The following is a 69469-nucleotide window of genomic DNA, read 5'->3' as shown; positions in this document are numbered from 1 at the left end:
TGGAATTTATGTTTCAATGAACAATCACCTTTTGACCACCAAAAAATAAAATAAAATAAAAGCCCACCCGCCCTCAAAACACATCACATAGGACACCCCTCCCCCACGCTTCTTCTCTCTCTCTTAGAATGTATAAAAAAATTTATGGTGGTCATTGAGCATGTATGAAATTTTCAAATACCTGAAACTACATAAGCTTCCCACCAAAAATTCAACCCACTTCTTGTCTTCATAGTTTCATTAACTTACGCAATTGTGTTTTTGTTTTAGGATCTAAAATTTACTTGGTCACCATTTGTTACGTAGGCTACCGAATTGTTGGGAAAATTCCAAAAAGAAAAAATAAGAAGAAAAAGGTGGGTTGAGGGGATTTGTGTGTGGAGGGTAGGTGTTCCATGGTAGAGAGAAGGGGGAATGGATGAAGGGGCTGTGAAGAGGGAAGGAGGAATGGATTTCAAGGTGGGCGGGGTTGATTGGATCTGTCAGTGACGCACATGGGATGGGGGAATGTGATTTTTTTTTTCAATTTTAATTGTTTAAAAGATATACAATTATTTTTATAATATTTTTTCCATTTTTTAAAATACCCTTGAAAATGGAAAGACTAAAATACCCTTAAAAATAAATGGTGTTAAAGTCAGATGACAAATTATAGATTTTGAAAAATTAAAATGACATTTCTCTTAAATTTTTCTTTAAGGTGACAAATTGAAACTAATTTATAAGTTCAGGTAACATCTTTACAAAAATCTCTTTTTTTAATTAAGTGGCATTAATACATATAGGAGTGCTTGATTTCTAGTCGGTTAATAAGTTAATTCGAGGCTAAACACTTGTTGGACTCACTCCACAATGTTATATCATGATCCATACCTTTCATTTTTTTAGTTCATCATTCAAATACCAGCCTTGCAAAAATTTAGCCAAATCAAAAATCATTTGACCATTTGATTATTATCTTGAATACTTTCATTGTTTATAGAAAGTTCATCTATTTTTTGGATCAAGGTTACATGAATAAATGTTGTCTAATTTAGCATACTTTTACAATGGTAATCTTTGGATGATGTTGAAGCACTAATTGGATAGTAAGTTAATACGACTCTAATCACTTATTTAGGTCCACTCCACAGTGAAAGGTTTGGATCATGATATGACATTACGGATCGCAACTCAATGAGTGAATAATGTCATATTAACTCACTAGTACTATGAGTGTTATCCTAGCTATTTCGGGTTCACATAACGATAATTCAGGGTTAGGGTGCTTAGTGGATAATGCAGATTGCTCTTATCTCAATTGAAGGGTGCTACGCTTGGTCATGTTTTTAGATAAGCCAATTTAGTAGCTCTCATAGACAATCTCATTTTGCTTCAATGTCAACTAAAGTGTCTTTGTGACATGGGAATCCTCCTCATACAATTTAAGATGCTCTAAGTGAAAGACCTTGTTTGTTTTTGCGAATAAAATTTCCCATTAACAAGAAATGAAACATGTCATATCGATACCGAAACATGAAAAAGCAAAAGAAACAGGTCATATCTACAAGCACCAAGTATGAACGGATGAGAGATTCCGCATTCCCAAAGCCAAATTAGGTGAGAGAAACAATTTGATTTTGGCATTTTGGCATTTCAGAAAAAGTGAAGAGAAGAAAAATAAAGAATAGAAAGAGAGAGGCTAAAAAGTTTATGGACGCTAATCCCAAGAGGCACACAAGCACAAAGCAAAATCGCAGGCGTGCTCTCCCAGAAACAGCCCTCCCAATTTCCACCACCACCCTTTTCTTTTTTTTTTTTCCCCACTTTTCCCAAATCCCATATGAGAGATTTGATGTTGATTGTGGGCCCCGCGTATTGGAGGTCTTGGGGGCCTGTGGGCCAGAGGGAAAATCAATTGTCTAATCGGATGGCTCTTATCTGCTTTCTAAAGTTACCCACTTTGCTTTTACAGGACACGTGTCTTTCTCTGTATGGCGGTGACACTCGCGTGCCATTGCGTCGGGCACTGTGACTTTGTGAGTCCGTTAAACCGGCCGGGTTTTCAGCTTGCTTGCATGCACGCTCGCGCCTCCCTACAAAGGATATTCCCAAAGTTTTCTTCTTCTTCTTCTTCCTTTTTTCATTGAAAGAGCGGTGAATTTAAAAAAGAAAAAAAGAAAAAAAAGAAGAAGATGGAAATGGAGAAAAAAGAGAGATCGGCGTACTAGACTAGTTACGAATAAATATCAAATTCATCATAAATATATACAAGAAGATTAAGAATTTTTGTCGATTATTTTTTTAATTTCTAAATGTAGCATATAAAGCATTAACTTAGCATATTATTTGTAGTACAATGCATTATATATGATGAGGAATTGTCACAAAATTGTACCCTTGTAGGTACATGCCCTAGTAATAGAAGTTGAGTTTTCTTATGTATTTGCGGCAAATGTACTTTGTAATTTGATATTCAAGTTGGAATGTAAGTTACCTTCTATTTTCAGAGATTAAATAAATTCATCTATTCACATGAATCACAACACTCGTATAGGTTAAAAATTGAAAAAAGTAGAGGGCAGATACACTGCATTGCTACTAACCTAGTAATACTATAATGTATGAGGTTGACGATTTGCAATTCAAAGTTTAGTATTAATGATTTTATATGTGCTATAATATAAGTTAATTAGTCATCTTACATTAGCAAATGATCATGCCAATACTTCATGCTTATAGATATGACATGGATGGATAACTTGTAAGTTAATTTATATATCTGACAAGTTATCCGCGAAGTCGACGGATCATGGATGGATGATATTACCACGCACTGGGTTTCCTCTTATGAAGAAGACTTCTTTGCAAGCACGCAGGTTCCTTTTTTCTTTTTTGTCCTACCCCAAAACGATGTCGTTTTGGCTTGGACTTTAAAAATATATATATATATGCCCACACAGTTGCGTGCAACGCGCAATAGATGCTCAGCCAGCAAACAAAAACTCAGCCTTTTTAAGGCATTTTGTTGAACAGTTTATGGGCACCAGCAAAAAGGGCATATTCCAGCATGACCATGGCGTTTTCCGACAAAAAAAAAGTGCAGCTGCACCTCCTTATACCTCTATAGGGTGATCACACAGTATTATTGTCACATGAGAAACTTAAGAGAGATGACAATGCCTCTAAAGTAATCAATCTCTACATTTTGCAGATTTAGTTCAGCTTCTTGTTTTTTAAAAGCCTTCTTGGTAATTTGACTGTCAACAAGTTTATAATTAGTTTCTCCTACTTCAACAATCTATGCGCATGCCCTATTTTTGCGGATAAGATTACAACCACCTCATCCTCAATCATTCATCAAATGGCTTCGATTTAATGTCAATTCAGAAGAACAATCATATATTGAAATGATTCGAATGAAATTGAAATTATGATGAAGTGACTAGTTGTTGTAGTAACAATAGTTTGATTAAAAAATATATCATGCTGAAACTGTTTGCTATTTATACATTTGGGAAAGCATTAAAAAATTTGGAAAGCTGTTTTTTGTTTAAGTTTTTTTTTTTTTTTCTTTTTGTAAGAATTACTCCATATTTTACATGATCCTTATAAGCTGAATTTATTTATTTATTGGAATATTTAAAGTTTCTTTTTCTATGTTCGTAAAAAATATGTATATATATATATATTTTCAACGAGGAATCCTTAGATTTTATCATCCATGGATCCACCTTATGATTCAACAAATTTTGGGTATCATGAGAATAGAATCATGAAAATAGACTAACATCTTTGTGTTGTTTGTCATTCGAAATACCTTATTATTCAAATTCTGTGGCCATGATTGATAATGACAACACATCCACCTTAGGATGATCATGGTACCACCATCCAATTTTATACTGAATTATATAGTATTTTTTCAACATCTTACAAGTTTTTTTTAATGAACCAGAAAATTTCGTAGCACTCATTTGCTTTAAGATAAACTATGAATACATGCAACAAGAATTTGAAATCGAGTCTTTAAATACTTTGAAAAGTTAAGATAAAGTCCTAGTACCGGTAGTGAGAGCAGCCAATCTCTCCCCGAACTTCAAATTCATGTAACAAACTAGGATTGAGTAGCAAATTCACTTGTTAATAACTAAATTCAATTTGAACCAACCTAGATTATCTCAAATATTATGATACTGAATTTGGCCTTAGTTTAAATCAAAGTGAAGATTTTATTAATTTTCCTCACAATAATGACTTGTAGGAAAATTATTATTGGCCGTCGATTGTGCCAAGCCAGCTTACCAGCTTACAGTTGATGATAGCCAAACCAGCAGGCCCTACCACCCACCTCTTCCAGAAAACACGGTACGTAGATCCACACCGTGACACCAAAGGCATTTGCTTATGGGATTAAATAACTATGATGTACCAAAAATAAATCATTAAACAAATACCTATTCATTTAAGTTATTAATATTAGCCTCTTTGCACACGTTTCTAGATCTGTAAAAGGTTTTTTTTATAAAAAATTTAAATTTATTTTAAAATTAAAAAAGATAATAGGTAGTTGTGATCCATAAAAATAGGATCCATTATATGATTTTTCTTTTAATTTTAATATAAAAAGGTGTGAATTTACCATATTATCCTCATTTAATTAATAATTTCAATTCTTAATGTTTGCATTAATCAATGACATTTTCTGGCATTTTTAATGTTTTACTATTCTCTGCCTTTTAGATAAACTTTTTTTTTGGACGAAAGTTTTGCAATTCAAGTGATTAAGAGAATTTATTCGTACTTTTGATTCCCCATTATCTAATATCGCTTGTATAAAAAAACATTTTCTTAGAGGTATTTTATTAATAGAAACTTGAGTATGGTGTGAAAGTGATCAAATGGGATTATAAATTTAAAGCATACAAAAAAAAAAAAAAAAAAAAAAGGTCATTTTACAAATAACTTGTCCGGAAATATCCTATCGACTCTAAAATAAGTTTCAAAATGAATTAAACCAATAAAGCATAATTGGCCTTCTACGCCACACCAGGAGTCATCTCTCACAACCTTCCGGCAAGACGAGGAGTAAATGACCTTTAAAAAATAGCTATATGTAAAGCCTACAAGTGCAAAAGCGAATAAAATTGTGATGCAATTATATAGGATAGTAGGGGACAAGAAAAAATGGCCAAGTGATTTTGGAAGAGAATGAGTTCATATCTCAACACTTATCAGTTTCAACAGTAAAAGTCCTGTAGATATAAAAATAAAAAAAAATTCCCTCCCTTTTCCTGTTTGACAAAATAAATCGTATAGATTCTAAGATTGAGGGTTAAAAAAGAGCTGGGAAACAAAAGATCATAACGAATTTTGAACAAGCTATGAATTGGGAAGACGATGACCTCAATTTCCCATCGATGCTTGAAAGTGGGATTACAGCCTATGTATTCCCTTTCTAATATAAAGCCATTGAAATGCTCCATTTTTTTCCTTTACAAAATAGGAAGCAAATCACAACAATAAGCTCAACACAATATCTTTGTTACTCATTATTCCTCCTACTTTATAAGGGAAATGATATTGACTTGCAGATCAGTAGTCTCAGGTAAAAATTCTCATGGCACTTGGATAGTGTATGTGTGTGTGTGTGTAAGAAATCTCTACTCCTTATAGTTTAGACTATCACTTATAATGGATGAGCTTTTATCTGTTTGCCTATATCATATATGTCATTTAATGTGTTACATATATTATTTTTTACAAGAAAATCAGAAAGTTGAAAAGTATTCACTTTCATTTTTCTCATTCAATCGTTCATATGTTAAATTATAATTTACGTGTAAGAAAATTATGTAATACTCGTAAAGTCACTATCAAATATGGCGTGACCCTAGCTATGCTACATGATTTACTCTTTCTTTTTTCAACTAAAAAGAAACGGGGTTTTAAGCCTTACCTAATCTTATTGAATTTTATGAGATTTAAAGTTATATACAACTTTCATATTTATTTATGGGAGTTGATTTTCATACTAATCTTCTGTCTATTTACACTAGTATTGAAAATTATATGTTATAGTAAAAAGTATGTTATATGGATATATACAAAGAGAAAAGAGTAAGCATGAAAAAGAAAGATCACTGGTTAAACTATGAAAGTCTTGGGTCTATGAAAAAGACCAATGAAGCTTAAAAGGTAGGAAACAATTTTTAGCGTCCCCTATAAATTTCAATTATTTTTTAATTCACCGGTAACCAGTAACCAGTTGGTAAAAAATGCAAATTTTGAAAAAGGTTAAAACAGAAAATTCAAGAAAGTCATACATAAAAAGAGATTCTTGAGTTTGGACCAACTCGTCTATACGACCACATCTGCAAACACATGAGACACTCTGCATGTGAGATGGAACCAACGTGAAATGTTTAAGATTAAAATGTAGAAGTCTCACATGTTTGTAGATGTAATCGCATAGATAAATTGGTCCGGCAATTAGACTCGAGAATTTCTCCTACAAAAAAACCCTAGTGCAGCAGCAGCTGACATTATTTGCTACGTCATGGAGTGGTTATTAAGGACAAGTAAAAAGGTTTGTAAACAAGTAGTAAAGTAACAATTAACAAGCAAGCAAAGCAAAAGTAAAGTTTCTTAATTTCCACTTATTCAGACTCTAATCATGATTTGTTAGCTTATAATTAAATGAGGCGACCATTCTGTGTGCAATTTTGCATGTGCAAGATTATGAGGTCGGTCATCATCACGCAAGCCTTGAATCTCAGAGCCAATAATAGAAGAGAGCCATTCGAGAGTCTACAAGGGTCTTATTATTACCCCTATAGGCTATAGTGGTGGTTGCCAATGACCCATTTGCCCCTCTTGCTCTATATATTAATTTTTCTTTTTGGTAATTATTGTTGCCCTTTGAATACAATGAACCCACTTTTTTTTTTGGGTCTTTTTTACTAAATAGGGACTTACTCATCATGTCAATTGTCAACCCACAACGCCTAATACAATTCCATCACAAGAAGATTTTTCATTTTTGGTCAATAAAACGTTGGGTTGGTAAAACAAAAGAACATAATCACAGGAAGGAAGTGTTCATATTTACGTTTTAGGGATTGAAATGCAACAATTAGAATTATTCCAATTCTTCAACTAATTTAATGATTTTTTTTCTCAAAATTAAAAAAATATCCTTTAATACTCTCTCCTTGAATAAAAAGAAAGGAAAACGAAAATATGGTCTAGCTTAATGAAAAAAGGTGTTGACTTGCAGACCATCAGTCTCAAGTTCGAACTCCTATACACCTTGATAGTGTGTGTGTGAAAAATCCACATTTCCTTATAGTTTTGACTCTCACTTGTATTAAAAAATAACAATGTAGCATGTTAGATACTAACATTTTATGTGTTATAAACAAATGAAGTTCATAAATGGTGTGGATATAAACAAATAAAAGAACTCACATATTTTATAGTCAAAATTAAAGAACTAATTTTGGCGTGAAGGAATTATTGAGAAATGGAGAAAGGTATCAACTTACATACGCCATTAGGGAACGATGTAGCCTATATAAACTCGCAAAGTGCACTTTATTTTGTACACATAGTATTAAGTGATTTGAGGTATCTCTGATATTATTTAGAATATTATCTTAAACTATGAATGTACACATAGTTTACATCCTCGTATTTTTAATCGATTAACAAACTTTTTCTCGTAAACTTTTACTCATTTGATTTGCAAGATTTGCTTATTAATTATTAACCGGAAGGTTTAAAGATGGAAAATAGATGGTGATGCCATTAATTAGTGCAAGCATGCCTTAATTAGTGACGTGAGTCTTGTGATTCACTATTATGGCATTAAAGCAAAGCTTCAATGATTTCTGAACCAACCACTTGCCCTATTTTCGTACGTAATTGAGTTTTTAGCCTCAAGAGGCAACTACCTTTGTATCGTTAGGTTTAGTTACTTAACTTGACATTAAATTTTACATATGCAATTCATTTTCTAGGTTTTTAAAACAATAAATAAAAAAAACTATTATTAGATGAGAAATTTAACACACAAAAAACCCCACTAAAAACATCATGTTGGAGATGAAAAGAACGAGGAAACACAAAGAACCAATATACAAATAACTTTCATCATGTGCTGCACAATGGATGGCGATGGTGACGGTCAACAAATGGTCAATAACACATAATCATATTTGGAAATTCCAATAACAAATAATCATGGGTAACTTTTTTTTTTTTTTTTTCCCTCTCAACTCTTTTGATAGCATGTAAAATCCAGCTAGTGTAAGCATAAGAAAAAGAATATTAAGTTGATCTAGCATAATTTTGAAATAAATCTGAATACTGTGTGTCTATGTGCAACTGTCGCTAGCACTATACTTTGAATCTTATTTGTCATCACTGTTGTTCTAAGATTAAGCTACATTAACCATGGTTAACAAGATAAAAACAGAACTAACCACAAACCCAACTCCATAGGGTCAACTAAGAGCCAAAGCCCCATTAGTCAGTGCCATTTTCAAGGACAGGTAGAGAGAGAAGAAAACACACAAAGAGAAAAAGAAAATTGTTTATTTTGATGTAGAGAGAGTGAGAGAAAAGGGAGCATTGAGCATTGGGAAGAAGAGAGAGAAGAGAGAGAGAGGAGAGAAGGAAAGGAAATGTCTGGGTGGTGTAGGGGAAGATAGGGGGCAAAGCTTCAGCATTTGGTCTCTCTTAATCTCAGCAAACCCTCCTTTTTCTCTGCCCCTCTGTTCCCTCCTTTTACGTCGCCGTTTTGCCCCCTTCACCTCGCCGGAAAGCCCATAACCTTTCCCGGGAAAATCTGCAACCTTTTCCGGGAAAGTTTTTTCTTTTCCATTTTTTAAAATCTTTTTTGGGGGCTGTAGACTTTGCTGAGCTGATCTGAGCTCAGCTGATGGAGAACTTGAAAATCTAGTTCGTTGATCTGAGTGCGTGGTCTGGGAGCTGAGAAGAGCTAGGAAAGGAGCTCCATTTTATCGCCGATATATCTCCGGCGAGATGAGCAAGTGAGATTTTCCGGCAGTATATCCAGTCTTTCGAAGAACCCAAGTCGCCGGAGCAAACAATGAAGCCGCCCGCGAACGGCGCCGGGGCTGCTGCGGCCAACGGTCCATCCAATTCATGCGAAGGTCGGCACTTTCTCTCTCTATATTTATCTATGAGCTGCGCTCTGTCTCTGTCTCTCTCTAAAAAACACGAAAATCGGTGGATGGATCGATCGATACGGTTGTTGTGAAATTTTGTTTTGTCTTTATTTGACTTCGTTTTGTTCGTTACAAGTATTTTTGTACGTACTCGGGACTCTCTAACTAACTGCCTCTGCTCCTAGGCAGTTATGTTATCCCAGAATCCAGATTCTTCTCTGTTTCAGTTGGTCCTTTATTTTCTTTCTCGTTTCCGTTTTCTCGGGAAACAAACGGAAAAAACGGGGTTTTTTTGATTGTTTGTGGGAGTTTCTGACGAATGAACGGGTTACACGTGTGCAGGGGGGGAGAATGTGAAGATCATAAACCCGGAGCTATGGCAAGCGTGCGCCGGGCCGCTGGTGAACTTGCCGCCGGCTGGGACCCACGTGGTCTACTTCCCTCAAGGTCACAGCGAACAAGTGGGTGTTTAAATGTTGTTGCTATCGTGCGCCGCCTGAGCGCTTCTGCCTATCCTTAACATTCTATACTCTCTACTTTCCTGAACTCATCAATGCTTATCATGATTTTTGAGTTCATTTATTGTGCAGGCCGCTTCTGTTAATAGCAATCTGTTGTTGACCCTCCTTTTCAATGTTTTGTTAATTTTAGAAAACACATGGTTTTGTATGTAATTTTTCTTTAATTTTTTATTTATTTAGTGGGATATAAATTTTCACCTAATAAAGCAGATGGGGTTGATGGGTTTGAACAATTTAGGATTAACGGAAAAAGAAAACAATCCTATTTATTTTTGTTGTTGTGGGTCTCCCCATTATATTTACTCTTCTTGTTTTGGTTCAACATTGTTGTGGTAGCTAAGTACTTGGTTAGATTTAAGTAATTACATTTAGTTATTGATTTTTGTGTTTTTGTTTTTGTGGAGAATTTCCTCGGTCTTTTCGTTCTATCTCTCCAAGTAGGTGGTAAATTTAAAGTTTTAGTTTTTATGTATTGAGCAGTCATCATACAGGATAAGTTTGATATTTGAAGTTGTAATATGTATGAAGTTGTATTAGGTCCTGATTTGAGAGTGAAATTTCTGATTTCAGGTTGCCGCATCTATGAAAAAGGATGTGGATGGTCAAATACCAAACTACCCGAATCTTCCCTCCAAGCTACTATGTCTCCTTCACAATGTCACCTTGCATGTATGGCTGATTTTATCTGTTTTTAAGTATTACCTTGCCAATACATTTTCTTGATAATTTCTAATTGATTTTCTCACACTTATGTATGATGTTCTAGGCGGACCCCGAAACTGACGAAGTTTATGCTCAGATGACACTTCAGCCTGTTCCCTCGGTAAGGGCTGTTCAAAATGACTAGTAAATCATTATGTTCTGATAATACTTTGGACATACCCTTCTGTTACTTTAAATAAAATGCCTTTGTTCTTTAGATGGTAAAAATTTCTATGAAAAAAAAATATGGTAAAAATTTCTGGAAACTGATTTCCTCAACTTCTTGGTCTGCAGTTTGACAAGGATGCATTGTTGAGATCAGATCTTGCCCTCAAGTCAAATAAGCCCCAACCAGAGTTTTTCTGTAAAACATTGACAGCAAGTGATACAAGCACTCATGGAGGTTTCTCGGTGCCCCGTCGTGCAGCAGAAAAGATTTTCCCTCCTCTCGTAAGCAGTTTTACCACATTTCCAAGGTTTGCCACACTAATTACAAAGTTTAATAGTGCTCCTGTTTCTACATAGGATTTCTCCATGCAACCACCTGCTCAAGAACTTGTTGCCAGGGATTTGCATGATACTGTTTGGACTTTCCGCCATATCTATCGTGGTATGTTCTTTGTTTGGCCATTGGAATGTTGCATTCATGGATCAATAAGGTGCCATCATGATCATATTTCTAAACATCTGTTTTTTGTTGTTTTGCTTAATGCAGGGCAACCAAAACGCCACTTGCTTACAACAGGATGGAGCCTATTTGTTAGTGGGAAGAGGCTTTTCGCTGGCGATTCTGTTTTGTTCATTAGGTATTCACAATGAATTGAAAATCTTAGGGGTTTCTGTTTTTGAGCATTAATTTCTGCTTGTAAGTATGATTCATTGGTAACAAGGCCTCGTTCAAGTTATATATATAGGTTTTTATTTTTCTTCTCTCTTTTGCACTTGAAAATATATGAAGTGCAAAAACAAATTCTTATGGTGATACACACTTTCCGTGATCAGGGATGAAAAGCAGCAGCTTCTTTTGGGAATTAGACGCGCTAACAGGCAACCCACCAACCTATCATCTTCAGTATTATCAAGTGATAGTATGCACATTGGGATTCTAGCGGCTGCAGCTCATGCTGCCGCTAATAATAGCCCCTTCACAGTGTTCTACAATCCTAGGTTAACATCTTTCATTCTTTACTCTAAAATATCTTCTTTATTCTACATGTATAGAATCCTAGATTGTGGGAGGGAATCACTTGTTGTCACTATTTAAAAGAAATCAGTATATTTATTCTAAATTTGTATTGAAATGTTCTTTTCTATATGCAGAGCCAGTCCATCAGAATTTGTTATCCCATTAGCCAAGTACTACAAGGCAGCCTGTGGCAACCAACTATCTCTGGGTATGCGATTTCGTATGATGTTCGAAACTGAAGAGTCAGGAACAAGAAGGTAGTTGTATACTTGTCTTTCAGTCTATTGTTCAGGATTTTGGCAATCCTGGCAATAGTGATCTGGCAGATAATTCACAATTAGACTTTACAAACTAGAGATGCTGATGATTTGACAGGATTTTTAAGTTATTCGTCCAGTTCCTTCAGTTTTGACAAATAAAAATCTTATGGTGATTTTGGAATTGAACATGAGAAGCTTTTGTTGTACAGGTACATGGGTACAATTACAGGAATTAGTGATCTTGATTCTGTTAGATGGAAGAACTCACAATGGCGCAATTTGCAGGTAAATGTGATGGAAACTTCTTGTTATCCTCTCTCCCCTTGTTGCTTCCATTCATCTTGTTGGTCATGTAAAATAACCCAAAATCCCCGACATATCTTTGAATAGGTTGGTTGGGATGAGTCAACTGCTGGGGAAAGGCGTAATCGGGTGTCAATGTGGGAAATTGAGCCTGTTACTGCTCCATTTTTCATTTGTCCCCCACCATTCTTCAGATCAAAGCGTCCTCGGCAACCAGGAATGCCAGGTAAAAGACATAATATAGCAACCATAAATTCTACTAGTTCTTTATTGTCTCAGCTTAATTTGTGTAGTCTTTAAGCAACTCTTAACAAGTAAAAAGGATGAAATTTCCCTACTTAAATTGGACCCAGACTGGGTGTCAGTTTAGACAATCTTAGTGCACATTGCTTTCTGCTTGGTAAGAACTGTCTGGGATAATAGTGGATGGTATCCGCTGAATTTGATAACAAACGAAAATAATAAAAACAGTGAATGATATGGGATGGATTGATTGGACTGATTTTTGTCATTCATCTTGTTATGATCAGTGTTTGATCTTTTGACTTAAATAGTATCTTTTCGGTGATCCATTGTATGTGACATGGCACAAAACATACTAAATGATGTTTAAGTCCTTTGGAAGCTTCTCCATTCTTTTCCTGGCGTTGTTTTATACCTCAGTGTGAGCCATCCAGAAACAGGCCCTTAAAAACGTAAAGACATTATGAATTTGGAATTTTAGTGGAAGGACATCTAACAACCTTTGATTTTTCCTTTTGCAGATGAGGAATCCTCTGATTTAGATAATCTTTTTAAGAGGACAATGCCTTGGCTTGGTGATGATATGTGCATGAAGGATCCCCAGGTTCTACCTGGTCTGAGCTTAGTCCAGTGGATGAACATGCAGCAAAATTCTTCCGCGGGTAACTCCATACAGCCAAATTACATGCATTCCTTTCCTGGTTCTGCTCTGCAAAACCTTGCTGGAGCGGATCTTTCTCGGCAGTTGGGCATGTCAGGGTCTCAAATACCTCAGTTGAGCAATTTACAATTCAATGCCCAGAGACTACCTCAGCAAGCACAACAGCTTGATCAACTCCAAAAGCTGCCATCCACAATGAACCCATTAGCATCCATGATCCAACGACAGCAACAGTTGGGTGATATTACTCAACAACCCAGGCAAAATTCGTTTAATCAATCTCTACCCTCCAGCCAAGTTCAATCCCAGCTTCTGCAACCTCAGACCCTTGTCCAAACTAATAGTGTCCTTCAGCAGCAATCATCTAGTCAAAACCATCTTCAAAGAAACCTCCCTCAGAACCTGCAGCAGCATCAGCAGCAACAGCAGCAGCAGCTGCATCAACAGCAACAGCATCAACAGCAACAGCAGCAGCATCAACAGCAGCAGCAGCATCAACAACAAATTGCGGGTCAAAATCAACAGCAATTTCAGTCTCAACTTCCTGATCAAATAAACCAACAGTTGCAACATCTTTCTGATAATCAGCTTCAACTTCAGCTGTTACAGAAGCTTCAACAGCAACAGCAGTCGCTTTTGACACAGCAGGCACTGCAACAGCCTGCTCAACTTATCCAACTCCAGGACCAGCAGAGGCAACTGTTAGATGTGTCCCAGAGCTTCTCCAGGCCTGTGACTCCCACCCAAATGCAAGAAATGCCTCAAATGGCACCAACCTTGCATCCTCAGTCAAGAACAATGCCACAGCAGCTGACAAAGAATAATAACAGCCAAACTAATGTTCGGTTTTCTCAACCACCTCAGCAGCCAAAGCTTCAACAGCAGCAACCTGTTATGGTGCCTGAAATGTCCGGGCATATGGGACTTCCCCCAACCCCAACAACCAATCAACTCTCTACAGCTGTAAGCAATGTAATGACAGGAGGTGCAGGAGCAGGGCAGTCTGGGATTACAGATGAGGTTCCATCGTGTTCAAATTCACCATCCACAAACAACTGTCCAAGTTTAATTCAACCATTGATGAACAACAGAGCCCATCGAAACTCATTCGTCGGGGAGGACATGGCTCAGTCTGCCACCACAATCTTGAGTCCTAGTGCCATAGAAACAATGCCATCAAATGGTAACTTATTGAAAGATTTCCAGCTTAAGTCTGATGTTAAGCCTTCAGTGAACATTGCTAGCAATCAAAGTCAAGGAATTCTTACAGCACAAACATACCTGAACAGTGCAGCTGTCCATACAGATTACTTGGACACATCCTCTTCAACAACTTCAGTAGGCCTCTCTCAAAATGATGTCAATTTACAGCAGAATAATGCCCCATTGTCTTTCAATCCACAATCAATGTTATTCAGAGAAGCCAGTCAAGAAGGGGAAGTTCAGGCAGATCATAGAAACAATGTTTCATATGGTTCTAACATTGATGGCCAATTGGGGATACCCTTGAATCCTGATCCTATGTTGGCCAAGGGCACGGTGGCATTAGGAAAGGATTTTTCAAATAATCTCTCTTCAGGAGGCATGATTGGCAACTATGAAAATGCAAAAGATGCTCAGCAGGAACTTTCATCTTCAATGGTTTCCCAGTCCTTTGGAGTTCCAGATATGGCATTCAATTCAATTGACTCAACCATAAATGATAGCGGCTTTCTGGACACTGGCCCATGGGCTCCAGCACCCCAATTTCAGCGAATGAGGACATACACCAAGGTTTGATATTTTAAATTAAAATTCAAAATACATTATGAAGCTATCCATTTTAAGTATTTAAGATTATTTTTTTCTTTTGCTCTAACTTGGCTATTGTTTCTGTAAAGGTGTACAAACGTGGAGCTGTAGGGAGATCTATAGATATTGCACGCTATTCAGGTTATGGTGAGCTTAAACAAGATCTGGCTCGTAGGTTTGGTATAGAGGGACAGTTAGAGGACCGAGGGAGAGTAGGCTGGAAACTTGTGTATGTAGATCATGAGAGTGATGTTCTGCTAGTTGGAGATGACCCTTGGGAGTAAGTCTTTTAGTCCCATTTCTGCTTAAAATTTTGAATATATCATGGGCGTGCACGCATATACGCATAATTTTCCTGTTTGAATAACTTGTCTGGAGATTTTCTTGTTCCTGAAGTTGAATGTTCGATTGTGCCAAATTAGCATGACATATTTTTGTCCCTGGGCAGTGTTTTGCATCAAGACTTGTTTATTACGTAACATTAAGGGCCAAAAGAATTAAGAGTCTTGTACATGATTTTTCATTGTACTTGTTTCTTAATTGGTGGTCTTGCCTATTCCAGGGAGTTTGTAAACTGTGTTCGCTGCATCAAGATCCTGTCCCCACAAGAAGTCCAGCAAATGAGTTTGGATGGAGACTTTGGTGGCAACGCTGTGCTTCTAAATCAAGCTTGCAGCAGCTCAGATGGTGGGAATGCCTAATGTAGTGTACCAAAATGCTGACAATTTTTCTTCCTAGTAGGAGCCTTTTGCTGTTTTTAAGAAAATCTTTCATGGTAATCAGCACGGTATGACCAAAGTTTGGTCTTTCCGGTCACTTACCACTTGCTGGAGCAAGCAATTTGAGAAGTGATCTTTTAAAAGTTGAGGGTGGCTTCCAAGTTTGTGGCCCAGCTTACACAAGCAGTGGAAAGAAGCTGAAGTTCTGAACAAAGTATATCCTTGTCTGAGATTTCTTGAGTTTCTAGTTGGTCTGAGTTCTGTTCAAGGGAGGGCCAAATTCTGGGCAAGTGAACAACGTAGCATGGCATATTTATATTTGCCGATACGAAGATGATGTGCTGAAGTCAATTTAAGATTCATTTGCCTTGGTACTTTTCTTTTTCTTCCACATTGGAATTCCCCCACGCAAGTACATTGTAAAGAGCATTGTAGCATGGAATTCTTATCGTTCAGTTTCGAGTGTATATTAGATTTCGAAAGTGAAATCGGTTATATAAATTTCGAAAGTGATTGATGTAAACACGTTGTGTCAAACAGACTGACCAAGGCTACAATTGGGTACCAACGGAACATGTTGTGTGAAAAATGTCAAGACGGAAAATTATTGCCAACCAAATTAAGCTGAACAAAGCAACATGCATTCGTGTTTGATGCGCAGGATTGGATTGAAATGTCATTGAGGATTAACTAGATTTATACCGAACGGGATGGACTAAACGAGATCCTTGGCGCATAAGACTCGGCGTATCAATTCAATCTCTTACTTGAACTCAGGTCGTGTCAATGGCTTAATTTATCTTGGGATAAAATATCCACACTAGTTCGGAGAGCTTATTCCACATGGAATAGGAGGTTCTACCCAAAATTTAGTTTGCCAAACGTGAAGTGAAAGTGAACCAAAAGGGTCCAATCCCACTCATTCCACATGAAACGGGGGCTTTCGCTTCTTACAACTTTCAAGTCTTTCCTCTAGCAATTCTAGGTATCAACATATTTCCCGAGGACCAGTCAATTTGATTGTTTCAAATGAAGATCAATTATCAAACTGTTAAGAATCCAAGCACCCATGCATCATCTTCTAGTTTGAAAGGTGCACAAATAATTTCAACAGTTCGAGAATCCATCTTATTCTTTTTATAAGCTACTTATCGAACCCGGTAGAAAAAGATCAGTTCAATCAAATCATTTCATTGTACGAGATGGTAATGAAACTGCAAAGTAAAACTTTCCAAATACATACTGAAATGGCCCCCGGCGAAAACTAGGATACGAGAAAGTGTGCCATTCATGGTGTCACTGGGGATTACCTAGTCCTATAGGAGATGAAAATCCTCAAGTTACCATCATGTCAGGACCAGATGATGACAATATATCCAGCAGTGAATTTTGGGGTTCTAGCTCCTCATGCCAGAGTGGAAGGGTGTCACCTGGATAGTAGTTTCTTGTCACCCCCTCTGAATTAATCTGCAGAACAGAGTATACAATCGCCAGAAAATTAGTGGAAGGAAGATAGACGGCCATACAAGAATGAAAACCATATAAAGTCCATAGGTACTTGGCTATTTTTTAGGGGGAAAACGGTAATTAAAAAAAAAAAGAAAATACCATTAAGAAAATTTAAAAAATATACTACTAAGAAAATTTAAAAAAAAAATCTGTTAGGAAGCAAGTTGTTCTCCTGAAAGGTTTGAGTTCAATCCTCACAACCTCCGATTAACAAAACAACAAATCCATCGCATTAGGAAGGCAACAGATTGTGTTGCCACTGGCACTACTATATGCTATATAAGTAAATAGCTTGATGTAAGCATCATATACTGCTTAATTTCAAGCTCACAAGAGAAGCATGTCACTGCAATAACAAGCATTGCACTTATGCCCTTTCATTGTTTTTTTTTTTTTTGAGAATCGGAATCTTGAACAAGTTAGAAGCGAGGCTATGGCTGCAGGTACATTGGCAGAGAACTAAATCTTTCTACTCCCCAAACCATAAAGTAATTGCATAGCGTACAATAAAAGAAAAACTCACAATGACAGTCCGAACAACACCACCACTAGCACCATCCCGAGCAATAGCAAGAGAAACTGCCTTCAGCACCAATCTCTACAGTAAATTAACAGCCATTGCTTTAGTGATCAATTCTAGAAAGTACTAATGCATCAAGGAAAAAGTTAGTTTCTACGGACAAGGTGGATGCGTTCAAGGAACTACATATTGGTGTCAATGAAAACTGAAGCTTGGAGATACACAAATATCAACAATGATGACAAACCAAATCTTAGCACATTACTAGTATCAAGGAAGCCACCAATGAAGCAATAGAAAAGTCTGTAAGAAACATTAAGACTACATACCTCAGCTTCCTCTTTGGTCATTCCTTCCTTCCACTCTTGATCAAAGAAGCCATACAGATAAGTGGAGCCAGATCCTGGATGACAAAATATTGTTGAGAGCCATAAACTTTAATAGCATTCAAGTGGCAACAAAAATTTAAACAGAGTGCATGTCCATTTACTCAAACCATTTCAACCATGACAAGGGAAACAATAGAAACAGTTGATGAAATCATACCTCCAATAGCAAAAGGTTGCTCCAAAATTGTCCCTCCAAGTGGCACTCCATATATTTTACCTCCTTTGTACTTGTCCCAACCACCAATAATCAAGCCAGTTTGTAGCATATTCTACCAATTTTAAAATAACACATAAGAAATGAGAAATACAATAGGAAATAAGGAAATACCTGAAGAACCATAGCAATCTTATTAAATGTTGCACTTCAATAATAAGTAAACTCCAGTCTCAGTCTAACAAATTTTCAAATAGTTTCCAGGAAGTTGCTAGAAATAACTTGACCTCTATCCAGCTCACTTTTAAACTCTTTGTACTTTCTGATAAACTATTAACATTAAAAAGTAACAAATCCAATTCCCACACTTTTGTTCTGGAGTACTTGTAAACCTATGACATTTAATCTTGTTTATTTACCAAACATTCAAATGTACATCAGTGGAAATTGTGAAAACAAATAGGAAAACTAAAAGAATCTGAACAAGGATAAACTTTTTGTAGAAGTTAGAACGATCAACGTTTTCAAAATTTTTGAATGACGAAAACGGAAACTAAAGGTAAAATTAAAGAATAATAGATGCAAACCTTGTTATTGTATGCAAACAACCTGATAAGGTTTGCAGCAACCTTGACTGTTGCAGGCTGTCCCTGCTGTATCCTACATAAACGGGAGAATTTTGAATGACAATTGAAACAGTAGCACACATTAATGAATGGAAAAACACAATGTAGTGCAAAGCTTAAATCTGGCATCTTAATTTCCAAAATTTTAAAATTGCTTACTACCACAAGTTTCAAATGTTTACAAGTGCAATCTTTTATGCATAACTTTGAATACTATTTATCAGTTCCACGATGGTTAACGTTTCATTAAATTTTCAGCAAGAAAACATAATGCTCAAAGAAAGTAAAAGCATTCTGCAAGCCCAAACACATATGGTGGTGCAACAAAATGAAATCCAAGAGATGCACCAAAGGCATTAGTAAGTTGATTTTTTTTATAAAAAAAATCATCGTAGGGTGGATCCAGAAGTTTTTAACTACAAAAGGGAAGAAAAAACAGTTAAAGTAAATCCAGAAGTTGCTCATTCACTTACGTGTGCTGATGGAGAAAATGACGGACATAATCTGATAGAACTTGAGAATCTGCAGCCTGAGAATAGAAAATTAAATAGATTAACAACAGAAGTAGAGCAACTACAAAATCTTCAACCAACACACCCAAAAGACAAAATCCTTAAAGTTACTTATCTGTCAAACAATGCTCCTGAGGAATTATGATCCAAAAGGAAAATAACAAAGCAAGAGAAAAGGGAGATAAAGAATGAAATAAGCAAAAGTGGTTAGGAAGGATAAATCTGCCAAAATTCATGGGAGGACATTAGCTCTAGATATATTAAGCAGCAAAAGAAAATTTATGCAGTCAATCGGAATTAGATTCTGATAAGGATCCATGTGGCCAACCCAAAATAGGGATTAAGGGTGAGTCAAATTGAGTTGTTCTTGTTTCTATGGCATGCTAAAGCCTAAAATACGAACCAGACACCAAGCCTGACCTTTTCTATGCCCAAAATCTGAGGACATTGAGATGACTTTATCTTGCTGATCTTTCTTACTCAAAGAATTTTTGTTGTGAGAATTTTTTCAACTATCCAGCTAAATGAAAAGTTAACATCTTTCTGTATATGATTAATTGAAGTAGTTCAGCTATTTTGTTAGTATATTTAAACGGAAGTATACAATACAATACTTTAGCAAGAAAGAAAACAAAAACAACTTTACATATGTATGCAAACAACCGAAATCATAAACAAGAACAACAGCATTAAATAAAAAAATAAATTTAAAAAAGAAAAGAAAAAAAAGGACTAGACGGAAAGAGATACCGATCCGGAACGGCACAAGTAGACATTATCAGTGAGCTGAGTGATCTTATCGGATGCCCGATTCGCAACATAAACACCTAATAATCAACAACAACAACAACAACAAAAAGCCAAATTCCGTGAAAAATCAAATAAAAGATCCAAATATTTTTCTCCAGTAAATTTGAACTTGACGTGAGAGTTTGCAGAAATCTCAAGGTCCTTAGGTGTATCGAAAATAAAAGAGAGGGATTACCAGTGCTGGTTCGAGAATCGGCACCGAGGACGACGCCGCCATTGTAGGTGACGCCGATGATGGTGGTGCCCATGGAGTGAGGGGCATTCAGGTCATTCTGTATAGACTGATCCATTTTCAGAAAAGCTGCGACGCCAGAAGTCGAGATTGGAAGAGAAATAAGGCAGCAGAGAGTCGGAGACCAGTAGGAGGAAAAAGCACTCCTTTCTTTCTTGTGTGGGAGGAAAAGAAAAAACCAAGTTTTAAAAGTGAAAACAAAAAACAAAAAATATATAAAAAAGAAATGGGGCATTCCGAGAATTGAACTCGGGACCTCTCGCACCCTAAGCGAGAATCATACCACTAGACCAAATGCCCTGTGTTGACAACTTACGAAAGAATAAATTATGTAACGTATATTTTACATGTCAGCTTTGAACCAAGCATGGTCATTGCCGTAACAAAATGTTATATATGAACTATACATTCGGAAGCATAAATTTAAACTTGAGTGACTAGTTTACTAAGTTATCTTGGGCACCTAAATGTTTTTGTTCATTGAATTTAAGCTAACGACCTCGTTCCATATTGAGAAAAGAAGAATTAATAGAAGAATTTTTTTATATATAAATGATAGTCTAAATTAGACTAAATAATTTATTTTAAAATACGGAAACGAAAATTCAAACTTAGGCGCGAGTGATGAACGCAGTTTTTTTGCGTCGAATTGTAAAGTGAAGTGAATTATGTTTGTTAACATATGCAGAGCAGAGGCCCATGTTCTCATCTAATTTAGTAGTAGCAGGCTCATGAAACTATTTGTTAGTCTGAACTCCCGTTTCAATGAAGAACATTGGACACAATACACTTGAAACATGCAGGCATAAAAATGACTTTTGCCTTGTGATATTCATTGTAAACGCGTTGATTCAACATTAGATACGCTGACCAAATCTCAATGGCTTTAACTCTGCACACATGACAGTTGAATATCTGGCCAGAATTTTAACGCAATTTATGTAGACACAGTCATGAGCAGTACGACCATCACTTGTTGAAACCTTGAAATGCACAATTCATTTGCCTTTCTTGGCTGCAGACTTGGTGACCTTGGCTCTAGTAAGATCCTTCTTATCCACATTCTTGATGACTCCCACGGTCACAGTCTGGCGCATGTCCCTCACAGCAAATCGACCAAGTGGAGGATACTCGGAGAAAGTCTCAACAACTATGGGCTTGGTGGGAATCATCTTAACAAGCCCTGCATCATCGTTCTTCAAGAACTTGGGCTTTTTCTCAAGCTCTTTACCAGATCGCATGTCAATCTTGGTCAGGAGCTTAGCGAACTTGACAGCCATAGTGCATCTCCACAGATTTAACTTAAGTGGTCAGTCCAGTAGGGCCAAAAGTCACAACCATACCAGGTTTCAGGACACCAGTCTCAACACTGGGACAGTTAGGTGAATCCACGACAGATCGGTGTTCCTTCCTCGGTCACAGTCATTTGATGAAGTCCAAGATCCACGTCATCAACATAACTCGTACTCTCAATCGCAAAGGTTACCGTGCTAGCATGCTTCACATCCACACATCCTAAACCCTAATGACAAAAAACAAACATGTTTCTTGCCTCATAATAAGACCTACATGATCACTCGAATTGTCGTTTTACCTTTCTAAACTATGTCATGATTGTCAATTTGCCCCTTAAATGATTTTTTGGTAGATTAAGGACTTGATGGTGCGAGTTTATTGATGGTGGTTGTTTGTCGATGTGAGTTTGTTGATTTGGTTTCATGTGCATTTACTCAACCATATAATTTAAGAATAGTTATAATAAATTTTACACCTTACGATGATACCGTGCCAAAAAGAATTTGCTATGAAGCCTAAAATTTAAATCTTTTAGTATGCTCATTGTAAAAGGATCCTATCATATTAAAGTAACAAAAAGCTTTCACCAACTCATAAGCATGTGCTAAAAAATTACATGTGACTAGGCCTCATCATTTGGCCCGCGGGCTCATGGGCCAATGGGGACAGCCTGGCCCATGGAAAAAAAGCCCGGCCTGGTATGTTATGGGCTTTGAGATGGCCCGACCCGTCTTGGGCTGGGCTAGGCTTGGGCTTGGGTGTCCGAAGCCCGGCCCGGCCCGATTAAGCCGAAGAAAGCCCAGCCCGGCCGCCCACAAAAGCCCAGCCCGTTAGGCCCGCATACATATATAATTATGTATAAATAAGAGTTTAGGTTTAGGATTATATCACTTAAATCACATATATAATTGTTTCATTTCATTTACTTTTCTTTACTCATTCATAATTTATAATTGAATGATTAACACATTAATTTGTGTCAATTATTAATTCAACAATTATACATATAAAAAAAAAATAAGATGAACAACATATCACATCACCAAAAATAATTATATCACGAAACATAATTGTACCACCAAATATAATCATGCTTTTCTTGAACACATCACCAAATATTTGCATATTTATTCATACCATCCTTTAAAAAAATATTTTTTTGATACTTACTATTTTTTAAAATTATTTCTTAAAATGTATTACGATCTAATTATGTAATAACCTCAAAAATAATACTTGGTATTATTATTTTTGTGGAAAATCTTATAAGTTGTTGACTTTATTGAGTGTTTTATGAATTTGGTTTGATGTAAAAATATTGGAATTAAGTGAGTTTAATCTCAAATTTGGACTAAGATGCCCTTATGATTAAGTTTATGATTTTTTTAATGAAGTAGGGCCCGTTTAGACCCGGCCCTGCCAGATGGGCTTTCTCAAGCTTGGCTCATGGGTCAGGCTTGGGCTTTGAATTTTCTAAAAAAAACTCAGCCCGATATTTTCTCTCTCATCTTTAAAGCCCGGCCCAGCCCATTGATGAGCCCTACATGTGACTACGAAGGTGAAATTTAATTACAAGGCAAACCATTCTAACCAGGAGAAGGGAAACAACATCGAAAACATAAAGACAACAAATTGAAAAACAAAATAGAACTGTTGATGAAAACACACATCCAATAGAAAAAGGTTGCTCTAAAATTGTCCTTCCAAGTGGCACTCCATATATTTTAGGGAGCTTTGGTTTAAAATCAATAGGGAGTTCCATATTGTGATAGACAAGAAATTAATTTTACATAATTAACTTGAGGTCAATGACTAATAAATCAACCTCAAATTACAAAACTACAACTAACAAATCCTATAAATTACAATAATTGCCATTACAACTTTTTTTTATATAAATAATTTCGTAATTCATTTGAGGTCAATCTGCAGCTGTCCACTGATCTGTGAGCCCAGTCCAACTCCTACAGCCTAAACACAAGTGACATCAGTTTCCACCTTCAAACGACATCAACTTCTACAGCCCACGCCCAAAACGACAACAAAAACTGGTACGACATCAAAACTGGAACTCACGCTACGACTTCAAACGCGTTCAACCCATATTTCCACTCCTCATTTCTTCTTTGTCACTTCACTCTGAAAACATCGCAAAAACACTCACCATTTTGCTCTCAAATTTCTCTTTGAAATCGAAAAGAAATCAAAAACTCTGAAAAGTAGACATCTACGAAAAGACATTGCAACACATTTGGAAACTATGTAAGAAACTCTCTCTCTCTCACTCCCTCACTAAATCAGAAACTACATCGTAGTGCCTTATGGGTTTAACACATTTGCCTTCCTTTCTAAAATCTTCTCGCCTATTTAGCAAACTAGATAGCAATTTTAGGAATTTTAGGTATTATTGATTCTGCATTTGAAAAAGTGCATGACTCGTTTTAATAACTACTTTTGGTTTGGGCATTTTAACAAACACATGGAAGGCACATTATAACACAATAGTTTTTGGGTTTATGCTTGCATAAAATGTATTTTATGTTTTGGGCTTATGCTTGCATGCAATGTAGTTTATGTTTTGGGTTTATGCAATGTAGTTTATGTTTTGTGTTTTGGATTTTGGCATCACTATTCCCAATGTTGTTCATTTTTCACACTCCATTATGTGTGGTTTAATTCATGCTACTTTTAGGATAGTGCATTGAAGTTTATGCCTTCATTTTTTGATTTGATTGATTGTTTAATTAATTCAGATTGTGTGTCAATATCAAACACTGTATAGTAGTTCAATTTTGGTTTCATATGCATTGTTTGTTTGCATTGTTTTGTATGTTTTATTGGTTTCCAATTGCTCATTTGATTGTGTTCCTTTATAATTTTGGTTTTGAATACATTTTGTTACTTGTTTTGTAATTTGGGTGTATGCTTGCATGCAATGTCCTTTATGTTTTGAGTTTTGGTTTTGGGTTTATGCAATGTAGTTTATGTTTTGGGTTTTGGATTTTGGGTTTATGCTTGCATGCAATGTAGTTTGTGTTTTGTGTTTTGGGTTTATGCTTGCATGCAATGTTTTGGGTTTTGAATTGCTTTTATTACTTGTTCTAGCATGATGGTTACTAGGTGCTACATTGTAGTTGTTGTTATACACAGACTTCAATGCAGAGAACACCAAACTGTATTGCAGTTTATACTTGTAGTTTATGTTTATTTGTCATAATAGTGTTTTCATTCTTGTTTCATATCACAAATGGCACTAGAACAGTCACCACAAAAAAAGGAAGCTCAAAACCAACCAAAGCCAAGAATTAAATCAATAGCTCAAAAGACAAAATCAACGCCAAATTATGATAGAAAAGCAAATACCTGGACTATGTCCAGTTTCGGTGCAACGTCAATGCATTCAACAACATCATTACAGACGTCGAAGATAGGCTAAATGACAGGCAAAAGGAACTCCTCCAGAAAACACATTTCTAGAAATTGTTTGAGCCGTTTTACAACAGAGAGTTGACATGAAGCACATGATTAAGTTGGACCTCGACTTAGTAAAATTGCTCAAGAAGTTTGATCCTGCTACAAATTCTTTCAAATTCGGCACCAAGTCATTCAAAATCACAGCCGATGCAATGACTGAAATTCTAGGACTGCTAAATGAAGGAAAATCTGCCAAACTCGACAATGAAAGATACACATCAATCTTCAGAATAAGGCATTTTGGAAAGGCAAAACCATCAAAAGTACTCGTTGAAGAAGAAATACACACCGCAATTGCCTTGACAAAGAAATCGCTAAAACAAAAGCCCAAGACAAAAACAAAGAAGACCACCAAGAAAAGCAAAGGTCACCATGCTACCACACTCCACATCCACACATCCCAAGAAGGACGCCCGTTGCTATCATTTCCTCGGCAGGGAAATATCACATTATTATTTATCATTAATAAACAGACTCAGGTTATTTGAGGTTAACATTATCCATAATCACGAAAATGAAATTATAAAATTAGTTGGACATGATGGCCATGCCTCCAAAACAAACATGTCACATTCTTCACAACTAAGGTAAACATGTCATGTAACATGACCAAAGAAAAACATGTTTATTGACCCAAAAAAAACAACAACATGTTTCTTGCCTCATAACAAGTACATGATCACCCAAACTGTCGTTATGCCCTCTTAAACTATGTGATAATTGTCAATTTGCCCCTTAAACTAGGTTTTTGGTAGATTAAGGACTTGACAGTGCGAGTTTGTTGATGGTGGCGGTTTGACGATGTGAGTATGTTAATTTGGTGGCTAGACTAGTGTAGAAAGATCAAATGATTTGGAAGATTATAGAGCAAAGATTGAACAATGTTGATGCGCTAGTGGTGGTGCGCGATCTTGTATAGAGGATTTGTTCAGGTCGTGAAGGCTAGTTTGGTTGGGTGAGGGTTATGTAGAAGTGGTTCTTCATATGTGGGTCGCAATGAGATTGGTAGTTGTTGCGGTTTTGTAGGAGTGGTTTTGGTTGTTTTGTATTTTTTGTGTTTGGGTTTATGCTGTAGTAGTGGTGAAGAGAGAGAAAAATAGATGGAAGGAGATAAAGAGAGGAGCTGGCGCTAGGAGGAAGAGACAAAAAAGATGGAGATTAAGAGAGGATGTGAGGAGAAAGAAAAAGAAGTGGAGGAAGAGAGAGAGGAGGTGAAACGTCACATGAGCTAGCGTTGATGTCGTCGATGTGGACAAAGTGGGCTTATTAGAGGCTAATGGAGGTGGTGTTTTTTGTTTTCTCTTGTTTCTATTTTTTAAATACATTTTTACAATTATTTAGTATTAGAAAGGTATAATTTTATTTTCTTTAAAATTACGAATTTGCCATTAATGTTTATAGAAATTTGGATGGACATCCAAAAAAATTCATGTTGAGTCCCATATTGGCCATTTTGCATATAGTTTAAGTTCTCAATTTCCCCAAAAAATGGTCTAAGGAGTAAGTTGACAATTATGAGGCAAAAATGGTATTTAACCCCTCATTATATCATGTTCAAGATGTAATGTTTCCTATCTTATATTCGAACTTAACTCATGTTCCAATATTATGAAAAGAAATATTACTAGAGTAAGAGTTAATGGATAATCAAACTACAATAGATTGTAGCAAGCTCAATAACGAGGTTGGCAAGAGCACTATTAAGGGAGAGTAATGTCCGGATTGGATCAATTTTACCATAAAATTGTAAACGAACCAGTTATAATATAATAGTTTGGTTTGATTTGACTTTAGCCAAAATAATTGGGGAAATCAAACTAAATTAAACTAAGGACAAATTACATAAAACCCCCCAAACTATAGAGTCATTTTCAAGTTCATACCCAATTTTCGAGACATTTACGAGTACATGCTCGAACTACCAGAAGCCCTACAATTTACCTCATATGTTAGCCAAACCGTTAGTTAATATGTTAAATGTTGATGTGGCATTTGTGGGACCTATGTTTTAATTAACGTGGGGTTCCACATGGACAAAAACTAATAAACTATTATACAAATAATTAATTTTCATTTAAAATCAAAAGAAAAAGAAAAATCATTGTCCCTCTCCTCCTCCCAACCCCTCAGCCCAACTTACTACCGTACCAGACCCAACACCGCCACCAAAATACCCAGCCTCTCAATGCTTCCCCGCCAGAACCGTCGTCTGTGTGTGTGTGTGTGAAAGAATGCAAGAACTTTGTTTTTTTATTTATAGAAAACAAATAAAAGGAAGGAACTTCCACATGCTTAACTTGCGACTCGGCCTGCGCTGCTCAACTTGCTAGGCTCTGACGTAGGGAACCCATCATCCACAACGTCATCTGGTAACTGTAGAGTCTCTGTCGCTCGTAGGTTATCTCGCTTTTGTTGATGTCCCTCTCAGATCGATTGTCCTCGGCTTACAGCGCGACACCGTCCTCTCCATTGGACTTAGAAATCTTTGATCTACAAAATCCAGGTGGTTGGGTCTTCACGACACGCCATGAGGGACATTCTCAAGACCTTGCCAGAGCTCGTCGTCGTTCTTCAGATCTCGCTGAAGCTTATGATGCCTTTTTCAATTGTGCAAGATTGGATTTTTGGTTTGATCCCATTGGGGGATGAGAGATGGCTTTTTTGAATTTTCATTTTCAATTTAAGTTTTTAAACAGTGACATTCCCATCTTTGCAACTTGTATTTTATATTTTTATATATTTAAATGAATTTAATCAACAAAAGAATTTTTATTAATTTTTTCGTCCATGTGGAAGTCCACGTCATGAAAAATTGGGAGTCGCATTTGCCACATCAGCATTTAACAGATTCATTAACGATTTGTGTAACGGAGGGGACAAATTGTAGGGTTTCCGGGAGTTTGATTATGTACTCATAAATGTCTCTAAAATTGGGTATGAACTTAAAAATGACCCTATATTTTGAGAGGTTTTACTAATGTTTGATGGTTTGGTTTAGTTTGACTTGGCCGGTTTAGGCCTAAGCCCAATATGTTTTTTTTTTACAATTTTCAACTTTCTTAGCCCAATTACAACAATAATATTCCATAACCTCCTACATATTTGTCATTTTTTAATATATCAAATCAAACCATCCTAGAGGTCAACATGCTATCAAATTTTAAAGTTCAGTAACTAATATAGTTACAACCTAAAGATAAACTGAAAACTTAACATTCTTATCTAATTATTAGTTACAATTCTCTCTAAGTATGCAATAAAGAGAACTACACATGTACAATAAAATAAAAATACATAAATATATAGATCGGTCCGATTCAGTTTAGGTCGATTTTCAAAAACTCAAAATCAAAGTTGAACCAAATTATTATGATCCGATGCAGTTTGAGACCGTTTGACTTTTTTAATATTTAAAATTAAACCCAAAAGATCATTAAGGTTTGAATTTAGTCGGATTAATGTTCACTCTATGTAGGCAGTGAAACTGATTTTGTAGTTTTGTTTTTTATTATTTATTTGTTTGGTTGTCAATTTGTATTCATGTTTTCACTACTATAATTTTGGTTAGGGTTAACTGGTGATTTGCCGCTTGAACTTGTACATAGCTTTCGATTCACCCATATCCTTTTTTTTATTTATAGAAAATTAAGGATATGAACTTCTTTTTTTTTTCCGCCAATTTCCCCCTTACCGTCTAAATTCTCAACATTTCATCCAATTTTCAGTTAAATCATTTAAAAAAAATTATTTTTTTGAAAAAAATTAAAGAAAAAGAGTAAACCTAATGCCAACCCCTTCCATCTCCTTCCTTCCTCCTCCCGTTCCCCCATGACCACCATCCTGTACTCCCAGACCAATCCCCCACCTCCCCCTTTGGTATTTTCATCCCCCGAACCCAACCCCCCTCGCCTCTCGATTTTTCTTCTCCTCCCATTCCCCATGACCACCACCCTATACTCCAATCCCCCACCTTACAGACCCCTGCCCTCACCTCATCCCTTCTATTTTTTTACCCTTGAGCCCAGGTCGCCACCCCATACTCCTTGGGTTTTCTTCTCCACCCATACCCCATGTGACCATAACCCTCCCCCCTCAGACCAATCCTCCCGCCACCCACCCATAGAACCCAGCCTACACACACACACACATAGAGAGAGAGAGAGAGAGAGAGAGAGAGAGAGAGAGAGAATTATTTGAATTATTTGGTTTTTATTTAATTTTAATATACAAAATGAACATTTTGCCCTCATATTTAACGGCAAATTGGATGAAATGTTGCAGATTTAGATGGCAATGGGGAAATTAGTAGAAAAAGAAGTTCATATCCTTTATTATTATTTTTTTAAAAAAATACGAGTAAATCAAAAGTTAGGTATACCAATTAACCCTTTTGATTAATCTAAAAAGTCACGAAATGTTTTTTTTTTTTTTTTGCCAGGTCGGCAAAGGTTTAAACTTGAGCAATTTTTCCAATTTTCTTTTAAAGAAGTTATTCCCGCTTTTTCATTTTTGGGTTAAAAACTCGTGTAAATTTTGAATAGCTTCGGTGAAAAAAAAAAAAACTCCATAAGGCCCTCTAATTGGGCGGTTCTCCGAATAGCCGCTGTAAAACCCTAATTAGCTCTTCGAATAAAACCCTAATCTGTTCTCCTTTATGTCAAGCTAGGGCTTTGGGTCGCTGAGAAAGCTCGGTTTCAGGTAAGCCAATTTCAAAACGTTGATTCATTTTGAAGGACGTTTTTCTGTTTTCTGTTTCTTTGTTCTTCTTTTATTCTCTCGTTTAAATAATCTGAATCTTCTATAGTTGACGCTGGTCACAGGTTTATGGTTCCTTAGGAATTGGCTGTTGATACCTGAAATCCAAAGTAGTTTTCCTAAATGAATTTATACTGTATTTGTATTTCTGGAATATTTTTGACGATTTTATAATGCAAGTATTGTGTAGCTTGATGATTTGACACAGTATATATATATATATATATATTCAATTATTAAAAAATTACTCTTTTGTGAACAAACACCACTTTCCTTTATGTTTTCTTTTTCAAATTTTTGTAGAAGAAAAACTCAATATTAATAGGAGACTTTTGTTTAGTTTGGCTTAAAGTGGATTCAATTTTAGGAATGGAAGAATCTCCAATGGTTGCGAAACGAAAAGAGCCTGAAGCGTCAGAGATCACAGAAAACCCCATCCATGAATCTCCCCAGAAGCGACGCCATTTGACCCGAACATGTGTGCATGAGGTTGCAGTTCCCAGTGAGTACACTTCGACCAAGGATGAGTCGGTTCATGGAACCCTCTCGAATCCTGTGTATAATGGCAAGGCAGCCAAGATATATGAATTCACCCTTGACCCATTTCAGCAGATATCTGTGGCATGCTTAGAACGGAATGAGTCGGTTTTGGTTTCTGCCCATACTTCAGCAGGTAAGACTGCAGTCGCAGAGTATGCAATTGCCATGGCTTTTAGAGATAAGCAGAGGGTTATATATACTTCACCACTGAAGGCTTTGAGCAATCAGAAGTATAGAGAGCTCAGCCAGGAGTTTAAAGATGTTGGATTGATGACTGGAGATGTTACAATTTCACCTAATGCTAGTTGTTTGGTCATGACAACTGAGATCCTTAGGGGAATGCTTTACAGGGGTTCGGAGGTTTTAAAGGAAGTTGCCTGGGTTATCTTTGATGAAATTCATTACATGAAGGATCGCGAAAGAGGGGTTGTTTGGGAAGAGAGTATTATATTTATGCCTCCAGCTGTTAAAATGGTTTTTCTTTCAGCCACAATGTCCAATGCCACTGAGTTTGCAGAGTGGATTTGTAATTTGCACAAACAGCCTTGCCATGTGGTGTACACAGATTTTCGACCAACTCCTCTGCAGCATTATGTTTTTCCAGTGGGTGGGAATGGGTTGTATCTTGTGGTGGACGAGAATGAACAGTTCAGGGAGGAAAATTTTGTGAAGCTGCATGATACTTTTTCAAAGCAGAAAAGTGATGGTCACAGGAGTTCAAATGGCAAGGCAAGTGGGAGAACTGCAAAAGGTGGGACTGCATCTGGGGGTTCTGATATCTTCAAAATTGTTAAGGTGCGCTCTTCATTTTTAACTTTTGCTCATCCTTCTTATGTTATACTGATGGGTGGGTTTTCTTATTTGTTCAAACATAGCTGGCCTAGTACTGCAGTCCATTTTCACTTTTCCTTTCTCTTAGCAGCATAACTTCTATTCGTAATGGTACCTATGGTGCTCTATTAACCAATAATTTAGGATTTTGTATGGCCATGCATTTAATGCAATATCCTATATGCACAAGAAAATGCACCATTGTTGGTGGATTTAACTTTTTAATGACATTTCATATTGTTATTATTTTTGTCTTGATATTTGTCGAGTATGTTTCTCTTTTTGGAGAAATCTCTTCACTTTTGAAGCTACGGTTTCCAAGAGAGAGTTTGGTTTTCCTGATGCATCTTATTTTGGTGAGCAATATAAAAAAACTTTCATTGATGTCAATGAATGTTGGTGGGATGGCCAATTTTAACAATAAAAGGTTTCGTACATGCTACTATGGAGGAGTATGGAAATTTCTGACCTGACATCGTTTAATCTTTTATTAGTACTAGTTGCATGGTGTTGTTTATTTATGGCAAGTTTGGACCATTTTTGGCAAAGACGCAATGTTTGTTTCTTTTAAGTGCACATCTTCACTGGTGGATAGAAATGAGAATCTGGGTGGCAGTTTTCTGGTCTAATATAATATGCTTGCCTGAAAAGTAATTTGGTCATTTAGGATATCAAGTAGGACATCAAAAGGTTATACTTATTAAAAACAAAGCGAGAAGAAACGAAATGAAAAGTAGAACACTAAAGGTTTTCAGAGCCAAATTTGTTCTTTAGTAGCCGGTTTGGCAAATTGCCTAAGGGTTGGGTTTATCACGTGTAATGTTAGCAAATAGTCTACTCTTGCCGTCTAAGGGCTGTTGGAGCGGAACTTTTAGACAGGTCCTTGCCAAGCATTACCTTTGCAAACTTTTATCTATTGGAATGGGCGATTGAAAGATTCCTGAAAATAATAGGTGTTAATGTTTTCCCTCACTTCTGCTAGGAGTTACTGTCCTCCTTCTGTTTCGGCCATGATGTACTAAACATTTTCTGTGAGATGTTATTTTACATTTCTTCATGTCACTTTGGCTGACCCGTTTATGCATCTACCTACCATCATTGGTGCCTTCTCCAATTGACATTATTCATATGCCTTTTTTTCTTCCTACATTCATTCATTTATTTAGTTACAATTTTCTTCCTCAAATTTCAGATGATAATGGAACGGAAATTTCAGCCAGTTATAATTTTCAGCTTCAGTAGAAGAGAGTGTGAACAACATGCGATGTCCATGTCTAAGCTTGATTTTAACACCCAAGAAGAAAAGGATGATGTTGAACATGTTTTTCGTAAGGCAGTGCTCTGCTTAAACGAGGAAGACAGGCAGTTGCCTGCTATTGAGTTAATGTTGCCACTCCTTCAGCGAGGCATTGCTGTTCATCATTCTGGCCTTCTTCCTGTTATCAAGGAACTGGTTGAACTTCTTTTCCAGGAAGGCCTTGTAAAGGCACTTTTTGCTACTGAGACAGTAAGAACATCTCTTCAGCATTCTTTTCTCGCTTTTCTGTGTCATTTGCTAAAGTTTTGGTTTATAGCTGTAGTTTGTTTAGTTTCTATGTTAAGATTGATTAACTTATTAATATCTGTCGTTTGTGACAGTTTGCAATGGGATTAAACATGCCAGCAAAAACTGTTGTTTTCACAGCTGTTAAGAAGTGGGATGGTGATAGTCATCGATATATAGGATCTGGTGAGTACATTCAGGTAAGTGAAAATTTCGCTGCTTTTTTCTTTAGAAGAAACAATAAGTGAAAGAGACATGGTTGTATATTTGTATGTGCTGCATGCTGTGATATATATTTTCAATTATTAACAGTTATCGAAATTCCTGTAGATGAGTGGAAGGGCTGGGCGTCGTGGCAAAGATGATCGTGGTATTTGTATCATAATGATTGATGAGCAGGTGATTCCACCACTACTTATCTCTCTGTAGTATACAAGTCCCACTCACTAATTTCTATATTGATTCATAAATTGAGAAATTGATCATTATACATTAACCATTAGAAGTCCTTCCATACGTTGAAGTTTCCATTTAGTCACCTTCAGATTTTTTGTTGCTTTGTTATGTTTTATTCTTTTATATTTTTAGAGCTAAATTCATATTTATAAAGGGTGAAAGGAGAAAAAGAGTTCTTTTGTTTTCTTGAAAATCACAGCCCAGTGTGATGTTTGAGAACAAGCTTAGGTCATGAAATGAATGTTTATATTGTTACTTCTTGCAGATGGAAATGAACACACTCAAGGACATGGTTTTGGGTAAACCAGCTCCTTTAGTTAGTACTTTCAGACTCAGCTACTACTCAATTTTAAATTTGCTGAGCCGTGCGGAAGGCCAATTCACAGCTGAACACGTGATAAAGAATTCATTCCACCAATTTCAGCACGAAAAGGTTTCTACTGAATCACATATTTTATTTGTACTGCACCCAACCACCTGGTGCATAGTGACTGACCACTTCGGATCTCTCTCTCTTATTTAGGCTTTACCTGATATAGGGAAAAAGGTTTCAAATCTTGAGCAGGAAGTGGCAATACTTGATGCGTCAGGAGAGGTAGTCTTTTCCATTGTGATTATATATGTTTTTCTTGTTTGTGTTGTATACTTATAGTTTAATGTTTTATATGCAGGCTGAAGTTGCTGAGTATCATAAGATAAAACTTGATATAGCCCAACTTGAAAAGAAAATGATGACAGAGATAACGAGGCCTGAAAGAGTTCTATATTTTCTTCTTCCTGGTCGCCTGGTATGTGCCGAGAATGGTCAAGCTGGTTGAAATTTGATTGTGATCATAATCTAGTTGTTTCTAATAGCATTGAAATTGAATAATGCGGTCTCTTGGTTGTATGTAATTTAATTTTTATAGATGTTTAATAGTTTTGGAACTGATAATGCGGTCTACTCTTTTCTCCTAATTTCTTTTTAATTCTCAAATATGTATTTCTGAGTACAAGTGCTATTCTGATAGGTAGAATAAGAAAATATTTACCTTTTTCTTCTCACATCGATGTATTACCTAATAATTTATTGATATAAAATTTTCATATTGTGCCTTCTATTTAAGCTTCTTTGTTCAGCTGTCATTATATAGTATATAGACTGGCTTAAGGCCAATGGTTGCTTCAGCTATTGATTTTATATTCCAAAGGTTGCAGGTCATGTTTTTGCTTGTTCTGATTCAGAAGGCGTTTTGATTGTTGCAGGTCAAGATTAGGGAAGGTGGTACAGATTGGGGCTGGGGAGTTGTAGTTAATGTGGTTAAAAAGCCGTCATCCACATTAGGCTCACTGCCTTCACGCGGTGGTGGTTATATAGTGGATATTTTGCTTCACTGTTCTCCTGGTTCAAGTGAGAACAATTCACAACCAAAACCATGCCCTCCTCGTCCTGGAGAAAAGGGTGAAATGCATGTAGTAAGTTCATGCACGAGAAGCAACGAAGTTATAAATTTTAGATGCGGTTTATTAAGTTTTCAAGTAGTTGAACTGGTTTTCTGGAGTTTCTGATATTGCTATCCATCTGGTTTAGGTCCCTGTCCAATTGCCCCTGATTTCTGCTCTAAGCAAACTCAGAATATCCATTCCTTCTGATTTGCGGCCATTGGAGGCGAGGCAAAGTATTCTGCTTGCAGTCCAGGAGCTGGGAACTCGTTTTCCACAAGGCCTTCCAAAGCTGAATCCTGTAAAGGTAATGATCCACTGTCTTTGGTATGTTGGGGGTCTGAAAGACTTTTGTTTTCTACCATATTGTTACAAAAGTTTCCTGTACCTTACCTTTTAATTGTTAACATTTTTACCTTTAATTTTGAAAAGTGAAAAAATAAAAAATGGTCATACCTTTTTCACTAAACCACCTTTGATATTTCTTCTGTGATATATTTCTCAAAATTTATATTGAATTTTAGGATATGGGCATTGAAGATCCTGAAATTGTTGAGTTGGTTAATCAAATAGAGGCCCTCGAACAGAAATTATATGCACATCCGCTGCATAAGGTTTGTCATATTATTTAAAGTATTTCAAATTCCAAAGGCATTGTACTGTCTGGACAAAAAATTATTTTTCTAGGAATTTACTTCACTATCATCCAATGTTCTTACTAGTTGGTCACTGCAGTCTCAAGATGTTCAGCAGATTAAATGTTATCAACGGAAAGCAGAGGTGGATCATGAAATTCAACAACTTAAGTCCAAGATGCGTGAGTCCCAGGTATGCCTGGTTTGGACAGTCCAGTCTCAAGCAGTTCTGACATGTGGTAGAACCATACAGAGTGTAATGATTCGTATGGGATGAGGGTTCAATGTTACACTGACCCTTTGATGTTGCATGTACCAAAATTTGTAAAAGAGTATACCTACTCAACTCTGCTGTTTTCCTAACTGTTTCTTTGGTTAATTTGATTTCCATTAATTATGCAGCTTCAAAAGTTTCGTGATGAACTCAAGAACCGTTCGCGAGTATTGAAGAAGCTTGGTCACATTGATACTGAGGATGTTGTCCAGTTAAAGGGGCGAGCAGCCTGCTTGATAGACACAGGAGATGAACTCCTTGTTACTGAACTGATGTTTAATGGTAGTTGCCATGCATTTTTCCTTTCACCAGCCTGCAAAAGCTTTTATTACTTGAGGCCTCTTTTTGGACAATTTGGCCAATGCAATAACAATAGAAACATATGATAAGATTGAGAACTTCTGAAAGCTAATAAAGCTGATTTTGGGCTTAGCTAAGCCCACTGGGGCAGTGAAGCTGGTCGACTCATCAGTTTAAAACACCTTTGTTCAGCCCTCACTTCAATATTGTGTCAGCGTTCTGTAAGTATAAATGCTGTATGCTGAACAGGTACGTTCAACGATTTGGATCATCATCAAATTGCGGCTCTTGCAAGTTGTTTTATTCCAGGCGATAAATCAAATGAGCAGATACAATTGAGGACAGAGCTTGCTAGACCATTACAACAACTCCAAGAGAGTGCAAGAAGAATTGCAGAGGTGTTATAATGTTTAGCTTCACATACTGGTCATATGCGTAAATTATTTATCTATATTTTATTATGAACAGCTAGTAATACCTCTACATGGCTGCAGATACAACATGAATGCAAATTAGAAGTGAACGTTGATGAGTATGTGGAATCAACAGTGAGGCCATACTTGATGGATGTGATTTATTGTTGGTCGAAGGTTAGTGTGTTATTATGTGACACAATTTGTTGCTTCCATGCATGAAATTCTCTCTTTCATGGCTATGTGTTGGTAACCTCGATAATTGATGATAGAAGTGGTGCAAAGAAATAACATCAAATTGATTTAGATATCAAGTGAAACTTATAACTAAATGTGGGATGGGTATAATTGTGGGTTGGGATTTAAAACAAGTCATTTGAGGTGATCATAGTTGAAGGGTTTATATTTATGCTTTGATATGCTTGAAATGTTAATCAGGAAAGCAATTGGTAACTAAATGTTTTCTTATTTGATTTTATTATTTTACAAAGGGTTATTTTATTTATACTTGTGACTCTTGTACCGTTGTTGTTATGATGAAAACTTAGTCTAGTAAATCTCTTTATGATTCAACCTCCATGGGATGCTGCATGTGGGTAATAGATATTAAACCGTAAGTCCCAAAGGCGGGAATGTTTTACAAGATAGAAATGACAGATTGTTTCTTCATCTTACTCGTGCAACATAATTTTATTTGTCTGTTGCTCATACATTGGATATGTTTGAATTACTTTATGATTGGTGTCCAATCATTTTCTGGCTTTTTTGACTATACTGGTTTGTCTAATGTAGTATATTGGGTTATTGGAAGTGGTAATGCTTGGACGGTTCAACTTTGTTTATTTTTTTATTAGAGGGTTCAACTTCTAACCCTTTGATTGTTTTCAAGCCATAATTTGTTTAATAAGGACTGCTTTTCTTTCCCTTTCTCTTTTTCTAATAAATATTTCATCAGGGTGCAAGTTTTGCGGATGTTACACAAATGACAGATATATTTGAGGGTAGTATCATTAGAAGTGCTAGAAGACTTGATGAATTTTTGAATCAGGTATTTAACTTTCATTTTTTCGTTCTGTTAAATGTAACCTAAAGTGATGTGTGAGGAAGTATTGCATGCTTCCTACTTAGAGGGTTTTCAATTTTTCCAATTCAAGTTCCTTTGCATCAAATGATCATGAAGAACTATGATGGTAGAAAACAATTGTTTCATAAAAGTGGTGGAATGCATGTATTGCATGATAGATTCTTCTTCAATTGGGTATCAGCACTGAGGAATCTTTGGCACGTGACTTGAATTGCTATGAAAAAGAATGAATTAGATATCTATAATGCTTATGATTGTCTTTTGGAACATATAGCCGAGTCAGTAAGCTATTAGTGTGTGCACTGCAATGTTCCACTATAATTTTGCATAAAATTTGAGTAGTAAATATTTGGTTACATGTATATGAGATTCCAGAACACCCTCGCATAAAAGTCTTTTTTATTTGTTTATTTATTTTCTGATAGAGATTAAAACTTGAGTAGTGTCTCTACCTTCCTTCAAATCCCAGAATTGCAATTGTAAACAGGATCTTGTGGTTATTAGGGTAAACCATACAAGTAAGTTTGGGGTCTTCCGAGCTCTCATGGGTTTGTTTGTGTAGTAATTGGTGGTAGATCTCGCTTTGTATCTTGGGTATATACTCATATATAGCTTCTGCTTTGAAAAGAAAGACAAAAAATTAAGAACTTGAATTGAGGCTTGAAATACTCTTGTGTTTGTACTAAAGTTTTCTGATTGATTGAGAAAATGCTTTTGTCAGGAAGCACAACATATCTCATAATTTGGTTTTGTGAGGATTCAAGGGCCTCTTTTTCTACAGAACCCATTTGAAAGGAGTGGAAGTTTATTTGACCCAGATAACATTTATAATACACCGGGAAAACTAACATTTACGATTGGTGATACTACAGTAGATTCGGTTAATCATCAAGGCTTTATGAGACAAATTTGGTAAGTCCAGGGGTGAGAAAAAAAACATGTACAAGTGTTTACTGCTGTGGCCTTATTTACAGCTGTCTGTGTCCTTTCTCAGATCACCTCACTGTCAGGCGTAATAGAGTTTGGGCAGGACCTGGGCGTGGTTATTAGCTTTCATTTATAGTTATTGTGATCTGGGTTATGATGAAGTTTAACTCTTCACAGCGCAATTGGTAGCCAACACTGAAAAGGGAGTGTAGCTTAACTTGCTCTGGCTCTTCGAGTAAAAGTTTTGTATATGCTAACTTCACCACTGGTAGGGTTAGTTTTCTGTGTAGCATCTTGATTAGTTACGCATGGAAATTTGTGAAATACCGACTTTAATTTCCAAGAAATGTGCCCATATATTAATTCCTTGAGAACGGGGATAGCATTAGAAATTATCTTACGGTTTTAACGGGCTGGCCTTTTTTCAGTTGCGTACTGCCGCTCATGCTGTAGGAGAAGTTGCTTTAGAGGAGAAATTTGCTGGAGCAAGTGAAAGCCTTCGGCGAGGTATCATGTTTGCCAACTCCCTTTATCTGTAGATTTCTTCCCGCAGGCCATCACATGCATGCTGGACACAAAGGTTTCCTTCACGGTTGTGTGTTTTTGTTCTTGTTGTATCATGTTTCTTTCTTTGCCAAATATATATGTACTTTTTCTCTCCTTTTTTTTTTTTTTTTTCCCTGTTAATCCACATTGTGTACATCCAAATTTTGGAGACCTATGTGGAAGAATATACTTAGAAGCATTAATGAAAATTAAAGATGTTGGAAGTCTTTTTATCGATAATCTGCTTGAGTTTCGGCCCTCTTTATTGTCCATGATTCATGGATGAATATCAGGTTGGGCCCAAATGGAGATTCCACTATGTTTAATTGGATTTGAGCATTCAATCGAATTTGTAGTATGATGATTAAAGCCAACAATCCAAATATCTTCATCTTTCCTTTCTAATCTCAAAGAAACTGAGGGTTCGTTTGATAACCATTAACATAATTAACCTTCGAAACAAGTTTTGTATAACAAGCTTAAATGGATTCTCAAGTTGTGCTAAGACCTGAATTCATTTGACAATGCCAAATGGTGATGTTTGAAAATTTGATAATATTCAATAATGAAATAGTGTTTATTGATAATCTGACAACGTAACATATAAATTATAATTGTATAATGAAAGAGAGCTTTTTTTTTCCTAATGGAGAAGAAATGAGTACATAATGGAAAAATAGAAATTACCAATAGTAGCACAGAACATTTATATGTTGCTTTAGCAATTAAATCTTGATCAATCATTAAACCGATTTGTTATCAAGTCATGCCTTGATCGGGTTGAATACAACAGTTGAATGGTTTGCTATGTGTAAGCTGAATTGCCCTCCTTTTTCACTCACATCAATTTTCTCCACCCCTTGAGGAGCCTTCATCTCAAAATTTGACACCAATTTGGCAATCACAAGGCCTAGGATTGGCAATGCAAGTATGATCCCGGGGCAGCTCCTCCTTCCCATGCCAAATGGCAAGTACCGAAAATCGACCTTCCCTCCTGCCACGGCCTCCGTACCGCATTCTTCGTCCAAGAACCGCTCCGGTCGAAACTCCTCGGGGTCTTTCCACCATGCAGGGTTGTTGGCCAGCCACCATGCATTGACAACCACCTTAGACTCTTTGGGGATGATGTAGCCTCCTAGCTTTGCTTCTTCAAGGTTCATATGAGGTACTAACAAAGGTATTGGGGTATGTAATCTTAATGTCTCTTTTACCGTGGCTTGTAAGTATGGTAACTCATGCAGGTTGGATTCTGTTACTGGAGCTCCTTTATGGACGATTGAGATTTCATCACGGATCTTGCTTTGAATGGTTGGATGGTTGACTAGCTCAGCTATGGCCCACTCCATGGACCATAGTGTTGTTTCTATTGCCGCAACGTTAATGTTCTCCACAATGTAGAGCACATTTTCTTCACTGATTTCCCCCTTGATTTGAGCATCTATTATGTGGTCGATGGCACAGCTTATCTTGTGCTTCTCTCCATTGGCAGCCATAATTTTCCTGTAAACACATAAAATTTTGCTTATGTAACTTGTTTAGATCAAAGCGGATATATAAATCATTAATTACGTGAAATGACTATTTGTACCACATTTACTGATCACATTACTGATCATATCTTTCACATTAAAACCGACTTATCTAACTATATAGTCTGTAAGAGGTGCGGTAACCAACGTGGTATCACTAGCTAGCATTACTCTTTAAGTTCGAACATACATAACACAAATTTGAGCAAAAAATAAAATGGAAATTACCTTCTTTGCTCAATAAAATAATGGTTGAAAAAAGCCAGCCGCCTACTCTGCAAGTCTCTGCACTTGTTCAAGTACCCTCTTAGAAATGGTCTCAACAAAGGAATGAAATCACCATAGTTATACTCGAAGCTCTGAGCCAGCCGACTTCTCTCAGAATTAAATCTGGTAGCTTCAATGAACAAAGGGTCCTCTTGTGATTCAAACTTGGCATTGAACATCATCCTATACATAATATTGTACAACATCAATTGCAGACGCTTCCTAATTACTATCCCTTCTGTCTTTGCTCCTTCATCTTTGTTTAGATCATGCACAACTTGGTCCATTTCCTCTTCCCACATGTTGCTGTAATGCTGCACAACTTTGTTAGTGAAAAATGGCAGCGTCATGATTCGACGCATTTTACGCCAGTGATCCCCGTAGATGGTGAAGACCATGTCTTGTCCATTGCCGGTGAATATGTCAAACACCACGTTTCGAGGGCGGGAGCCAAACTCTATGCCTTGGTTGTGGAGGACTTGGGTGGCGAGGGCGGGGTCCGATACCACAGCCAAGTTTTTGGAGCCAAGTTTGAGGAGGAATATGGAGCCGTAGGTTTGTGACATGGATGCCAGAAGGCGATGGTTTAAGTCATTGCCAACTTGGAGCCAATTGCCAAAGATTGGGATGGAGAGAGGACCTGGAGGAAGATTTGAGGAATGGTTGGAGATGAAGTGGATCAAGAAGTAGGCAATAATGGGAATTAGTGGGAGGAATATGATTGCGAAAGTTGGAGGGAGAGGGAGGGAAAGATGAGAGCTTAAGACTTTGGTGAAATATGAAAGCAATGTGAATGTGAGAAGAGTGCAAACGGTGGATTTGGAAACTACATAACCCATGCTGAGAGAGAGAGAGAGAGAGAGAGAGAGAGAGAGAGAGAGAGAGAGAGAGAGATTATGGGTTTAGACAAAGGAAGTATTGTTATGTTTAAGGTTTGAGAATTGAAAGGAGGGAATTGGGTTTTTATATAGGCTTGAAATGATGGTAAGAGAGTTTTGTCTCTCAAATGGTTTTTAAGAGAATCGATGGGCTCTATCAAAATCAAGGTAGGAGAGTGATGGGTAGGTATTTATAGTTGGTAGGTGAAAATTTAAAATGCTTGTGACAAAAGCATTTTCATTTAGAAAGTCCAACTTGCCTTGTTTTCCTTATAACCGGCATACTTCCACCGCTCATAGTATTGGCTTAATCCTTGAGGATGTGTATAACAATAATTATTGATGACCTTGCACGAGGCCAGGTCAAATAAAAGATCGGACTGACAATTAGGAGAAATTCTTAAGTGAGGTTGCCGTATATGACAATTCTACGCAACAATTAATTTTATTTTGTTTTTATTTAAGAGAGCTTAATAGTCAAATTAACTTCTAAAAAGATTGGACAAAGAGAAAGCAAATGGTCGCAACAAGAGACCACATCCAAACCAAACCCATAAGGATTGTAGTTGTATGCTTTGTGCATGTCTTAAGTCTTATATTACCATAAACCTCCAACATTTTCTTGTTTGGTTAATTATGTGAAGAAATATAATATTATGAAATATAGTTGTAAGGATGACGTCTCCAGCTGCTGATGAGGACTTGAGTGTTGGTTCTCAAGTATTATTTTTGGGTAAGAAAGCAAGGGATGAAATATGGCGAATTCTAATTTGTAACTTCGATTTGACCCCATAAGAAAGCTAGCGATTAGAAGGCCAAGCAAGCTATGTTGAAATATGTTGAAAGTTTGTGAAATCTGAATTATTATTCTTCTCACTGTTGGGAATATACCTATGTAATAGGTAATATGACAATATACCTACACCATAGGATAATTTATCTATAAAAGTATATACCATACCTCTACCATACGGTAAACAAAAATAAAAATAATTACCTACAACTTTTCGAAGAAAACGAAAGGGGAAAGGAATCTTGTAATATGGAATGCCATGATCTTGGGTCACATTCAAAATCATCAGCATGAGGAGGCTTTAGAATTATATGTGGCAATGTACAGATTGTCAATTGACCGTACAAGATCAACATTCTCTACCATAGGGTATATATAAATGAAGGAAAGAAGAAGATGGAGAACGAAGAAGAAATGGAGAAAGAAGAAGATAGAGATGACGAACAAGAAAGAAAAGCATGCATCTAGTTAATAAGCTAAATTCAAGGAGAAAAAAAAAATTTGAAGGTTCGACATTTACATTCAAAATGTAATTATTCCTTTAATTGTACATGATCAAATCTAGTCATTAATGGCATATAAATTCTCATCTTACTCATTTTAGACAATAGGGATATAATAGGAACACAAAATTTAAATACAAATCAGTTAAATACAAAAGTTTGAATTAACATGTCAAAAATGGAATGTAATCTACGTGGCAAACTAGTCAAAAGACTTGTATCAATAAACAATAATTCGAGGACTAGACCCAACTATTGGTTGGATTTTTGGACCTCTATCCACTTTTCAAAAATAGATATAAGGGAATTCCTAGTTTATAGGGATTGATAATTAATATAGTTGACTGGAGAGATATAAACAATATATACATCAATTAGCTATAAATTAGGGATGCTGTCTAACACTCCCCCGTAAATCTGACGATGTGGAAGAGATGATATTTGAACGAATGAGCTGGAAACGATGTGTAGAAAAGCCCTTGGTGAGGATGTTAGCGAGCTGATTAGAAAAGGAAACACATTGAACTCGGTGAGAGCCAGAGATAATGCGCTCCCGAATGAAGTGGTAATCGAGTTCAATATGTTTAGTGCGAGCATGAAACACCGAATTGGAAGCCATATAGGTAGTGCTGAGATTGTCACACAACAATAAGGTTGGTACAGAAGGTGGAAGCGCCAACTCATGAAGGAGATGAGAGATCCATGTAGTGTATACACAAACATGAGCCAGAGAGCGATATTTAGCCTCAGCAGAGGAGCGAGAAACTGTCGATTGTTTCTTAGCACACTAAGAAATAAGATTGGAACCAAGAAACACACAAAAACCAGTGGTTGAACGACGGGTATCAAGACAACCAGCCCAATCAGAATCAGAGAAACCACGAAGAGCAAGGGAGCTTAGAGATCAATGAAAGGAAAGACTAAAACCAAGAGTGCTCTTCAAATAACGAAGAATACGCTTAGCAGCAACCAAGTGAGGAGAATGAGGAGCGCTCATAAACTGAACAATATGATGAACAGCAAAGGAGATGTCAGGTCTAGTGAAAGTGAGATATTGAAGGGAGCCCACAAGCTGCCTATACTCAATTGCATCATAAAGTAACTCACCAGCAAGAGAGAATAACTGACGAGATACAAAAACCAGAGTACTACAAGGCTTACAATCAGTCATGGAATGCCGTTTGAGAAGATCAACAATATATTTGGTTTGTGAGAGAAGGAGGCCAGATGTGGTAGAGGTGGCTTCAGGCCCCAAGAAATAAGAGAGCAACCCATATCAGTAAGTTCAAACTCTTGACCAAGTGTAAGAACTAATGAGGAGATGAGAGAAGGCTGATTCCCTATCAGAACAATATTTTCAACATACAATAAGAGAACCATAATGTCAGAAGAGCAGCCAGAAATAAATAAAGAAGGATCAGCTCAACTCTGAACAAACCCAAGCTGGAGTAAAAAGCCACTATGTCGCTAAAACCAAGCACGAGGTGTAAGATCCCACATCAACCAACAGAGAGGGGGTGATGTGCCTTATATGTGCACACCTGCATCCATCTAGCACGAGGCCTTTTGGGAGCTCACTGGCTTCAGAGTCGTAGGAATTCCGAAGTTAAGCGAATTGGGGGCTAGAGCAATCCCAGGATGGGTGACCCACTGGGAAGTTACTCATGAGCTCCTAGGAACAAAACCGTGCGGGCAAAGAGGGAGGCCCAAAGCGGACAATATCGTGCTACGGCGGAGTTAATCCCGGGATGTGACAATTTGGTATCAGAGCCACTCTGCCGTGTGATGTGAGTGTGCCGACGTGGACGTCGGGCCCTTAAGAGGGGTAGATTGTAAGATCCCACATCAACCAACGGAGAAGGGGTGATGTGCCTTATATGTGCACACCCGCATCCATCTAGCACGAGGCCTTTTGGGAGCTCACTGGCTTCGGAGCCGTAGGAACTCCGAAGTTAAGCGAGTTGGGGGCTAGAGCAATCCCAGGATGGGTGACCCACTGGGAAGTTGCTCGTGAGTTCCCAGAAACAAAACCGTGACGGCAGAAAAGGGGGCCCAAAGCGGACAATATCGTACTACGGCGGAGCCGATCCCGGGGTGTGACACGAGGAGCCTGCTTAAGACCAAAATTGACTTTATGAATCCGGCATACATGAGTAGGGCGAGCTGGATCAACAAACCCCGGGGACTGAGACATAAAAACAATAGTGTCCAAATAACCATGAAGAAATGCATTATTTACCTCCAATTGACGAAGAGGCCAACCAAAGGAAACTATTAGAGCAAGAACGGTCTGAACTGTTGTGGGCTTCACCACAAGACTACCAGGTTGTTGATGGAACCCCTTAGCAACAAGGCGAGCCTTGTACTTCTCAATATACCAATCTGACTTCTGTTTAAGCTTAAAACCTCACTTACATCCAACCACATGTTGCTAAGAAGAAGGAACAAGAACCCATGTCTGATTCTTGAGAAGAGCATTACATTCAGTAACCATGGCCTCACGCCATTCAAGAAAAATGAACAACCTGTGATAAACAAGTTGGTTCTTCGGGAGTAAGAAAAGCATGAGCCAACAAAGCACGGGGAATAGAATACCGAATGGTGCCGTCAGTGTGAACTCGAGGGCGAAGAGTACCAGCTTGGTGGCAAGTAAGCATAGGATGATGCACAGCAACACGCGAACCAGAATCAAAAGTATACCAATCAACAGTGGGCTAGGGAGCTATAGGGGAGGATGGTGCAGAATGAGACAGTGGATCATGAGGTGTATGTGGGCGGCACTGTTATGTCCGAATAGGGGCCACGTGTGAGGAAGATGATGCTTCTGTAGCCGGTGGCAAGATGGGATTTGGCAAAGTAGCAGGATAGGGCACAACAGGTGAAACAGGGACTGCAACCCATTCACTAGGATGAGGCAAACATTTTTGTGCGGCAAAGGAAAATGAATGCTCATCAAAGCGAACATGGCGAGATATGTAGAGACGATCAGTGGTGAGATCAAGGCATTTGTATCCTTTATGCTGCAAGCTGTAACTTAGAAAAACACACTCAACAGTTCTTGGTAAAAGTTTGTTAATCATATATGCATCTAAATGTGGATAACATGCACAACCAAAAACTCGCAACTTAGAATATGAAGGAATTTTTCCATAAAGACAACAATAAGGGGAATACCAGTGAAGAACAGGTGAAGGAAGATGATTAATGAGAAAAACAACAAATGAGACAACATAAACCCGATAACAATTAGGAACCTGACTCGAGAGAAGAAGAGTGCGAGACATGTCAGCAATGTGACAGTGCTTGCGTTCAGCAAGGCCATTCTGTTGAGGAGCATGAGGGGCAAGAAAGGCGATGATGAATTCCATAAGAGGAGCAGAGTGCTCAAAATGCCTTGTTATCATATTCTTTGCCACCAGCACTTTGAAATTGTTTTAAGGAAGCAGAGAATTGAATCGTAATGTATGACAAAAAATTCTTAAAATGAAAAAGAACCTCAAACTTATGTTTCATGAAATATAGCCAAGTAAACAACACAAAATATTTATAGCCTTTAACAGAAGAAATAGGAGATTGCGAAACATCAGAATGCATAAGAGAAAAAGGAGAATCAGTACTTACTTCATTAGAATTTTTAAACTGAAGTTGTGTTGATTTACCCAAAGCACAACCTTTACAAAAATATTTTTGGAATTTAAATTGGGAACCTAACAAGTGATTTTTGCCTAAAAAGGACATTATTTTACTAGAAGGATGACCTAAGCGACTGTGCCATATAGATGATGACTGAAGAGAAGTAGATAAACACGTAATACAAGACGGAAGAGGTGGAAGCTTGTAGAGACCGTTCTTACATAGGCCCTAAAAGAGGAGAGAACCATTAGAGCGATCAAAAATATAAAAGTGTTGAGAATCAAAGGCACCTAAAACATTATTATCACGACAGAGTTGTGCAATAGACAAAAGATTTTTATGCATGAAAGGAATCACATAAACATTGTTTAGTTGGAGCCGATGAAGAGTGACATGTTACTCGTATAGGAAATAGGCATCTGATCTCCATTGCCAAGGTGAACTGTATCATGTCCATTGTACGGGAGGCATTGCTGGAGAAGGCTCAGATTCCCAATCATATGAGTGCTGGCACCTGTGTCAGGATACCAAGAAGGGTCATGTAGAGAATGAGTGGTATAAGTGGGACCAGGTGCAGGAGTCTGCAGCTGTCCTGCAATCTGTAATCCAGCAAATGCAGTGTGCAAGGAGTTGGGCACATGTGGACAGGCAAACTGAGAGAGCATAGGACATCTTGAAGCAAAATGACTTGAGTCATGACAGAGCTGACAAGAGGCAGCATGTGCTGTACCTAAAACACCGAGAGCCGAGGAACAAGAACCAAAGTTGTTTCGACGACCATTATTCATGTGGTTCCAATTACTGTGCTTGTTATTGTTTTGTGAACTAGAATTTGAGAAGAAAGGCCGGGAGGTACCCTGGGAGGCAAGCAACGCAACCGGCTGAGAGGAAATGGTAGGTCGAGCGGGACTCTTGAGTCAGAAGACAAGATCGTAGAGCACTAAAATCAGGAAGAGTGTCTAGGCTCTCAAGAGCTGTCACCAACATCTTATACTCATCACCAAGGCCTTGAAGAACGACGTTAACCAAGTCTGTATTAGATACAGGTTCTCCTATGAAAGCTAGTTGGTCAGAAATCGATTTGGCCTCCTGAAGATAATCTGAGACAAATCTAGTCCCACGAGAAATCTCATTAAGACAACGCCGAAGATGAGAGGAGTTGGCGGTTGAATTTTGAGTGAAGTATTTGGAGATAAGAGACCACATGGTGGCAGAGGTTTTGCAGCCAACTACCGAAGCAAGAATGGGTTCTGACAAAGTAGCAGATAGTGTACTAACAAGAGTCTTGTCTGTGCGAACCCAATGATTATAATCAGGAGAAGAGGCGGCTGGACATAGATGAGTGCCATCAACATATTTGAATAAATCTTGTCCAACAAGGAAGGCTTCAACTTGATGATACCACAAGAGGTAGTTATCATCATTAAGCTTCACTGTCACAAGGTGGGTGATGTTGGGGAGTGAATACGTGGCCATGGCAGCAACAGTTGAGGAGGTAGTCGTGGAAGAACTCATCTTAGAAATAGAGGAAGGTGGGGGTGCTGTGATTGTGGTGGTTGGAATCTGATGCGACAAATTTGGAATGGTTGGGCAGCGACGGAACGAGGCCCTTTAGGTGTTGTGCGATAGGCCTGAGAAGAAGAAAGAAGAGTGGCGTTGCACCTAGAGAAGAGAAGAGAGAAAATAGCAACCCAAAAACCTTAGGAAAGAATTTGCGCTGACACCATGAGAGTTCGTGAAATCTGAATTATTATTCTTCTCAGTGTTGGAGGAAAATATATATGCAGCCAAGCTAACATTACAATAGGAAATATATATAAAGGAATTCCTAGTCTATAGGGATTGACAATTAATATAGTTGACTGGAGAGATATAAACGGTATATACATCAATTAGCTATAAATCAGGGATGCTATCTAACAGAAGTTATAATTTTCCACCTATTTTAAAAAATGTTTAGAATAAAAATAACACATCAACATACAAACTATTATAAATGGCTTGTAACTCCAGTGGTTAAAAACGGTCATCTCTACACTCAAAGTATTGTGTTCAATTTACACTCGGAACTAGGGTTCAAAACTCTTAAACCATGCAACCTAAAGATCCATAACTCGGGATAGAATTTGCTGTTCTTTTGTTATGCAACGGACATGAAAGGTGCAAGTTCTTCACTTGATGAGAGACGAAAACGGAAATGTGCCAAGGTTAAAAGCAGTCTTACTAACCAGGGATGGACTCACATTGGGGTCAATGGGGTCAAACGACCCTATGGACTCCATGAACGTAAGGTAGAAGATCCCTTTGAACCTGTGTGTGACCCCATGAATGGTTGAAAGAGGAGCTGCAAATCTGAGGAAGAAGAAGCTGAACAGGGGTTCAGTTTTTTTTTTATAAAAAGAAGTTGACCAAACGGCGTCGTTTTGGGTCAGCTTCTAATTTAAAAAAAAAAAACCCGGCTAGCCAAAACGGCCTCGTTTTGGGCCAGCTCAACGAATTTTATTAAAAACGAGCTGGATCCAAAACGGCGTCGTTTTGAACCCAGCGAAATTTTTTTAAAAATGCGCTGGCACCAAAACGGCGTTGTTTTGGACCAATAGCAACGAATTTTTTTTTAAAAAAAGACCTGACCAAAACGACGTCGTTTTGGTCCAGGTCTTCCAAAAAAAAAAAAAAATAGAACAGATTGTAGTTGAAACAGACCCTTCTCTTCGACCAAACAGAACAGACCCTTCTCAAAACTCCAAAACCCCCATTTCCTAAACCTAAATCCCCAATCTCCACCCACCCACGAACCTTTAACCCTCTCCCCACCAAGCTTTAATCTTTAAAAAAAAATTTGAACTTTTACACTATGACCCTACGAGTTCATATTCCTGGGTCCGTCCCTGTTACTAACACAGAAGGTAACTCTCATCAGAATGGTTAACGTCATTGATTCTATTTGTATTATGCAAAGCCTCCTTTGGCTAGTGTTTTGGAGTCGCTCTAAATGGGGAAGTGGGAAGTTGGTCTACAGTTTGCTGATTTTATTGGAGCAATTTATTCAAATGTTGCTAACCAAATTGAGCATCATGTTGCCTTTGCTGAGGCTGTAGCGAATACAACTAGATGCAAAAAGGTGTCAAATGTTTCTTGTTAAAGCCTAAACCTGACTTGGTATTAAGCTCTCCATCTACTACCAAGCTCTCCATCTACTAGAGAAAAACTTACTTATGCCGGAATGTCAATGTGGTGGCATACCTAGCCAATAACACATTGTCATGTATTTTAACTTTCTCATATAACTACACGTAACTAACTTAAAATATCGTAGAATGACACTACTGTTGAATAAATGTTCTTCTGCATATGCTGGCATTGATATAGCCAACATCTATAGATGGAGAGCTTAATTTTAAGATGGAGTGGCAAGTTTTGGGTGTGACTTCAGAGCTGTCAAAGCATTAAGAAAACATAACAATTTAGGAAAGAGAGTGTCTTTGAAACCATATTGACACCATGTAACAATTCTGAAATGTATACACCAATCCAGAAAACATAGCCATTTCTGATTTCTCATTAGTTTTTTTTTTTTTTAAAATTGTACAAGTGGCAGAATATCATTGGACGGCGTCATCAACACTTCGAAGACAGATTTCTCTCCATTTGGGCGGAGCTTTTCAAGCAGCAACTCCCCTCGTTTTCATGGACAACTCAACTCTTGATATCTCCCCTCAGACCTTCCCACCTTCTTCTTCTCATTGCTCACTCTCATTAACTCTCCCTTTCTGCTTTCTCGCTCCTCGGCTCTTCGGGTCCCAAAAGCCTTCCCTTTTTTGTTCACATTCAACCCTTGTTCTTCATTCATTCATTCATTTTGATCTTGTTCTGAGACAATTAAGGTATTTCCATGCCCCAGTAGCAAATTTTTATCTTTGAATAGTTTTAAAATGGCAGCAACATCCCATCTCTTTGGGTTGCTGTGGTTTCCTGGCTGATGCACTCTACTGTCTGATTTTGTCGAAAGAGTTTTACCATTTCCAACCAATTTTACCTTTTTTGTTGTTAGTATTCTGCAATGGTAGTGACGCTAATATTGGTTTTTGTTTGTTTGGTGCAATTGGGTTTACTTAGGTCGCTTTGTTTTCAAAATGGATGCCATAATGCCCATTTGCAAGACTGTAACTCCAAGTCCTGTAAGTACCTCTGTTACCCATATTTATTGTACTTTTGGAATTGGGTTTGGTTTTGAATGTTGAGTTGCGTTCTGATTCGTTGGAACTCGAGTGGGTAATCAATGGATCTTAATTCGAAGTTGATAGTGTGTGATACTGAATCATGTAAGATGGATGCTTATATATAGTGAAATGGATCCACTTTGCAAATGCGTGTTACTTAGTTTAAGTTCCTAGGTACTGAATTGGTTTACTTTTTATTTCTGTATGGACTGAAGGATGTGGCTTGGTAGATAATTACCTTTTATATCTTCAGTTTTGTAGGAAAGTTCAAAACTTTATGCTTTATCCAATGCAGCCAAACAGATGATAAGTGAAAGATCCTAACCGACTACTAGGGAAAAGTAAAATATTGGAATTCCTAGATAAATTAGCATTTACGAAACCAATGAGGTCTGCTTGTTATATGGTCTTCAGAATGCTGCGCCTTTTTGCTTTTATTATGATCTCCAGATCTGTTTTCTGGTTTATTTATTTATTTACATTTGTTCTTGGGTTTCTATTGTCAATGGAAGGGCTTATTTTTTGGGAGAACTAGAGAGATACAGAGTTCCAAATGTAGCTTTATGGTGGGAAATAAAGTCAACTTTTTAAGGCAGAGAGCTCAGGGTGCTCAAGTTAGTTTCAAATCCAGGAAGCATGGGGGAGCTCTCCATGCTACATGTCGAGCTGAAAAAATTCTGGTGGCAAATAGAGGAGAAATTGCTGTTCGCATTATTCGAACTGCCCATGAGATGGGAATACCTTGTGTGGCTGTTTACTCAACAATAGACAAGGACGCACTTCATGTGAAATTGGCTGATGAATCAGTTTGTATTGGTGAAGCAGCAAGCAGTCAGTCGTAAGTGGTTGATCAGTTAAATTTTGTTTCATTGTTTTTCCTCCTTTTCTCCCTCTGTTATGCTGTGATTAAATGAAAAATTGGAATAGTTTAACATGGAGGTTATGTGGAGAGAACAAGGAATCACTTGTGCACTACATTCTTTAGCTTAGTATCACAATAAGTTTTTGTTTATCCTTTGTCTCAGTTTCTGTTACAGATGACAATGGTTGAATGGTGCACTTTGATCTGTCTTTCTACAGGTACTTGGTTGTTCCAAATGTTTTATCTGCTGCTATCAGTCGGAAATGTACAATGCTGCATCCCGGATATGGTTTCCTGGCTGAGAATGCATCATTTGTTGAAATGTGCAGAGAACACGGAATCAACTTTATTGGGCCTAAGGTAAAAATCTTGAGAATGCATCATTTGTTGAAATGTACAATGCTGCATCATTTGTTGTGTTTTAATTGCATTTATCTCACTCTAAATATTCCCTATGTCTTAGTGTGAATAGTGATTGATCCATTTAGGTCATGAACACATGGCTCTGTATTTAGTTACTCATTAGTTGATTCATGTACTGATGTGGGACAACTGTTTGCAATTCGGGTTACAGCCTGACAGCATCCGTGTTATGGGTGATAAATCGACTGCCAGAGACACAATGAAGAAAGCAGGTGTTCCAACTGTACCAGGAAGTGATGGATTACTAGAGGTATCTACTTTATCCTCAGTTATTATACATTTCAACACCTCCAGACCTAGGTGGTCATATGAATTGATTTTGTGTTTATTGTTGTCATTTTTTTCTTTTTTGTCAACAGAGCACAGAGGAAGGAATCAGGCTTGCCGATGAGATTGGCTTTCCTGTTATGATCAAGGTAAAGTGTCTTGTCTTAATATATCTCATGATAATCAAAACTCATTATACCTTACTGTGTCTTAGAATTTGCGGTGCACACCCTTTCATGTTAACTCTGAAAATTCAGAAGTTAAGAATATTTCTTAAGCAACAAATTGAATTTTGTTTTTCAATAAAACCTATTGATTTAATATTATAGACATTTATTAAGTATCAATTGTAAATGTGGTTAATTTAGAGGAATACATGCCTATTTATGTAGGTTAGTCGCTCAAGAATTGTGACTGTTTGATTAGGAAAGACAGAAGGCTACCCAGTAACCTTGCTATAGTGCTAGACTTTGACCATTTACTATCTCAATGAAGGTATAGTTTTTACGGGTTTTAAAATTTGAGTTTGAATCATGCATGGAGTGGCTAAGAATGACTTGGCTTAATTCCTAGTACCTATAGGGAATTCGGACTGTTACCTCTGATCTCCAGATAAGGTCCTTTTCATCATTTGGCAGAAAAAATATAAACGATCTTATTTACTAGAATGGTATTTATCTATATTAATGAATCAAACATGAAAATTTTAAGACTTCAATGAACTAACACAGTTACGAGATGAATGGTTATTTTAGGATTCTGACGTTACATTGATATTATCCTTCTAACTCTGTATTAATGGAGCCTATATACTTGTTATCTGTTATTTGATTTGTTTCTTTGAAGTGATAAGCATGTTTTTCTATTTAAGGCAACAGCAGGAGGCGGAGGACGTGGCATGCGTCTTGCTAAAGAACCTGAAGAGTTTGTGAAGTTGTTACAGGTATGCATCATCTTCCTATTTTGTCTTTGATGATGCCTTCTTTTTTTGTTTGTCTTGTGTGAAAGCATTTTTAAAATCATCTTTGGAGTTATATTTTAAATTTGATATTAATTAAGTTTAACTCTACAACTTTGAACTGTTGGGTTCTTAGTTTACTTGGTCTTGTTTTCTGCAAATGAATCTTATATTTTTGTATTTCAATGTTGCTTCCATTATCTTAATTTTCTTCCTCAATTTAATTGTTTGCAGCAAGCAAAGAGTGAGGCTGCAGCTGCTTTTGGAAATGATGGAGTTTATTTGGAAAAGTACATCCAAAATCCTAGACACATTGAATTTCAGGTAATGTACTTGTAAAAGTTCCTGGTTTTCTAATGTTATTCTTTGTATATATATTTTTTTGTCAAGTGATGTTATTCTTTATAATTAGTATTCGATTTGACATTTGATGCCTGCCTGCAACCCCTTGATCCATCCCTTGTGTACAGGTTCTTGCAGATAAATATGGTAATGTTGTTCACTTTGGAGAGCGGGATTGCAGTATCCAGGTACTTCAAGCAGCCTTATTGCTTGCATGAATCTCTGTGAAGGTTTTGTTTTTAATTATTGTAATACAGTTTGTCTTCTTAAAAATCTTACTTCTGATTTCTTTAAGGCAAGCAAAAAAGGTCATAACCATACCATATAACTAACTATTTGCAACTCTAGGATGTACTATCCATTCAATTTTTTTCTTTTCTTAAGAAACTCCTTCCATTATATGTGTTGAATGGGATCATCTCAGAGAAGGAACCAAAAGCTGCTGGAAGAAGCACCCTCCCCTGCATTGACCCCAGAATTGCGTAAAGCTATGGGTGATGCAGCAGTTGCTGCAGCAGCATCAATTGGTTACATTGGTGTTGGAACCGTTGAATTCCTTTTGGATGAAAGAGGCACCTTTTACTTCATGGAAATGAACACACGTATTCAGGTTAAACTAATCTTTCGAGGATGGCTTTGTTTGGCAAAAATTTTTTTGCTTAGTTATGCTAAATTACTTTTTTTTTTTTTCTCCCGCAATGGAACCACAGGTTGAGCATCCTGTGACAGAGATGATTTCCTCTGTTGACTTGATTGAAGAACAAATTCGTGTAGCTATGGGAGAAAAACTTCGATACGCACAGGTAATGAGTAATTAATTGTGGTAGGACATATATGACGCTTCCTGTTCAATGTCTGATGGAGGTTGCTCCACTACAGGATGAGATAGTGCTCAGAGGACACTCAATTGAATGTCGTATCAATGCAGAAGATGCTTTTAAAGGATTCCGACCTGGGCCAGGTATGTGTACATAGCTATGTTCTGGTTCCCTCAGTCATTTCTGTTATCTTGTATTGGTTTTACCGGGTGCAGCCAAACCCTGATGATGAGTTCAAAGTTAGTTCAGCAGTCAAGGTTTCCATGGATTTTATTACGTTCGTGCGTGCACTGGATTTAACAATGACATTTTGTACTCATTTTATCTTTAGCATACGTAATCTTTTGCCTTTTTTACAGGAAGAATAACTGCCTACTTACCAACTGGAGGTCCCTTTGTTAGAATGGATAGCCATGTTTATCCTGATTATGTGGTTCCTCCAAACTATGATTCCCTTCTTGGAAAGGTTTGTGGACCAATATACCGTTGCTTGTCATGGTTTCTCATATACATATGTACAGTATAAATTTTAGGTTTCAGGCTCCTTTATCTAATCACTTTGGCAATTTTTCTCTCTTAATGTAGCTTATTGTTTGGGCACCAACAAGAGAAAAGGCAATTGAACGAATGAAGAGGGCTCTTGACGACACTATTATAACAGGTAAGTAATAAAGTTCATTGTTGTAATCCTTCCGTTTTACTTACTATTTGTGTCAGCATAATTGTACTTTGTGTGAGCCAATTGATAGCATTGTCAATAGAACAGAAGGGTAGACCAGTAGGCCCAGGCTTCGTCCCTTCCTTGTACCTAAAAAAGAAAGTAAATAGAGGGGTTTAGTTGTATTTGTTGATTTCTTGTTTAAAGTTTCCAGTCAGTTCAATTCATATTCTCAATCTACAATTTTTTTCTTTATTCATGACTGTGAATGTAGTTAGCTAGATATATTTTTCTCTTTATTCGTGGCTGTTAATTTGGTATTGCCTTTATTCCACAGGGGTTCCCACAACCATTGAATATCATAAACTTATCCTTGATATAGAGGATTTCAAAAATGGGAAGGTTGATACCGCTTTTATTCCAAAGCACGAAGAGGAGCTCGCCGTGGTAAGAAGCTAGGCTAACCCTGAACATAATTTTGCTGGTGAGGTTTTGATTTTTCATTATGGGTTCTTGTGGAGGTTATGGATGGTGAATGGGGGCCAGGTGTTACCTTTTTCTTTTTTTCTTTTTTTCATTTTTTTGTGAAGTAAGTCAACTAGAAACAAACTTCAAACTCTAATTAGGTGATTAGGGTTTTAAAGGTTTAATCAGTCAAATAACTTTGGATCTTTGTAAGTTATTTAACACTCAGCTCTACATCCAGTATGTAAGTCCTGGAGAGTTTGTTATCTTTGCATCTGGCATTTGATATATTACGTCACCTTACCCATTCCGAAGAAATTGTATTTCATTTTAATCCATAACTTAGTATCATTAGATGAAGTGGAGATTTTACTTGCACAATAATTTTTGTATTTAAAAACAAAAAACAGATTTCATTACGTTTTAGTGGGTTATTGTTTATTCCCTTGTGATAGGTTTTTATTCATCAAACTTTTGTTATATTTACTAATACCCTTTTATGTGCCTACAGCCCCAACATTTGGTGCTAAAGAACTAGCTGCTGCATCTGCTTGAAGTGCTACCATCTGCTCTAGTCGACCACATTAGAGAAGCTGCAAATCATTCACTTCTTTTTTTTTCTTTTTTTTTAAAATTTATTTATTTAATTTGTGTTCTTGTTTATTTTTTGTAGCTCTAGGAACATTGACATGCCTAGCATATGAGAATTCCATTTGAAATTTTGATATGTTCTTCTGTTTCAATTGGGTGTTCAAACTTGTATTGCGCACCATATTAGGATGGCAATGGGTCGAATTGGGGGTGGGTATGCCATTTCCATTCCCATTCCTGTTAAGCTTTTTTCCCCCATCCCCACCTTCATACCCGCAATATTCATATTGGGGATTCTCCATCCCCACTTTCGTTGGGGAATGGGTTCCCTGACCTGCCCCATTACAGAAGAAAAAATCAATATATAACTACTTTGTTGAATCAAAAAAGTACTAAGGCAAGATAATGAATATATATAATATATATTTATAAGACAATATAAGAATGTTTATATATGTACTGGAAGTTAACTATAAATAAGTAGTGTGGCTTACGGTTTGTATAAATTATATATAAGTATATAATATAATAATATAAAATATAAAACTTAGTCAATACAATCACTTTAACAGCATATTTATATATACTATAATATATATACCTCATCAAAAAATTAATATATATATTCTAAACGGGGAGGGTTCGGGTTGGGGATTAAAATACAATCCCCGCCCCTCCCCGAACACCCTACCCAAAAAATTCACCGTACCCATCCCCATACTTATTTTATGTCCTTCATACCCGATCCATTAGGGTCGAATCCCTGCGAAAACCCTTACTTGAGAAGAAAATTGCCATCCCTACGTAGAAATGATGAAGGTCTTGCAAACTATCCATATTAAGCAAAGATGCTTCCTTCATTGTTAGGTTTAATCTAAAAATACCATTTTGATGCTTCACCCGTTAACTAAAAACTTAAAATAAAATGCATTTCACAAAATAAGTTCCTTATTCAAACATCCAACATAAGAAACATTTTTAGAAGATGTTCAAATTATATAGTCAATAGCTTAAAAATGAGATAAAATAAATAAATTTTAAGGATTTCGTGTTTTGGTTACACGTCCATCTGTTATCAATGTGACTAACATTGAATTTTTCATATGTATTATCTAATTCAGCTAAAAAAATCATTAATCACAAATGGTCAATACAAACTATCTTTAGGTGGTAAATGCACACACCCTAATAATTCAGGTGGTATATGTGCAAAATTCATTTTGTTTTATATATTAAAAACTCTAGTTATTTATTATTTTAAAAAAAAATCGTTAACCAAAAATAGTCTTTTTCTTGAAGGTGTTGAGAATTTCAGTTTTTCTAACGTTTTAGAAGCTCACTCTATGATTGTGATTAAACATTCGTCCTCGGCTTGATCAGAACATAGAGCTCGTAACATTTCTGTGAATCGCAAAACCTCAAAAAAGAAAACAAAATATGTTAAGAACTCGTTTGCTCTGGTTCGGTCTTGGGTTTTCGTTGACAGGAGCTGCGATTTCTCACCTGGTTTGGAAAGATCTTCTGGTGGACCGCTGCGCTCTTTCTTCTGATGTAACCTACCAACCCATCAACTCTCTCTCTCTCTCTCTCTCTCTCTCTCTCGTTTTCCTTTCAAGTTTTCATTTTTCTTTGGGGGGTTTTGTAGGTGAAGCAAAAGTTTGATGCTCTTGAAGGTAGAATCGTGAACCTCGAGCGTTCTTTATCAGAGCCGAATCCCGCTCAGGTTTTGGTTTTATTTTATTTCATTTTGTATTATTTTTGTGATTTTGTTGAATTTCTGATAGTTTTATGCTAATGCTCTTGACCCATTCATCCCAATTTTGTTAGAACTAATTATTACCCAAGACCCATCTCATAAATTTCAAAATAAGGACAATTGTTAATCATAGATGGTGAGTTTTAACAATGCCAATGATTTTCTAAATGGGTATTGGTCATAAAGTGCATGTCTTGATGAAATTGCTGATTGAACTTTGCGAACGTTTGTCCAAAGTAAAGACAGCTCAAAGCATATGGCATGAATTGCGGGATTCAATTGCAGCATCCTCAATTTAGATTAGCATATTTGTATGTCAAGTTACTCTCCTTCTCTTGTGTCTGTTTCTGAGTGGGAAAAAAACCAATGTGGAGTATCCGATGTTATGATCTATGCATAGACAGAATCTCGATCATGATTACAATATATGCCTAAATTGATATGGTGCATTGTTATGATGTTTCAGAGAGGGAAGGTCCATTGGCACCAAGTGGAGCCATAAAGTAGATTGTCTAAGAGGAGCTTTTCTTGGAAAATTGATAGATGAAAGTAATTAGATGTTGTCTGAGTTCAGTAAGTTTGGTTAGAGTAAAGTACAAGAATAAGATTGATGTAGTGTGAAGGCAAACATCATCATGCTCATATGCTGGGGAAATATTCATTGGGTGTCTGGTTTACACAAACATTAATTAGATGACTACTTGTGCCGTGATTTGGAGTCACATATGAGTTGATGTGTTCCAATTGTATAATGGTTTATGAGTTCGTTAAATGGGATGTGGGTTAAACTAGTATGTTGATTCTAAGAAACAGAACTATTGAAGAGCACCACTTTCTCTGGTCCAGTCAGGATGAACAATCTGTCCTGTCCGGTTTAGCTTTCACAATGTTGGATGAATTTTAGTGTTGGAGGAAAAGTTGTATTGTCATGAGTGGCCCAGTGCTTTCTAGTTTTCTACTGTATGCAGAGCTCCTGTTGACAACCTTTGGGGGGTCGAACTGGCCAACAATTTAGTGTGGAGCAAGCATATGGGATATACATGGGCTTAAGTTTAACTACTTACACTTGACATCGTAAATTGTTTAATGCCTTAGCCAATGTGAAACTTGTTTGAACTGATCCTGCATATTTAAAGGAAAAGAAAATATAGTCTTCTATAATAAAAAAAAGAAAGCAGAAGAAAAATAGTGTCTTTTATATGTCGACCTTTTTCTTTGAGAGAGTTTCCGCACATAGATTTGGTCGTTCAGATCTGTTTTCCAATCATTCTCTGTTACTCTTTGAACAACACAACTAACTTAGTGATTGTATTTTACTTCTATTTGGCAGGTTGAGGACTAGATTTTACTTGGAGCTCAATGAAGTTCTGGCTTTCCCTCCTTGTTATTGACTTTATTTGGGTTTTTTGATGCTAAGTTGAACATGATTCTTTGTTAAAGATCACAATGTACTAGCTCTCTGCATTAAAGTCTCAAAGTGATTATATTACTAAATTACTTTCTGCTTATATACTTCATTGTGACTATATTGCTGCTATTTAGGGTCGCAATGTGACTCTTGATACGAATCTTTGTAGAATGAGAGGGTTGTTTTAGGTTTTGCCATAATCTGGATTTTTATTTCAAGGACTCCCAGTGACGGTTTTACTTTTCAACTTCTGGTGTATGACATATATGTTGATCTAACCATGACACAAATCTTAATACAGTTTTATGATTAGTAAAAAAAAGTTTATAGTTGGAAATATACATAATAATACTAAGTGATGTAGACATTACAGAAGAATTAAAATCTAAGCCCGTCCCTAAGTGCATAATATGCCCCAGTTTTTATTTTTCGGTCGAATAACATGCCCCATTTTATAACACTTTTTTTAAGTCCGAAAAATTGTAGGGAAATATAACTCGGTTAAGCTCTCCCATCTCCACCCATGTGAGTGGAGGTTTGAAACTTCCTAGCACCTAATGAATATTTGTGTAAAGCCCACAATGACTTGTACTAAAAAAATAAAATTAAAATAAAGTCTAAAAAATAGCATAATATCAGGTGCTCCTTGTAATATCATGACTGGCATTTCATACAATGCAAACTATAAATGTCTCTCTTTCAGGTTCATATAAGTTCACAATTTCTCAATAAAATTTCTCCAATCTAATTAAAAAATTATGGCAATTTCAATAGAAGATTGTCGAGACTGCCTGCTTGAACCCTCTCAATTTTTATCCAGTGTGTCTTATCCCGGTTATACCCAGTTTTATTCTCATAACCTTTCCCATCCTTTTCTATTATTTACTTATATGGGTTTGTAAAAATGTTCATGCCACAGCGACTCCCGCCAAGAAGACCAGCGGACTAGAGCAGGGTGACACAGAGTAATCCATTGACTTTATTGCTTCAGATCTGCACTTCTCTTTGTGATCGTCGCTTCTAATGTGTTTGTCGCGGCACTCAGTGCTGCAAAATGCTTTTTCACCTCTGCAAACAAGGGGAATTGAATGCTTTGTTAGTGAAGAATCTAAGTTGCATCCGGACAGAAGATGCCAAGTATATTATTGCAAAGACCATCCCCATTTTCAAAGTTATCAGTTGACATCCCAACCATTCCAAATAATTAAGCACCACATGCAATAACAAACAAGAACCACAATTCCAAAAGCAAATTCTTTCGCTATCACAAAATATCTCAATTTTTAAGAGACCTGAAAATCAGATATTGGAACAAAACAAAACCAGGTGGAATTTTCTCAATAAAGAATGGCACCTAAATATCTCACCAACCTGGAGTTTAAAACTGGCCTACCTAGAATCTTGTCTACAATAATGTTATATCTCTTAACACAATGCATACATTCATTCAGAAAGCTGTCGAGATGAAATTTCAAGATTCTAAGACATTGAAGTACACTTTCAAGCATAACTCAAACGTTAGAATATTTAATCTAATGCAATTCTCCTAACCACATATGCAAGTGCAGGAAAGAGAAGAATTTCAAGTACAACTGACAAATATTACTGCTTCATTTTGTTGCCAGAAAGAGAAAGCAGTAGTATTAAATGTCAAGGTGATTCTCCAAATTATGGATGCTCCATAACTGAAAAGACTACTCCAATTTTTTGCTAAGAAGATAAAGGAAAGAGAACTTTGCTCAAAAGAGAACAATTTTGCTCACTACCTTCAGTTATGGTGCAGCATTACCGCCTTACTCAACGTTTTCCATGTTTGACAGGTGTGGTTATATTTATTACAAAAATTAACCTTAGATAATACGTCTAACATGTGGATGCACTGAGCAGAGTGGTAATGCTACATCATGGTAAAAAGTGGTGGGCAAAATTGTCTTCCAAAAGAAATGACCACTTTCTTATAGGAGTACCAGTACACATCTACCCACTCAACGGTATCTTTAATACCGAACAAATGACTCCAATCAAAGATGTAACTTGCAAGTGGTTATTAAGGAAACAGCTGTCATTCTATCCTAAGTTTCTAAGGAGGCTAACTTCAATGAATACTAAGACAAAGAAAACCTGGCATTACTTCTTAAGCATGCAACAGTCTAATGACAATTAATAGTCAAATGATTGGTTTACAGCCTGGCATAAAAAATTATACTGACATGTTCATAAAATTAAGCCCAATTTCCATATAACATTAACATGGAATAGAATCTGTTCCAATCAACAATATGAGAACCTAAGTTGAGGATTTGAGAGTGATAATCAATCCATGTGCTATATATTGATGTTAGAGTACTCAAGTCCAATCAACATTGACCGACTTAAATTACTTTGCCTGGCCTGCTTGTATTTTACACTTCAAAACATTACTGGAATAACTACTAGCAGTTTGGAAAATGACAAGGCCAGACCTAATAATCAGCTGAATCAAGCTGTACACATTCCTTGCAGATAACAACATTTACAGTCTACGTAACAATCACATAAGATTTCCAGTCTACATTTCTGAAATAATATCCAAATCCTAATGGAAACAACCATTCATACAGCTTCTGTACTTACAGCAGTCAATGAAGAAGGCAAAATCCTTCTTAACAAGATGTTTAACAAAGGAACTAAATCATTTAAGAAACATTCAATGACAACTCATAACTTAAACCTTGATAAATAAATAAAAATCGAGCAAAATTTGTTAGCAGAACAAGTAGAAGAACACCAACCGCTTATACCACATAAGGTAATCTCGACTCAAAAGAGAAAATTACAAATAAAGAAAAAGTATCGAGCTGTGGATACAGATCTATCAGTCACATCCTCCCGCCAAGACCAACGAATTACCATAGATCAAAATCCTGTGAAATGAACTGACCAATTTGTTGAGCATTAACGGTATCACCCTGAACTTAAAATCTATTGCTAAACTAGCAAAGAAGCGAAGCATCGTACATCTCCAAGATTGGTCAATTCATCCATACCTCTAAAATAACAATCAACCCAAATTCAAATCCACTCAAAACACAGTCTCCCACAAAAGACACCATAATCAATAAGCAAAAATTAAGCCCTATTCAAAGTTCTGTTAAAGTTTGACTAAGCCATATTCAAAATTTTCTAAAATTTTGACTAAGTCATATTCAAAATTTTCTAAAATTTTTAATAAGCCATATTCATATTCCAAAATCTTCTAAAATCATACTTCACCAAATCATTCATCGAAGGGGGAGAAAGACTACCAAATACACACTAAACACTGATCCTATATAAATTTCAAACTGAATTAATTCATAACAATACATCAAAAGAACATAAATATATGTACATATATAAACATAATATTTTTTTACCTGTACATGAAAATGTCCAGTCCATGAAGCTGCTTGTTGCAAAGATAACAAGAACTGAGAAAATCAGAAGCCCAAAACTCTCTACCCACTTCACCAACACTCACTGGTGAAGCAGAGAACACCCCAGAGGCCACCACACCAGAACTAGGATCATTAACAACTCCACTAAGCTTATCATCAAAATAAACACGTTTCCTTGTCAAATTGTTCCCAAAATGAGAAATCACACAAGTATAACTCTCAGACAATTCATCTACCACAACCCCTGGCCTCTCCATATTAAACCCGCCTCTGAAATTAGCAGCAGGTTTAGCTGCAGAGACTATGGGGATTGGGCTTGACCTTGGTGACTTTTCAGACGAAGCCACTTCATTGGGGTTGCTCAAATCAGTCATAGCAGCCACTATGCCAAGTCCAACCACACCCTCTTGGAAATTTCTAGGAGATTTGATTGAATTGGGATACTTATCAGAGGAAATTGACTCAGACAAGGTAGTGAAGAGTGAGAGACTGATGGTGGGTCTTTTTTTCCGGGAAAAATTCTCCATCTTCCGGGAAAATCTGCAATTGGGTACCCTCAGATTCTCTTACTTTGTCAAATGATTGCCAAAATGTTTAGCTAGTTTAAAGGAGGATTGTCAAAGCTGTGGAAGAATGAGATAGAGAAAGAGTCGGGACTCTTTTTAGGTAACCAGGAAAGATTGGAGATCTAGAGAGAGAGCTAGAGCTTTGTGCTAAGTTCAGAGGGAGTGAAGTAGAAGCAATGAAGCAAGTAGAGGTATTCTTTTTTGAAAAATTCAGTGCAGCTTTGAGAGAAGTACCTCCTCTCTCTCTCTCTAATCTATAAAACTACAGTTTTTTTTCTAGAGAGAGAAACCTGTTCGAGAGGAAGAGGGAGAGAGAGAGAGAGAGAGATGCAGAGGAAGACCACCTTTCAGGTCTCTCTCTGGTCTTCTCTGACGTCTGTGATTTCAGGGGAAAGGGCAATATAAGCACTTCCTCTTCCTACCATAACAATTATATTTTTATTATATTTTTCTTGCAAATAATACAATTTTTTCTTTTGCAAACATTACAGAAATAATTGATTCTGGAGTTCGACAGTTTGTAATAATTGATGGTTGTCACTTTCTTTATTCTTTCCTTTTCTTAAATTGGCCCCTCCATGTTTACGTTTATGAATTTTACCTCTTGAGTTGTTAGATTCTTTCTTTTTCAACTTAAAATTTTGTGTGCCAGAAAAAAAAAAAAAAAAGACTATTGTATTTGTGGTCTAGCAAAAAAAGCTATAATATTAATATTGAGTGAGCTCAAAAATGATTTTATTTGTCTACTTGAGATTCTTTGTTCTATTATTGCTGCTTTGCACCAATCCCACAAGTGAATTCAAAGAAGGGTATAATTGATGAGAAATGTAGTTCCTGTTCAAAAGAATATTTTACTTATAAGAGTACGACTCTCGATATTTTTTTTCCATTCAAATATTTCTAGGTTATATTTTGAAGGAATTTTTCCCATAGTTCCAATCGTGCCATGTAACTAACTAATTTCAAAAGTAATTGCATTTTGCGTTAATAAGGACTAGACCCTTGACACACGCGTGAATATATTTCTACGTCATATTTTGAAAGAATTTTACCCATAGCTCCAATTGTGCCATGTAATTAACTCGAAAGTCATTTTCAAAAGTAAGTGCATTTTGCTTTAATAAAGACTACCCCGTGATCGTGTGCCAATTGAATTTTTCTTACACTAAGTTTTATTTTATTTTTTTAATATTCAAAAGATAAGTTTTAAAAGTAGTTATCTCAAGTCCCAAATTGTCCAAAAACATTTGTGCGGAGGCAAATTGACACTGATCATAAAGTTCAGATGACAAATTGGCCTATTAACTTATTCAAAGCGTTAAAAATAGGTATTCTCCTATTCGGGCGTACGCACGTTATTATTGTACAGACGTCATTATAAACAAGGAGAAAAGTAGGGAGGGGTAGTAGAAAATATATGGCGCCTGTACAATAATAACGTCCAGATATCCGCATTGGAGAAAATCTATATATATAAAACAAAAAATCCTTACATTGGTAAATTTTCATATGACTCATATTTGTCCTCATTTAAGTAAAATTTTCGCTACACAACTACTTCATTTTAAAAGAAGAAATATGTAAAACAATACTCTTTAAAGGTATGAATAACTAAAAACAAAAAAAATAGATTTCATGTCCAACAAAAATTCTCTTATTTCATAAAAAGAACAAAAGTTCTTTTATAATAGAATTATTGAAAGAAAAAATAAATAAATATTGACACGTGTGTGGGAAGCTAGTTAATATTATTATTTATTTTCTCTAACAAGTTCGTTCTTTGATGGAAAAATACAAGAATCCTTAAAAATTATTGATGAATTTTCGCTCATTTAAACTTTTCATTATCCTTTATGTTAGCATTTGTGCGCTTTTCTTTTGCAGTAATGCTAAGGACATCAAATTTGTGTACCAAACTTGAGTCTCAAATGATATGGTACATGAAAAACCTGCTGTAAATTAAATTCACCATTTTCTAATAATTGGAAACCCCAAGTTTGAGTATACAAGAATTTACTAACAATGCAAGCAAATATCAATGTCCAACCAATCCTAGATTTCACAAAATTGCATTGGGTGATATGAGCTAGCATTGCCCAAAACTGGAAATCGGTTACAGAAAATCAATCAGCTGTGATTTCCATGCCCTAATTAGAACCAGAAGGACCATTGTTGCCATCATGTTGAAGAAAAAGAAAGCATCCATATATAGCCATTGTTTTGCTAAGAAAAAGAAAGGGACACTTGACATTAGTGCCTACACCTAATAACGTCCCTCTATGGGGGGATATGCTCTGGCATCTTGAAAGGGAGAGCAGCAAAGGGTGCAGCCAAAAATATTTTGTTGCTTTTGAATCCGTACAGTTTAAGTATTTTATGGCTTTTCCACAGCCCCCTAATTAATTTTCCAGAGAAATTCCTAAAATAAAAACCTGCTGATTAAATAAAACTAGTGTTTCTGTAAGTGTTTTGAAGCTTTTGTTTTATTTTTCTTGTGTAAAAGAATTCTTCGTGTGTGTAAGCCTATTTTATTCTTTTCAATAAACATATTCGTTATTTATTTATTTATTTATTAATGAAAGGTATGATTTGAACTCTTGTCATGACATTGGAGTAAACTGTTTTATCATTCAAGTATTCTTTATTATATATTGATTAACTAGCACTTAATCTAACAATACTTATGTCACTAATATTAAAATATGCCCAAATTCACATCTCATTAGCTTTCGGCACTTGAAAATTATATGTATTCATTATTAAGGATATGTGGTGAGCGAAAATGATGTCTCTGTAAATTATTAAGAAAAAAAAAACTTATTGGGGCTATTTGTGTGTAAAAAAAATGGTGAGTGGAGGTAGTCGTCCTCATTCACCCGGCGTGGCATGAATGATCATCAATTAGGAACAGATCAAGTAGGTAACAACAAAATGTGGTGAAAACTATAGTAAAAGGATATATAACCTACAAAAGATTATTTTCAATTAGATAGGTATATTTGCAAAGGAATACCAAAGAATTTGAGACAGTTGCAAAATTGTGAAAAATAAAGGACGGATTCTCAAATACCCTAAAAGAAAAAAGCATTGACAAGCAACCTACCAAGGCCACCATGCAAAAAGCCAACAAAGGAAAGGAGACAAGATGAGTTTGTGGTCAATGATTTCACATTTCTTGTCACATAAAATATAAACATATAGAAAGCAATAATAAGTGGGGACAAATCTAAAATATCAGTGATTATAACTTTTGCGAACCTGGTTCTCTTCACTTCTCTTCTCTTCCCTTCTTTCTCTTGTCTTACCTTAACTGCTCTATTTTCCTATGACAATTCAAATTCTCAGATACACACCATTTTGGGAGATTTACTATGAGCTGGTACCCCTAGGGCTCTTGGAACCACACCTTCCATGGAGATAACAAAACCAAAATGAACCTAGAAAAATTTCAATATGCATGCATACCACAAAGAAAATATGTATATGTGAATGACTTCAATTTTCTTTTGAGTAATAGTGCTAACTGAGAGCATTTTTTTGTTTGTTTTTGTCAACTGAAGAACTTCATTGAAGAAAGAAGTCAGTACAAGGAGAAAAACTTATCTACATCGAAAATGTTATTATGATAATATGCTAAGCCAATTAAGTATTATCATACATAACATAACAGTGTATAATTGACTTAAAATACCACTGCAATAACTTCTCGTTGCATAGAAATCCTCTTTAGTGGCACAATCTACCAAGATGATTGATTGCATGTTGAGGTGGCACAATCTACCAATCACATGCAAATTCATGCACTAAAAATGCCCCAAATATAAAATATGAGGAGGATCACATACAAGTACAAGTTGCTCCTACCACTATTCTAATAATTGTCTCACACATATTCTTCAATGATCATTTTCCCCTATTTGTTTTTCCTTCAATAAATATATTCTGAAACTATGGCCCATAGAGGTAATAGATCATGATGAGCACTTGAACAAACTAACATTTTAGGTCTCATTCAATAAATTTTATAATCCAACTGAGTTGAAAAAGTACCCAACAGCATTGTTGTGTGACTTTTGAGGACATGCCAACAAAAGCATAAAACCTAGCTTTTGATAATCATTCTCCTTTTCATCTGCCAATGGTTGAATTGTATGATCAATAATTCAATTGGCTGCCATCAATTCATACATATATATAGAGAGAGAGAGAGAGAGAGAGAGCCAGTGATGTCCATTATTCCAATTCTACCCACTAATTAACCATGTATGAATTAAAAACCACAAGATATATGGACCAGTCATTTTTCTACTATTTTTATTTATATTCTTCAAATCTAAATGATTTGATTTGGACCACTGCGCATGTACAGAGTAAGAATTATTATTTATAGAAAACATCTTACTTTTCTTGCAGATATTCTAATTTGATTGTTTCATGTTTCTTACGGCAAGTAGCTTCATATCCATGCATTGCCGTATAGATAAAGGTTGGCTAATCTAATGGTGTACAATTGAATCAACTGATTGCCCATTTTTCAAAAGAGTGCTGCTATTTTTATTTTATTATTCTATTTTTTTATTTACTATATAAATTTAAAAAACATAATTCTATCTTTCAATCTATTATTATTCTTAAAATACTCTTTAATTATTAATTTAAGTGAAACCAAATCAAGCAAAAAAGTAAAAAAAATAACCCAAACAAACCCAACATCCTCTTCCTATTCTTCTTCCAATTATTTTCTTCAATCACAATTCCAGAAAAATCCCCGAAAAACAACATGTGACATTGGACTGGCCGGCTTGTAACTAGACATACCTGTTAGAGTTTTGTGTATAATGAGTGAGGAAGAAATAGCAGAGAGAAATAGTAGAGAGCTAGACTCAATGAAACAGTGTATATTGTTATTGCATATTCTCTGCTCAAATAGAGCAAGCTCAGTGTGAGCTATAACTGTATGAAAGAATAGCTGGATTCTCTGACATCACAAAGAATCACAGCCTTACATCCAAAACTGCTCTCTAGGATTTTTACATGTGGCTACTACCACTTAACATGACTAATGAACACCTGTCTATTTTAGAACAAAGTGAATACACCATTTAGCTTAGAGGCCTAATTACATTCTTATCAGCTCATCACTTACATTTCAACACTCTCCTTTAAGTTGTGAGCTGATTTCACACATGTGACATTGGACTGGCCGGCTTGTAACTAGACATACCTGTTAGAGTTTTGTGTATAATGAGTGAGGAAGAAATAGTAGAGAGAAATAGTAGAGAGCTAGACTCAATGAAACAGTGTATATTGCTATTGCATATTCTCTGCTCAAATAGAGCAAGCTCAATGTGAGCTATAACTGTATGAAAGAATAGCTGGATTCTCTGACATCACAGAGAATCACAGCCTTACATCCAAAACTGCTCTCTAGGATTTTTACATGTGGCTACTACCACTTAACATGACTAATGAACACCTGTCTATTTTAGAACAAAGTGAATACACCATTTAGCTTAGAGGCCTAATTACATTCTTATCAGCTCATCACTTACATTTCAACACTCCCCTTTAAGTTGTGAGCTAATTTCACACCAAGTTTCTCTCTGAGGTAGCAGAAACGATCCTTAGCCAAAGCCTTTGTAAAGATATCTGCCAGCTGCTCATTTGTGGGACAATAGATCAAATCCACAGTTCCTTCTTGCAAAGCATCTTTAATAAAATGATACCTTCGATCGATATGCTTGGTTTTTTGATGAAACACAGGATTCCTTGTAATGGCAATAGCTGAAATGTTGTCACAGTGTAGAGGTGTAGCTTCGGTTTGAAGCTCTCCCAAATCTTCTAAGACAAACCTCAACCAAATAGCTTGTGTTGCTTCAGAGGCACTGATATATTCTGCTTCAGCAGTAGAGAGTGCAACACAATTTTGCTTGACTGAGGCCCAAGCAAACACTCCACTACCAAAAGAAAAAGCATATCTAGAGGTGCTCTTACTATCATCCACAGAACCACTCCAATCACTGTCACAATAGCCAATTAGTACTGCCTCTTTTCCTTTCACATACTCCAGACCATAATCTAGAGTTCCTTTTACATATCTAAGAACACGTTTTGCTGTTCCAAGATGTTTGCTAGTGGGACAATGCATGAACCTTGCAAGCAAACTAGCTGCAAACATAATGTCAGGTCTAGTAGCTGTGAGATACAGCAGACTTCCAACAATCCTTCTGTATTGTTCTTCATTTGCCAATCCACTTCCATCATCCTTACTTAGTTTCTCTGAGGTAACTAGTGGAGTAGACACCGGCT

The 69469-nt window shown here is 36.6% G+C and overlaps 8 protein-coding genes and 1 non-coding gene across 11 annotated transcripts; 4 read left to right on the top strand and 5 right to left on the bottom strand.

The window, feature by feature from the left end:
- Nucleotides 1–8620: 8620 nt before the first annotated feature.
- On the top strand, nucleotides 8621–16082 carry LOC117615736 (auxin response factor 19-like). The gene is made up of 14 exons (XM_034344876.1): nucleotides 8621–9158; nucleotides 9516–9634; nucleotides 10265–10363; nucleotides 10461–10517; nucleotides 10691–10846; nucleotides 10922–11006; nucleotides 11112–11202; nucleotides 11399–11563; nucleotides 11717–11839; nucleotides 12052–12127; nucleotides 12233–12371; nucleotides 12910–14822; nucleotides 14930–15120; nucleotides 15403–16082. Exons 1-14 carry the CDS (start codon nucleotides 9095–9097, stop codon nucleotides 15539–15541), a joined length of 3417 nt encoding a protein of 1138 aa, XP_034200767.1. The 5' UTR covers nucleotides 8621–9094; the 3' UTR covers nucleotides 15542–16082.
- Nucleotides 16083–16604: 522 nt separating this feature from the next.
- LOC117615737 (proteasome subunit beta type-6-like) lies at nucleotides 16605–20479 on the bottom strand. The gene is made up of 8 exons (XM_034344878.1): nucleotides 20255–20479; nucleotides 20020–20096; nucleotides 19231–19286; nucleotides 18719–18791; nucleotides 18135–18246; nucleotides 17918–17991; nucleotides 17592–17666; nucleotides 16605–17026 (listed from the first exon to the last, which is right to left on the bottom strand). Exons 1-8 carry the CDS (start codon nucleotides 20367–20369, stop codon nucleotides 16895–16897), a joined length of 714 nt encoding a protein of 237 aa, XP_034200769.1. The 5' UTR covers nucleotides 20370–20479; the 3' UTR covers nucleotides 16605–16894.
- A 60-nt stretch (nucleotides 20480–20539) lies between these two features.
- Nucleotides 20540–20611, bottom strand: TRNAP-AGG. The gene has a single exon. It is a non-coding gene; the product is annotated as a tRNA-Pro (tRNA).
- A 698-nt stretch (nucleotides 20612–21309) lies between these two features.
- Nucleotides 21310–21591, bottom strand: LOC117615677 (elongation factor 1-alpha). Its single transcript, XM_034344806.1, has one exon. It carries the CDS (start codon nucleotides 21589–21591, stop codon nucleotides 21310–21312), a length of 282 nt encoding a protein of 93 aa, XP_034200697.1.
- An 8047-nt stretch (nucleotides 21592–29638) lies between these two features.
- Nucleotides 29639–39034, top strand: LOC117633670 (DExH-box ATP-dependent RNA helicase DExH10). Of its 2 annotated transcripts, none has more exons than XM_034367349.1 (17): nucleotides 29639–29779; nucleotides 30204–31171; nucleotides 32400–32714; nucleotides 32846–32950; nucleotides 33081–33149; nucleotides 33472–33639; nucleotides 33730–33801; nucleotides 33878–33994; nucleotides 34452–34661; nucleotides 34777–34935; nucleotides 35153–35242; nucleotides 35364–35456; nucleotides 35666–35819; nucleotides 36087–36235; nucleotides 36332–36427; nucleotides 37206–37298; nucleotides 38690–39034. In XM_034367349.1, the coding sequence occupies exons 2-17, from the start codon at nucleotides 30206–30208 to the stop codon at nucleotides 38798–38800; spliced, it is 2967 nt and encodes a 988-aa protein (XP_034223240.1). In that variant the 5' UTR covers nucleotides 29639–29779; nucleotides 30204–30205; the 3' UTR covers nucleotides 38801–39034. The 2 variants fall into 2 exon arrangements, with proteins under 2 accessions (XP_034223240.1, XP_034223250.1); XM_034367359.1 differs by having other exon boundaries at nucleotides 30177–31171.
- A 463-nt stretch (nucleotides 39035–39497) lies between these two features.
- LOC117613815 (cytochrome P450 CYP73A100-like) lies at nucleotides 39498–41520 on the bottom strand. Its single transcript, XM_034342401.1, has 2 exons — nucleotides 40565–41520; nucleotides 39498–40307 (listed from the first exon to the last, which is right to left on the bottom strand). The coding sequence occupies exons 1-2, from the start codon at nucleotides 41440–41442 to the stop codon at nucleotides 39572–39574; spliced, it is 1614 nt and encodes a 537-aa protein (XP_034198292.1). The 5' UTR covers nucleotides 41443–41520; the 3' UTR covers nucleotides 39498–39571.
- Nucleotides 41521–50073: 8553 nt separating this feature from the next.
- Nucleotides 50074–56166, top strand: LOC117616051 (biotin carboxylase 1, chloroplastic). 2 transcript variants are annotated; one of them, XM_034345252.1, is made up of 16 exons: nucleotides 50074–50294; nucleotides 50527–50588; nucleotides 51143–51468; nucleotides 51711–51852; nucleotides 52067–52165; nucleotides 52275–52331; nucleotides 53054–53125; nucleotides 53375–53464; nucleotides 53611–53670; nucleotides 53907–54092; nucleotides 54193–54285; nucleotides 54362–54443; nucleotides 54660–54766; nucleotides 54886–54961; nucleotides 55296–55405; nucleotides 55935–56166. In XM_034345252.1, exons 2-16 carry the CDS (start codon nucleotides 50544–50546, stop codon nucleotides 55959–55961), a joined length of 1572 nt encoding a protein of 523 aa, XP_034201143.1. In that variant the 5' UTR covers nucleotides 50074–50294; nucleotides 50527–50543; the 3' UTR covers nucleotides 55962–56166. The 2 variants fall into 2 exon arrangements, with proteins under 2 accessions (XP_034201143.1, XP_034201144.1); XM_034345253.1 differs by having other exon boundaries at nucleotides 55296–55442; nucleotides 55935–56031.
- A 1123-nt stretch (nucleotides 56167–57289) lies between these two features.
- Nucleotides 57290–59405, top strand: LOC117614031. Its single transcript, XM_034342704.1, has 3 exons — nucleotides 57290–57565; nucleotides 57660–57737; nucleotides 59101–59405. Exons 1-3 carry the CDS (start codon nucleotides 57452–57454, stop codon nucleotides 59110–59112), a joined length of 204 nt encoding a protein of 67 aa, XP_034198595.1. The 5' UTR covers nucleotides 57290–57451; the 3' UTR covers nucleotides 59113–59405.
- Nucleotides 59406–59789: 384 nt separating this feature from the next.
- On the bottom strand, nucleotides 59790–63601 carry LOC117616284 (FCS-Like Zinc finger 14-like). Its single transcript, XM_034345544.1, has 2 exons — nucleotides 62574–63601; nucleotides 59790–60246 (listed from the first exon to the last, which is right to left on the bottom strand). Exons 1-2 carry the CDS (start codon nucleotides 63119–63121, stop codon nucleotides 60087–60089), a joined length of 708 nt encoding a protein of 235 aa, XP_034201435.1. The 5' UTR covers nucleotides 63122–63601; the 3' UTR covers nucleotides 59790–60086.
- Between the last annotated feature and the right edge of the window lie 5868 nt (nucleotides 63602–69469).

Source organism: Prunus dulcis, chromosome 1, assembly GCF_902201215.1.
Source record: "Prunus dulcis chromosome 1, ALMONDv2, whole genome shotgun sequence".
NCBI classification, from domain to species: Eukaryota; Viridiplantae; Streptophyta; class Magnoliopsida; order Rosales; family Rosaceae; genus Prunus; species Prunus dulcis.
This window is presented reverse-complemented; position numbering and strand designations above follow the sequence as displayed.

What these genes read in the sequence shown, in the direction of transcription:
- LOC117615736 (XM_034344876.1), top strand. Translation starts at nt 9,095, where the DNA reads ATGAAGCCGCCCGCGAACGGCGCCGGGGCTGCTGCGGCCAACGGTCCA. An exon ending in CTCAAGGTCACAGCGAACAA is followed by an intron (nt 9,635 to 10,264) that starts GTGGGTGTTTAA and finishes TTCTGATTTCAG; the next exon opens with GTTGCCGCATCTATGAAAAA. An exon ending in GAAGAGTCAGGAACAAGAAG is followed by an intron (nt 11,840 to 12,051) that starts GTAGTTGTATAC and finishes TTTGTTGTACAG; the next exon opens with GTACATGGGTACAATTACAG.
- LOC117615737 (XM_034344878.1), bottom strand. Translation starts at nt 20,369, where the DNA reads ATGGATCAGTCTATACAGAATGACCTGAATGCCCCTCACTCCATGGGC. An exon ending in GCAACCTTTTGCTATTGGAG is followed by an intron (nt 17,992 to 18,134) that starts GTATGATTTCAT and finishes TTTGTCATCCAG; the next exon opens with GATCTGGCTCCACTTATCTG. An exon ending in TGACCAAAGAGGAAGCTGAG is followed by an intron (nt 17,667 to 17,917) that starts GTATGTAGTCTT and finishes AATTTACTGTAG; the next exon opens with AGATTGGTGCTGAAGGCAGT.
- LOC117615677 (XM_034344806.1), bottom strand. Translation starts at nt 21,591, where the DNA reads ATGGCTGTCAAGTTCGCTAAGCTCCTGACCAAGATTGACATGCGATCT.
- LOC117633670 (XM_034367349.1), top strand. Translation starts at nt 30,206, where the DNA reads ATGGAAGAATCTCCAATGGTTGCGAAACGAAAAGAGCCTGAAGCGTCA. An exon ending in TCATAATGATTGATGAGCAG is followed by an intron (nt 33,150 to 33,471) that starts GTGATTCCACCA and finishes TACTTCTTGCAG; the next exon opens with ATGGAAATGAACACACTCAA. An exon ending in GTGCAAGAAGAATTGCAGAG is followed by an intron (nt 36,236 to 36,331) that starts GTGTTATAATGT and finishes ACATGGCTGCAG; the next exon opens with ATACAACATGAATGCAAATT.
- LOC117613815 (XM_034342401.1), bottom strand. Translation starts at nt 41,442, where the DNA reads ATGGGTTATGTAGTTTCCAAATCCACCGTTTGCACTCTTCTCACATTC. An exon ending in TATTTTATTGAGCAAAGAAG is followed by an intron (nt 40,308 to 40,564) that starts GTAATTTCCATT and finishes ATGTGTTTACAG; the next exon opens with GAAAATTATGGCTGCCAATG.
- LOC117616051 (XM_034345252.1), top strand. Translation starts at nt 50,544, where the DNA reads ATGGATGCCATAATGCCCATTTGCAAGACTGTAACTCCAAGTCCT. An exon ending in GAAGCAGCAAGCAGTCAGTC is followed by an intron (nt 51,469 to 51,710) that starts GTAAGTGGTTGA and finishes GTCTTTCTACAG; the next exon opens with GTACTTGGTTGTTCCAAATG. An exon ending in AAATGAACACACGTATTCAG is followed by an intron (nt 54,093 to 54,192) that starts GTTAAACTAATC and finishes ATGGAACCACAG; the next exon opens with GTTGAGCATCCTGTGACAGA.
- LOC117614031 (XM_034342704.1), top strand. Translation starts at nt 57,452, where the DNA reads ATGTTAAGAACTCGTTTGCTCTGGTTCGGTCTTGGGTTTTCGTTGACA. An exon ending in GCTGCGCTCTTTCTTCTGAT is followed by an intron (nt 57,566 to 57,659) that starts GTAACCTACCAA and finishes GGGGTTTTGTAG; the next exon opens with GTGAAGCAAAAGTTTGATGC.
- LOC117616284 (XM_034345544.1), bottom strand. Translation starts at nt 63,121, where the DNA reads ATGGAGAATTTTTCCCGGAAAAAAAGACCCACCATCAGTCTCTCACTC. An exon ending in CTGGACATTTTCATGTACAG is followed by an intron (nt 60,247 to 62,573) that starts GTAAAAAAATAT and finishes CCTTGTTTGCAG; the next exon opens with AGGTGAAAAAGCATTTTGCA.